This window comes from Haliotis asinina, chromosome 12 (assembly GCF_037392515.1).
Source record: "Haliotis asinina isolate JCU_RB_2024 chromosome 12, JCU_Hal_asi_v2, whole genome shotgun sequence".
NCBI lineage: Eukaryota > Metazoa > Mollusca > Gastropoda > Lepetellida > Haliotidae > Haliotis > Haliotis asinina.
In genome coordinates this window covers 48,007,531-48,069,396 of record NC_090291.1, presented here as the reverse complement: position 1 = coordinate 48,069,396, position 61,866 = coordinate 48,007,531, and the positions used below count along the sequence as shown (strand labels likewise).

Sequence of the window (61,866 nt, the reverse complement as noted above, 5' to 3'; positions counted from 1 at the left end):
AGTATAACTGCAAAATTCCAAAATATTCTTGTATTATACTTCCTTTCAAAGTGTAGACTCGCTAGTGTTAGACTAACAGATAGTCTCTGACATGAACATATTTTACTGAAAACACGTTCATAGTGAAAAAACATAATATAATGAAATGGAGCCCTGAGACTTTCTTCATTTTCACAGACTAAACAAATCAGCAGAATGATAATGTCTTGGAATTTCGCAACCTCAACATGTGCAAAGATTCTTATCACCCATTACTGACATGCCACTGAAGGTGTATGTGACAGGTCTTTATATTGCCCCCAACATCACCATACCCAGACAGACCTCTACTCCATCTCAGTGTGGTGTGGGCAGCTCAGGGGAAGTATCAAGTGTCGCAACCACGTAACTCAGGGTTAGCATCTCTTGAGACTAATGCTATGGCTGGAAACTTGGATGCATTCAAAACTCCAACATAGATATCAAATATAATTTTTCTCCCTAATCAAAATATTCTGTCTGCATTTTATACGGCATTTTGATTGAAATCACATGGAACAGGAGAAAACTGTTTATTGGAAGTAGTAAGATGGAGCCATGTCTTCTGATTGAAATGTTTTACAAGTAAGAGTTAACAGGAAATGTTCAACACACACAGTGTGTAAAAAATGTTCACGAGAGGTCACTCATATGGACAATACTTTGTGCCATCTTGTAAAACCCTTTGAAAAGACTGCCATCAATTTGTACCAGTTCTGTGGAACTGAATCCACAAAACAACCGAGATCCCAAAACAGTCTGCTGTACATATCCTGAAGCAAATATATCCAAGAAAGCCCATGCAAGTCTAGAAAATGTGGCAAGTCTAGATTCCCTTAGCTTCTGAAGTGAAGAAAGTCTCAGTCTCCATTTTATTGTGTTAGTATTATTCTTTTTACTATGACCTTTTTTCAGTAAAATATGTTCATTTCAGAGAGTAGTTGTTAGTCTACCGAAGACATTGTGAGTCAAGGGACTCGCTCAGGAAGTCAGTATTCCAGGAAGGAAGATCAGGAATCTTGGATAAAACCAGACACATGTTGCCACGTGGTGAGAGGACAGGGCAGGAGGTCTTGGCCAAGTGTGGGGCCATGGGGGCGCTGTGGGGGAGCCCATGAATATGAATTTATTCTAAACACCAGTGACAGTTAGAGATCACCTGATAACTACTAGCCATGTACTGGCTATGAATTGAGCTATGGAAAACAAGACTTGCACATTTTCTAGACTTTCTTGGGTGTTTATACTTCAGGGTCTGTACGACAGACTATGCTAGTGTTAATGTAGCCACTTGCTTAAGGCAACTTTTCTGAACTACAATTTTTGCAAAATATTCCATATAGTGTTCATTTTGCTCATGAACTGATGTATTGTCATCCTTGATTTCTCCAAGGTGTACGCTCTGATGAGTCTCCATTCTACCCTGGATACATCTTCTGGACTGCTCAACAATTTTATTACCTCCCCAGGCTGACTTTTTAACCAGTCATGTCTCTATGCTTGGAATTGAGCGAACCAGTCACAACTCACTTTTGCTTTTTATATTATCTAACCGATGAAACTTGGCAACACAAACCATGTAAGGCTTCTCTGAAAGAGGTAGATGGATATCTTACATATATTTTCAGACCTATTAATTTGTATGACTTCCCCCAAATCTGAAATAAACCTTCACAGCTGCTATCTTTGTTGACACTGGCAAAATCGATTGTTATAGCAGCTTAGTTGATCGGCTACTGTGAGAATGCAAATCCAGCAAAGGGAGATAAAACTAACAGCCTGACCTGTAGATGTATCCATGGTGTAGTGGACATTCATTACAACATATTCCTTGGAGATATCAAGGATGGTGTATTGTAAAACAAATTCCCAGTGTTCAAAACATTGTTATGAGTTCTGATTATCAACAGTAATATGTAAAAATCTGGGCCCTTATTCTAGAAACGTTCATAGCCCTAAAAACTTTGATCGTTGCCAATGTGTTAAGAATGGGCTAAAGAAGTTCATAGGGCTACGAACATTTCAAGAATAGCTAGCCTGGATGTGAACCTGCTATTTAGAAAGGACCTCTGAGTATTAGATGGTCACAATGTCTGACCTTCCTGGTTGTGTGCTAATGTATTGTGCCACTAGTCTGGTATAGAACAATCAGACCGATTACCTGCGCCAACATTTTCGAAGCTCTCCTAGTGCTGAGATAGTCATAAGTTAATATTAATGTAAGGCACTTATGACTATCTTAACCTTAGGAGAGCTTAGAAAATCTATGTCCTGATTGTTTCTCATATCAGTTTCTGGATTGTCTGGTTATTCACATATAGTTTGAATATGGATGTGCTTGAAATTAAACAAACAAACATGTACACCCTGTGACACGGACTGTAGGTTTTTTGACTCAAGACTTTAACTTGCTAATTCCCAAGACTGAGAGAACAGTGCACTATTTTTTGTTTACCAGAGCACTGCAGTGTTTGTGATAATGCAGAAACCTACATTTTTCACGCAAAGAAACATGCAAATAATATTTTGTGTTTTGGACATGCAGATTCTGATATTTGTTTACTTTATTTTAAAAAGTACCTTAAAACAGCAACATATAAAACACCCAATTATTTTGAAATGATTGAGGATTGTAAAAATTTCTTGCGTAAGAGATTTGGACCACATATTTATAACTTTGATACTGAACGCACTCCTACACAACCTAACGCAAACACTGATGCTTTGACCACACGGACACCCAGGTAATTGTACTAATGTCCTTCAAACATCCAGATCATCCTTTAATGACAACTGATCAAAAGTAAGTGTGTGGGCATAAATACATGCAAACACTTAGTTGCAAGTACAGCAACATGCAGTAAACTGAGTCCCAGTTCAAACATTAGGATGAGAGAGCCATAATTTACCTCATGCACCTTGCGGCAGCAAGAGTTGTATACTCCCAAGGGAGATGAGATTGATAATTATTATGATGTGCTGTTGAGACTGACATCTAATGATTGAGGGAAAAACAATACCAGTGGATACGTCTGCATTTAAATATGCTATAATTGTCTTCAAAATATTTGTTTTCAGCAACATTCCAGCAATAACATGGCTCGAGGTACTGGAAATACAGACCCGTGAAGGTTCAGGGTAGAATAGGCCTTCAGCAATCCATGCTTGCCATTAAAGGCGACTATGCTTGTCTTAGGTGACTAATGTGATTCGGTGGTCAGACTCGCAGACTTGGTTGACACATCATCGGTTTCCAGTTGTGCAGATCGATGCTCATGTTGTTGATCAATGGATTGTCTAGTCCAGACTTGATTATTTTCAGGCCACTGCCAAATAGCTGAACATTGCTGACGATGGCGTAAAACTAAACTCACTCTCTCACTCACTGGAAATAGACTTAAAACAGAACAACAACAATGGGAATGAAACCCAGTCTGGTTGTCAGTGTGATGAATCAACACACCAACCAGTAGGCTGCTCCACACCTGCAGTAAGATGATACTGGGTGTTTAAGAAAACAAAAGACAACATAATGAAAATGTGGTTTTATTGCATATAACCAATCCCTATGCAGGATATACAAGATATCCTGGTATATGGTATATCATCACTTGAGGCTCCTGACAGGGCAGCTGACTTCAAGTTGATATCAAACAAAATTATGTCACACAAACAGAAACCTGTTTTCTTTCATAACAAAACAAAACACGAACAGGTGAAACAAACAGAAATAATCCAAACAATACATCTAACAAAACTTACAAGTGTAAGACTCCAAACAAGCCAAAGAACACAATTCTTCCAGATGACTGAACTGCTCTGTCACAAATGAACTAGAAATATGAATTCTGTGATCTTTGACTTATTTTGAGTAGCATACATAAAGGTGAATTAGCACTGTGACGATCTGGTCAGGATATGAACTGCACATCCGGTTCTCTCAGGTCTGCTATTCTATTGTGTGAAACCAGTACTGTCTCACACTAACACGTAATGTCAATGCCCGAAAAGATCTCCTCTCATAATTTCAAACAAGAAAGTCTACTTCTTGTTATCTTTAATTATTTTCTGATACTCAAAACTGACTGCTCAGAAAAATGGATTCTGAACAAGTGAGGTTCTTTTTTATACCACTAATAGCAATTTTCCAGCAATATCATGACAGGGGACACCAGAAAAGGGCTCCATACATTGTACTCATAAGCGAAATCGATCCTGGTCCTTCAATGTGATGAGAAGACACTTTAACCATTAGACTTCCCAACTGCCCCAGGATTCTGAGCCACCCTTGGAAGGAAAATTGCTACAAAAAGAAATGATAAGTGAAAATTGTGAATATCATAAAGACCATATTTTCTTAAATGCAGACAATTCCATCATAAGGATCAGTACACTAATGCCACTCTATACTTGTCATGTCATCAGTGAATCAATTCTTCACTACAAGGCCATAACATCAGTTATTACAACTGTAATGGAAAAGACTATCATTTATCTTATGTTCCTTGCAGATGGGCCCAATAACGATTCAAGGCAGGTCTAGATAAACCTCTGTACTCCCATCTAAACTTACAACAAACAAAAAGTATGGGAACGCCCTATATTGTGTTTAAACCTTAAATATGGCGAGGTCAGTTTACTCGAAGGTAATTGCAACTTTTGTGCTTAATGGACACTTTAAACATGTTTCATTACATGTGAAATTTTATTACAATCCTGAATCATTTCAAATTATTATCCACTTTCTACAAGCACTGTCATTGAGCTTTACAAGAGGTGTCTATAAATACTAAAGTTTCAGTGCCATGACCATATAAGAACCGATATATGAAGATTGAGCTGATACAATTATCTTCGATTTATTGGTAACTTATTTCCCCAAAACTGACTTGCACCTGGTGCAACTTACACTAATAACTAAGTTGCACATTGTGATATTCGGTTGCACCAGTGCAATTAACAAAACACTAAACAAGTCTTAGCTTTTTGAAAACAGGAAAGAAAAAATAGAGGTGCCAATGAAGCAGATGTACAATGTTTTGTACTTTTTTTTTTATCTCAGTATTTAAAGTAACAATAACAATTTGACAGTTTGTGATCTCAAGCATATATTTCATGTAAGGAGCCATTTCTTTATCTACAAATAACTAAAACAGCTACAGATCAGGATCTTTTATACACAAGAAAGGATGGAAACATATCCTTTTCCTCAAGAAATTTATTTCAAGGTGTATCATAAGTTCATCTGAACTTTTATCATAAATCATTCCATGTTTATCTCAAAGTTTATCACAAGTCAAATCAGGTGCATCTCTAAAGTCATCATTGATCCCTTAGGTATCGTAGTAGCAAGACTCCACTGAAATATCAGCGACACAATGGCCCGAGTCTATCAGACGTGACATTCTTCAACTGGGTGTGATTGTGTGTTAAATACATGTGCCAACGTGCTGTTGGAAAAACATGAAAAAAAACCCAAAACAATAGCATCAATGACAAGTCTTTATGATCAACTTCTTTATTGAGCAATAGCGGCATTTAGGTATATAAAATATCACTACTGCACAGTAAAGAAGTTTATCATCCATAAAGACTTGTCACTCCTCCTACTTACAAATTCTAGAATGCCTCTCAACAATTGCAGCTGAAGATATTCAAAGAAAAACTGTTGACTTGGTTTGACTAATTCCATCATCCAATCTCCTTCAGCAGTGTGCAACACTGGTACAATGTGAGGTGTGTAATACATTCCCAAATAGTGCAGGTAAAAGCGAGTGTTCCTATGTCCCTGAGACGTACAATCAACTACAGAGTGTAAGTACAACTGTGACAGGATTTTACAGTAAATCTGGATTTCAAGAGGTAGGGAAAAGGCTGTGGTCAACATGCTTTAAACATTTATAGTTATAGTTTCTATAATTTGTTTTGTGTAACAGAGAGCATAAAGCTGCATCAATGCTTTATTAAGTATCAGACAGCAGTTATTGTTGATAAAATTTAAAGTCAAACCTCCAACATTTTTTTTTCTCACAGCACTCCACTGTGTGAAGATCTTCCTACGACAATGTAATTATCAAATACTCCTCAAAGCCAGAGAACTAAATGAACCTCTTTTACATCATGTACATATTGACAAAAAATACTGAAATATTGCTAGTAAAAGTGACCAGTACGAAACCTAAACCCTTTGACTTGATCAATGAGGATGAGGTATATATGTAGCATCAGAACAATCACACAGAAACAGGTCATTTATGTTGTGTACCGTGGTACAGAAAGAGGCCATTCAGCTGGCGTACCACCTCACAAAAACAGGTCATTAAGCTGATGTATCATGGAATAGAAACAGGTCATTTACCTGATGTACAGAAACAGGTGAATTAGCTGGTGTACCATGTACAGGAACATGTCACTTAGCTGGTGTGCCAGGGTATGGAAACAGGTAATCTAGCTTGTGTTCAATGATACAAAAACAGGTTATATTCAGTTGTACCATAGAGAAGAAACAGTTCAGTCACAGCTACACATTGTTATAGGGTTATTACCATGGTCACCAGACAAAGCCACAGGTGCTGATTTGCACTTGTTGATTCCACTTGAAAGATATTATGACAGGCCCACATCTTCACTTCTGTAATATTCAGGAAATATGTCAGAAAAGTGATATGTGCATGGTAAATTTCAGATAGGGAGTTGACAATATTTGTGTTCGAAAGAAGGTATTCAGTTATCTAAACACTACACTAATACCAGTAAAGAAGAAACAAAAAGCAAGATTATGGCCTAGTCAGATTGGTGAGGGAAGAGGAGTCATACGGACACATTAACTCTACATATCTAAGATTTAGATCATGGGGCAAACGCTTTTTTCAACACATCACATGCATGTTTCGTATGGTGACGAGGACTGTGGAGACACACAACGAAGCACCTGCTTCTACATATGAGCGAGTTTATTTTTTGGCTGCATTTAGCAATATTCCAGTAATATCATGGTAGGGACACCAGAAATGTTCACACATTGTACCCATTTGGTTCCACAGATGAGATCTGGCTATATGTACATCTAAGGAAATCCAAGTTTTATGGATAGCCAACCTCTTTATTGCAATGAATGCGACTGTACTAACACAGTTCTCAAGCACTCTTATCATCACACGCTTGTTATTACCTACGCCAAATGTCAAATTTACTGCAATAAGGTAGTTTACCATCCATAGAACTTGGTTTTCCTTCATCTTTGTAACTCCTAAAATGCCCCTTGAAGAAGATGTATGTACAATGTTGGAATAAAGGATACAGATCATATGAGATGCAGAATGAGTATTATCTAATGCACCTTCACATGATTCTTGGACAATATGCTAATAATATGCACTCTTCTATCATCTTCAGTGTATCCCATTTACAAGCGAGTAGCATTTCAATGTACCCTGCTGGGAGTGACGAACTTCTCTCATCTATGTACTGAAATTGCTGATATTTTGCAAATGCAAATCGATGGAAGGGAGATAACTCTAAATCTGTTTTTCTTTTCATCTGCAAAATCCACTGATGGCTACAAAAATTTTGTACCCGTGCTTCAAACAAGTCAAAATTAACACTGAGGTGTTCGGTAAGATAAATATGTTGCTCACTGGTCCCTGGGCTCAGGAAACATAAAGGGTACATAACATTGAGGGTACATCAACCAGTGGATCCCGAGGGACCAGAGAACAACGTATAATATGCAGGAACAGCACCTCAGCTGTGAATGTGATGTAGTGTGGTTTGCAGTATGCAGTGGGAGAGGTGTGAGTGAGTTTAGTTTAATGCCACACTCAGCAATATTCCAGGTATATGGCAGCAGAGTGTAAATAATCGAATCTGGACCAGACAATAGAGTGATCAACAGCATGACCATTGATCTGCATCACTGAAAACTGATGACGTGTGTCAGCAGAGTGGAGAGGAGTTGAGAAAAGAGGGGTTGCTGTGTTTTGTGGTGCATGTGGTTTGTGGAGAGAAGTGATAAGTTGTGGTGTCTCATGAAGTGGTAAGTATTAAGCTGTTTTTTTTTCACATAACTGTGTGTCTGTGTTTTGCAAATATCTGAAAACATAAGGCATTAGTCTTTATACTACATGTTTCCAAACTGCTCCCTAGCTCTGACTAGAATGGGACATTATTAATGTATTATATTTGCACTGCATTTACAAACCACTGGTCTGGATTTTACATATCCAAATACACAAAAACAAATAACAGAAATCATGTTGAATACAAGGCTACTGTCGAGATATACAGCTGTTAGCAGTTTACATCTGCATATTTTGTGGCCTTAAACTGAATATGGAAAGGGACAATATCAGACATTCCAACACCTCTGAAATCTTATGACTTCAATATTTGTTTGAGAGTCTTGCAGTCAACACAGTGGAAATATTCATATTGTCTTGTCAGGCCATACATCTATCTGTGGGTGTGGTTTTACACGGCTTCCAGCAATGTTCCAGCAATGGAAACGGACACTACTGGCAAACAATTATAAGTTGTGCACAAACCTGACAAAGACTAGTATTAGCATGTATGACTGCCGCAAACTGGCACTTGCCATTGTGAACAAAGGAGACCCAGGCTGTCCGTAATCAAGTGCAATGAAGCATGTTACAAACTGGTGGCCTGTTCCGTAGATGTACATTCTTTCTCCATGTAATTAATAACATTGCATGCCACATCCTGGGACTGAAAATGTATTATCTAACCTTGCTTACATATTTTTGACACGTTTAATTCCCTCAAAACATATATATTTATAACCAAATATTACAGACTTGCTACACTGACCATGTAAGAGTCTTGTCTGCATGGTGTGCAGCCACGCGCAGAATCAAAATTTCATCCTCATGCACTGCATGTGCACTAGCCTACATCTCCAAATTTCACAAACCATACAGGTTTGCTCACTGCTGTGCACGGCCTACTTCTCATAAACATATTAACTGTGCCGATCCAGCTTACCCTTGTTTACCAGTAGAAACAGGCTTCACACATTGTACATTGTAGAGATGCAAACCTGTGATATTGGTATGAGAAGCTAACGCTTAAACCATAAGGCTACCCAATCACTGCTCTAACAAGACTGAAAACTGGGCTGTGTATAATTATGTTAAAACATCAATCACAGTACCAGAATGTTGACCATTAGGAACCTGCATACACTGACCACTCTTGGAAAGATACGGAACAAAATAGTATACCCTATTGTGTAATATCATGGGCCTTGTTTAAATGCTTCAGCCTATATAGTAAATGATGACACAGAAAGTAAATAAAAACAGCTCTAAAAGTTGGATCACATGTCATTTCTATGTCAAGAAAATATCTATAGAAATATAAGGTCATATCAAAAGTAATCTGAAAGCAAAGCCATAATATATTCACAACCAATCTTAAATATAATGTCACAACCGTATACATTTCTATTTGGTCATAATTACATCCATAGTGACAATATGAGTCATTTCATCAAATATTTGTATTGATTATGTTACAGAACACTCATTCATAGAATTTAACATGGAGCTATCTGTTATCTCAGATCAACCCTGGGGCTCCTTTCACGAAGCAACCTTTACTAAGGTTAACCTGAACTCCCATGTTTTAACATTGCACTAAGGTTCCCGTAGTGACGATCACCTTAGAGGGTTGAGCGTTGTGACCATTAGAGATGGGACATGTAGGGGTGATCGTGAGAATGTGTTAACGTAGTGGGGGGTAGGATTACCGTAGCACTGCGGTCACTTTGTGGGACTGGGGCTCCTTGCATGAAGCAACCTCTACTAAGGTTAACCTTAACTCCCATGTTTTAACATTGTACTAAGGTCACCTTAGTGACTTACAAAATCACCTTAGTGCTCTCTGAAAGGAGGCCCTGGGGCCCGTTTCACAAAACTCTCGTAAGCCTAAGATCTCGTAACTTTCCTCGTAGCATTCCTGCTTCCTATGTTTCAGTATAGGAGGTACCAATGCTACGAGAAAAGTTACGAGACCTTAGGCTTACGAGAGTTTTGTGAAACGGGCCCCTGGACATAAAGACATGATCAGAAGATAAGGCTGTAACGATGCATCCAACCATCAATGGATTGCTATAGTTGAGTCTCCGATACCAATTACTTGATAGTAGAAACTATCAAAGCATCAATAGTAGGTAGGACTATCGACAGTTTAGTAACTGACTTCCACTGACAAATATTTACATTGTTTTGTATGTTTTTATTGTTTTGGTACAGGCTTGCAGCTTCATTGAGTTCGTGTATTAACTGTTTACTTGCCTTAGCTTTAAAGTTGTTAGTCCTTTACTAAAATAGACCGAACAACTTCAACTTGTTTTTTCACATAAACTATACATCTATTTGTGAAATGACTTCAAATGAAACAATTCAAGATGAAAAAACAAACTCTATTACAATAGTATTGCAATAGCTGGTCGAATAGACTATTGCTATCGCAATAGCAGTTTTCTCCTAAATAGTCACTCCTACTAGAAGATGTGACAGGTGTATTATGTGGTACACGGTAAAAAGACTTAAACTTATTTCAGAGACTTTCATAAAACTGAATTTTACCTTCTTAAATGAAGAAAAATGTCTTTAAGCTTTAAAAAGTCACCAAAATGTTCATTAAGAATAGCTGAAAAAATCTCACTCTTTTTAAATGTCCAAATATTCATATCTGTAACCATAATACCTAAAATGTTGGACAGTGTTGAAGAACAATAACAATAACAATAACAATCACTGACAAAGATTATTTGATACAAGAAACCAAACTGTTAATAGTGGTCAAGTGAAACTTTATTTCGTAAAGTTTACTTGACTTGTGTCCAGTGGAAATTTGAAAAAAGATATCAATCCCAGTAAAGAATCAGATTTAAATACTGTAGATGTCAATAGAAGACATCAAAGACTGGGGCTGGTCCAGTGTAAGTTGGTCTTGACACGACGTGTCAGTGATACACAATGCACACAGCAACTTCGATGTGAGGAGTTCTAACGACATAGCATTTCAGATGTAATGATACCATGGAACTGCTTTATGTTGTGAAACTGCTGATTCAGCTACTTTCATCTGTACAGTAAGACCCTTAAAAGGGGGATCAAGTCTTAACAAAGCAATGTTGATAATGGCATTCTGCATGTGTCACGTAAACTAAAGAGTGAGATAGTGAGATGTGTCTGACACTGTTTAAGCAACAATGAAGCAATATCCTGTAAGGGCAACACATGAAATGAGCTCCCGACATTGCACACATGTATGGAATCAAACAAATCTTGTATGACATAGCACAAGTATTGATAAATAATTTTTCTACGATTTTTGCAAAACTCCTGAAAGTAACAGTTGGGGACACGAGCAATGATCGTCACACGTTGTACCCATGTTGGGAATCTAACAACACCAATGCTTTAACAACAAAGTTACACAGCCCCCATCTACACCCTAAGGGAAAAACATGGGCATCACATACACATAATAGTGCATTACTCTGATCCATGTTGTGTATCATATTCTTCAAAATATGTGTTACCATGGTTACCTGATAGCCCCGACTTCCAGCAAAAACAAAATATTTATACCATACTTCAAAATGTCAGTGTCTGATCTGTACTGGCTTTCCATGTGAATTTATACTATGTCACCAACTGATTCTCTCCTGCCTAACCACTCCAGAAAATTCCCTAACATGTGGTCCCTCGTGAGTTTCAAAACTGACGCAAGTTTTGATACTGGCAGCACTATTTCAAAAGCTCTACTATTCAACTAGGGAATCTTGTGTAAATTACTTGTTATCCAGATGCTTCCAATCAAGCTTGGAATTTGATCAATCACAATCTTCATCCCTGAAAACATCCAATCAGAGATCACTATACATGTGTAGGGAACTGCATCTTCACTCTGTGACTCACTGTAAACACAGGATGGTAACAGTCCTTGAAAGCCTCGTTTTCTATAATCCGTTTTCCGACTAGGGTGTCTCCCCACACAGCACTGGTCAGGGTATAAGTGAATATCAAGCGCGCACTTTGATCCGTTATAGCCGACACAGTAACAGACATGGGCAGAGCGTCCAATGGCATCAAGGTTTCCATCTTCCCATTGTGACAAAAATGTAAATTCCCATTTGAACACACAACTGCATAAGACTTTTTACTCATACCAACTTGATCCTTGTAATTTAGCACTTCAGAAGATATTCCTACACCAAATAAATAGCCTGTCTTTATATCTCGTATCTGGTTTGTATTTTTCTCGATTGTTATGGTCCACAGTGAATTGTCCTCCAGTTTTTCAGCTGTGAAGGTGGTGGAGTTGAAACCCCATGTTATAAGACTTTTGTTTTGTACACGAGGGGCATCACTCTTTCCAGGGGAGGCAACAGATCTGATCGTTGGTACTAGGCTCACACACTTCTCGCTGTCATCACCTGAAAAAGCCAAATGTTACAATAACATGATATCTGACCTGTAAAGAAATGTCTTCTAGTGCTGAATGTTTCAGTCAATAGTCAAAACATATTAAATGCCCTGGACATGTAAATCATCTTATGAAACACTCCATAAACTGAATATTTCTCCTTCTGGCCATCACTGTTTGTTTGTTAGTTTGTTTATCAACGCTGCACTCAGCAATATCCCAGCTATATGGCAGCTGTCTGTTGATAATCAGTTCTGGACTAGACAATCCAGTGATCATGAACATGCGCTTTGATCTATGCAAATGGTATACAATTACATGTGTCAAACAAATCAACGAACCTGCCCACTCAATCCCAACAGTAGCCTCTCCCGACAAGCATGGGTCACTGAAGGCCAATTCAAACCTGCATCTTCACAGTTACCCCACCATGGACTGAAGTGTACTGGTTACACTCAGAATATGGTGGTTAGCAAGTTGTAACAAACACTGCTCTAAACGGGATTTCAGTTATGCCAAAGTATGTGCTGAAGTGATTAAGTGTTACATACTAACTGTGGACATCAGCATGGTACTAACAAATCTGGACATGAGGTCATATGAATATGGCGTATCTAAGGGAGGCAACTCTGAACAGCATACCATGGTACATGAAATGACTGCTTCAGCAATTACATGAAAGAGCCAGAAAAAGAACTCACCAGTAAAACACTTGAGACTATCGAAGGCCAACGACCGGAACCTGAGCACTGACATTCGTATATCCTGCTGGGCAGGCTGATGGGTAACCAAACTCTTGAAGGATGCATCACGGCTCTGAGTACTGGAATAAACATAAAATGAGCCAATATCTACCGATGAAATTACAGCAAAAGAACTGACTCAATATTTAGAACAGACACCGCATAGTGCTAAGATTCATGTGGATTATCACTCACAATTTGCAGATCGATAATCGATTATAATCAGTAATCACAAACCCCAGCACAAAACTTCTGTGGACAATAATGCGACACAATCATGAGATTCTGGAATCAAACACGCAACATTTAATACCACAGTCATGATGAGTGAGGCTACTTCCTGTTGAGACACAGATATGTGTATGTTGTTAAGACTGCAGTCAGGAAACAGTATCAGTTGTTCATGTCTTGCTTTAACAAACCTAACAACAAGAAACACTCATCTCTAAAGTTTAAGTTGATACTTAATATTTTTGTGAATATCGATCAGGTACTGAGTCCATCAAAAACATCTGACGCAAGCGAGATCAATCAACTGACCGAATATTTGATCAACAGCTCCAGTACTAGCTTGGATCTTAGGTGGTGGTCCAGATATATATGACAAACAGTAACATAACAGAGGGATGATGTATACAGATTAATATGTGAGAATGTGCCATAATGTTTCTTCAAAACAAGTATCAGAAAACTATACCCCTAAGCAAAAATGGCCAATACCCTTATCATGAAGCTACTCACTCTTTAGACAACTGGTCAACCTTGGTGACAATAGGACTGACATCCTTTGCCTTCTGGAGGAGCTCCTTGGTGTGTTCCTCATCCAGCAGCTTCTTGCAGGCTTCTGCCAGACTTTCCATAGACTTGACTAACGCCTTGTTGGCATCACACTGGGAGTGGTACTGCAGGCTGGCCTGGGACTGCTGTTTCCCAATGCTGGCCAGGACTACCTCCTTCTGGAGGTCCAAGGCCTGCGTGACTTCTTGCAGCAAACAGCGGTGCTGCCTCTCTATCTTCTCTCTCGCCAGTTTATGGAGGAGCTGCATTGGGAAGAAAGAAGCAGGAATTAACCTGAATTAGTCAGTAGGGTTTTATTCTACTTTTAGAAATATTCCAGCAATTTCACAAAGGGGGATCCCAGAAATGCACCTCACACAACGTACCGATGTGGGGAACTGAACCCAGTGTTACTGGTGTGACAAGCGAATGCTTTAACCACTAGACAACCCCCACCACACTGGAATGAACTTCAATTCTCGATGATGCTGTATTATTGAGTCGGAAGAACAGCATTCTGCCTACAGAACATAATAATAATGTAGAAAATATCAAACTGTATCTATCCATTATTGTACGCTCAAGATTGTATTTGTAAGAGCAAAAATCCCTGCTAGCAATTAGTACTGCAGTATATACTTTGAAATAAGAGTTTGAAATCCCTAAAAAATATCCTGACGTCATTGGTCCTGCACAAGATCTGAATCTGAACACACCTCTATTTCATCTGTGACTTCGTCCAGTCGAGTATTCTGCTCCGTCAAGTTTGTCATCATGGACTCCAACCTCTCTTTGGAATGTACTACAGATTCCTGAAGAAGGAAACAGTTAGGATGAGTACCAAGATGACCTAGTGTTTCCCAAACCTAACCACAACAGATGTAGATAACTGTGGCACCATTGTATGACTTTGATGCCTCTTTGTCAAGGTCTAAAGCCATTGATCATTCACTCTTCAAAGGGCAGTGCTACAGTAATAAGGTGCAGCATTTAGACTACTATTAGTCCATAGGCCCGAAGCTGACTGAAAACCATTTGAACCTACAGCTTTTGTTTTCTTCAGGTCCTTGTGGCCTTGGGTTGCTGGGAATTATGTATGTTGTAGCTAAAATATAGTGCCTATTCATTCTGATCAGACCCCAAAATTTTTAATGGTTCTGGGTCCCTGGAGCCTGAAGTAGTCTGTCGTACAGACCCTGAAGCAAATATATCCAAGAAAGTCCATGCAAGTCTAGAAAATGTGGCAAGTCTAGATTTCCACAGCTTCAGGAAGATGAAGAAAGTCTTAGGGCTCCATTTCATTATATTATTTTGTTCTTACTATGAACCTTTTTTCAGTAAAATATGTTCATTTCAGAGACAAGCTGTTAGTTGAGGTCTGCAGCTTTTCAGGTTTGAGTGCAAACACTGGTGAGTGGAAGCTTCAACTCAAGATTTTGCAGTAAGGAAGGTCAGCATTGTGTTCACCTGCATGGTGTTTTTGCATTTGCATCCTCAAACACTGATTGGCTGAATCAACCCTGCACAATGCTTGTGAGCAATTTTTAAATCAATGGGGGACACAGAAAACACATATTAGGAATGCCAAAAAAGCTTTCACTTCCATGGAATGATTCTTTGAAGGGCATATACACGAAATACCTCATCTTGAGATACCCCCAAAATTATAACAAAGATGCATAAACATACTGATGGATAGATACAATGAATTGTTCTGGTTCATTGTATATTTTATCAAACATGTATAACAAACTACAGTTATGACTACCTAAGCTAGTGGTCTGTTTCAATTTGATATAACATTAGTTGACTGTATTATGCAATTGTCTTTGAACATCACAACAGTGACAACTAACCCTGAGTTGCTTCCAAGCAGCATCAAGAGCCAGGATCTTGTGACCTGAATGTTTGCCGACTCCCTCGCATACACACAGATGGCACACCAGCACCTTACACGTATCACAGAATATACTGGTAGTCTCAGAGTGATGGTCGCAACAGAACACCGGTTTCTCCTCCACCTCCACCTTGGAAGGTTTCCGGACTCGATGGTGACTCAGAGGTCCCCTCTTAGGGTGATAAGTCTGTAGACACTTTTGACAATACAACACAGAACACTGCTGGCAGAACCAGGTGGCTTTTGCTGGGGATTTAGAATCACAGAGTCCACAGTCCTTGTTCATGTACTCTGGGAATACGGGAACATCACAGTCGTCAGAGGAGGTGTTGAGTTGAAAGTTTGTTCCAAGATCAAGGCTCTTGCTTTTAGTGAGGTTAGAGCTCTGAATCTCCTGGAACCGGAACACAATGTTCTCAAGAGCCAAGTTCTTGGGCAGACTCATCAACTTCTCATTGGCTACTGCTGTTGATTTCCGACATGATGGACACTCCACATCTGTAGAAAGATAAAAAAAAAACCAGATTGCTGGATGAAGATGAGCAAAACAAACTTTGCTTACCCAGGTTCTTGGTAAAGAAACAGATGTCATTTTCCATCTCACAAATCATCAATGAGTTTCAAACTCTCAGCATACAGAATAAGCTTGAATAATTTAACTCACCATACAAGTGACTATGCATCATAATGACATGCCTCTACCATGCCTTATTTTCATTTAGCTCTGATACACTTTCATTTGATGACATTTCACTCCTTGTTATGGCCACACAGGTCACACATGCACCTTCCATTGGGTCACATATACCTCTTCCAACTGGCCACTAAAGCCTGGAGCATCTCTTCACTCAACAGCCACATTGCACACTTCATGACACCACACATGCATCCATTTAACATCAATCTATATTTCATTTAGTTACACCAATGTGTTTGGTCCTCCTCTCCTCCTTCACACGGTTGCTAGCAGCTGAAACAAAAGATGGTCACTCATGCATCCTACAGCTGGCCACACAAAAATCCTACAGCCGGCCGCACATGCATCCTACAGCTGGCCGCACATATATCCTACTGGAGGCAACACAAACATTCAACAGCTGGCCACACATGCATCCTACAGCTGGCCACACATATATCCTACTGGAGGCAACACAAACATTCAACAGCCGGCCGCAAATGCATCCTACAGCTGGCCACACATATATCCTACTGGAGGCAACACAAACATTCAACAGCTGGCCACACATACAGCTGGGTACACGGGCAACCTACAACTGGCCACACATCCATCGTTTTGCTGGCAATACATACATCTGTCAAATGGCACATACATCTTGTATACATATCCTATATATCTAAATCCTGAAATGTTGCAACTGATTTTCTCACCCTCTTTGCCCAGCTTGAGTCTGTTGTCGAGGATGTCCTGGAGACACTTCTTACAGATGCTATGAGAGCAGGGCAGCATGAGGGGATCAGCAAACAGCTCTAGACACACTGGGCAGGTCAGCTCATCCTCCATCATGTCATAGGTCAAGTCTGGAAAACAACACAACATGGTTACTACACTGTCTGCAGGGAAAGAATCCTTTTACAATTTCCCACTGGTCCACAGGATCACTGAGTGGCCAATAATTAGCGGTCCTGCCTGTACTTCACTGGTCTAAAATAACATTTGTAGAATTACACAACTATCAATACAAAATTCAGCTGCCATACACAAGACACAGTTACAGAAGAGTGAGCGAATAAAAGAGTGAAAGTGAGTGAACAAGTTTCACGTCGCACTCAGCAATATTCCAGCTGTATGGTGGAGGTCTGTAAATAATCAAATCTGGACCAGACAATCCAGTGATCAATAGTATGAACACCATGCTACACATTTGAGGTACGCTGACATGTAAACCAAGTCAGTGAGTCTAAGCACCAGATCTTCTGAGGCACCTCTTATGACAAGTATGGTTACTGAAGATCAATTCTTACCAAGATCTTCACAGGTACACTAAAGACAAGCAGTCCCTGAGGATGTGTACAGCAATGACATGTCAGTGAAAACAGTACCTGCTGAAGACGAAAGTGTTCAATAAGTGTTCAACAGCTCATCTCATTCTTATGTGTTATGCAATATGACAGAATTTTGAAAGAAAGCAAGTCCATCAAGATCTTCACAAGTCTCGAGATGGTGAGACAAGTGGCTTAGACCCGCCCTGTGATCACCCCTGAGTCTGTCCAGTCACTCTGTCTTCTCTCATTTAGCTGCTACTTCTATGACAGTACAAATAAACACCGCGCATCACATCACTGGCGACATGCTGCACTCAAGTCTTCCACTGAGGCGTCTGGTGATTGCACACAGCATCACTTCCGTCAGCTGCCACAAGGAACATCAAATAATGATTTAAATTATTAAAAATAAGCTAAGGAGGAGTTAAAGGCAAATTCTGGATTGTTTCAAAGGAGTTCATTTTTGTCAGATAACGCGGTTTCTTTCTTCACTTTTCTTGTTGTAGAAATTGCTAAATGTTTGTTTTACAACATACTCTATGTAAACACATGCTTAATTGACCACACAGCCTGTCAATATCTGTTAACTCATAAAACATTAATGTCTGATTGTGTGAATGTATGAACGTAATAATGTTCAACAATGTAGAATTTGTCCATTGTTTCATGCAGCAGTGAACATGGCCAGCATTAATCACATCACACACAGATTACAGAAACAATGTGTCTTGTCAGTGGGTCATGTTGACATTAACAACCTGAAGGCCACCAATACATAGTGAGGTCTGCTCTGACACTGATAATTGCTGGAGTTAACAAATGTCAGTAACAAATATAACATTTGGTACTAACACCTAGTAGTTCCACAGATTTTTCTGGTAATATAACTAATACATTTTGGCTAAGTTTGTATATATATATATATATACATTAAATACCTTTGAATGAAGATTAGACGGTTTAAAAAATCCCAATTTTCTTTCAAATTTGTAGGTAAGGCCAAGACCCTTGATTCACTACAGAGTTGGCCCATGTTACAAGCAGTGCTCTGGGGTTTTATGTTCAATGCCTGTGAATAACTGATATTGGATCAGAAAAATCTGTGATTGCTATCAAAAGCAGTACCCCATGTGAAACAGAACCACACAATGAACCAACTAATTCGTAGAGTGATTGAGGCACCTCCTACAATCTGCAGTAAACGTTTTCTGACCTAAACTCTCCATGAAGGCTTGAGGACCTCTGGTTCATATTCCGAGGATGCCTTTAAGAACATCATAACCTCATGACAGCAATACAAGAGATTAATCTTTTACACGGAGGAAGAAAAAAAAACACTCAAACCAAATGCACTGTCAGAAAGTGTCTGATCTGTCATAGAGCACTGATTATTGAACAGAAAATGGTTCATTTTTACAACATGCGTGACACGTTCAGAATACAACTGACAAATCACGTAAACCTGCAATTTCCTTCACAGCGATGAAAAACAAAAATGCAATTTCCTTTAGTGATATGAAAAAGGAGAATAGTTTACACAAAGTATAAAAACACACTGCCCTAAAGCTCTTCCTTGTTTAACAGATAGCTTCAGTAAACACCATCAGTTTTACTGAACACAGAAATTATGACAACTTTTGACTTGAAAGCATGACTCCTAATTGGAAAGACGGTCACTAGCTTTAGCTGATGCGATAAAGATGAAGCTGAAAATTGATGCTGACATCAGCCGTTGCTTGCCACATATGATTATTCAATTGCCTCATGGGATTCTGGCATTCAGTAGTTTACCAGCACTCCAAGCTTGTTAAGTGAATGATTGAGTAAGTCTGGTTTTACTCCAGTTTAGCAAAATTCTGCTATAATATCACTCCAGGGGATGTCAGAAAAAGGCTTCACACACTGTGCCCAAGTTGGGAATCAAACCTGGGTCTTCAGCGTGATGAGTTAACACTCAGCTCGGCCACCAGGCACCACATTTGTTTATGAAGACTGATATGTATTCACAATGGGTGTTTAACCTGTCAGATTGTGTGGTATCATAGTCTTGTGAGAAGGATCACTGCTCTGGCTATCAACCACCTGTTTACATGCCACTGTAGAGTATAATCAGGGTTGACATAAAACAATGTGCACTTGGAGACTGTAGAAATTGCAATAAAAATCATGACAATTTGTTGGTGTTGTTATTACCCTTTGCAAAGATTCAGTTCAGTTACGCCATATTACAACAGCAATATTCCAGCAATATCACAGAGAGGGACACCAGCAATGGCAATTTAGAAACTAAATGGGAAGCAAGGTAGCCCAGTTGTTAAGGTGGGGGCTTGTCATGGCAAAGATGTGGGCTCTATTCCCGACACTGACCAATCGTCAAAGTGTGACACCCATTTCTTGTGTCACACTATAGCTTGAAGAACACAGAAAGTGGTGTAAAACCACATTCTTGAAAACTACATACTTATGATTAACCTAAACAAACTGTATATTCTAGTGAAATCAAGGATGATACATACTGGAGTGAATCTGACAGGCATGTACAAGGGCATCATTTCTAAACATATTGTTACCAAAAACACATTTCCAGAAGAAACACCATAAATATCATGAACGTTGTACCTGAAGACCCTGCATAAGTAAGGGCATCGTTCTCAGCTTCGTCGCTGAATACAGGCAGATACGTCTAGCTAATCTTGCAGGGCTAATTACAGGAAGGAAAATCTGTCTGGCTTCACAGACTGGGAAACACAACCTGCTCCAAGAGGATGCATTATCGGTTGATCAATATATCAAGAGCACCTCATCTCTCATATAGACTGTCCTGGCACAACACTGTTATCTTGTTGGTTCATCACTCATTTGTTCATGCCTCCGTTTGATTGATTTTGAACTGTTTTAAATGAGGACATGGCTCAAGACAATTAACAGCCTTATCAAATTTGAATCAAGTAATTCAGAGTGCAATTTGAAAGCGCAGAAAATACCATGAATAACAATCTGGCAGCAGTTGGCCCTGATTGGTCTGAGACAATAGTTACGTGCTGACATACTGTTACAACACCAACATCGAGATCAAACATGGGCGCCAAGTCCATCAACAAAATGATCATAGCGCCACTACGACTCTTGGAATCCCAACACCTTAAGGTGTAAAAGTGTTATGCTGAGACAACTTTGGTGAAAATGTTCCAGATGGTTGAAAAGAGATTAGAGTTTGGTTGTATAATTGTATCACATTTCACTTCAGCAATGACACGTGGGAATATGTTGTTTCCATGATGGCTTTTAAATCCAATGTTTCATGACAAATTTTTGAAAATCTACTCTCAAGAGATTCCAGAGTTGGAGGGACCTTATTTGTCCATGCTTGACTCAAGAATCTACTGAAGGGATTGTGTGGTTGTAAGTCACTCCAAGCATGTCTCCTCCCCTTTATATCTGAATGATCATTTTCAATTGTTGTGTCATGGACACTTCTGAACCTAGCAATTCCATGAACCACAAACTAAACACCATTTTATAGCTTATGAACATACCTCAGGAGGCGTGTATCAAGGGTTGGAGAGCAGAGTTTGAGAAAAGCATAGTCATCCAATATATGGTACGTTATTCGTTATATTGTGTTGGAGGGGAACTGAAGACTCACCACAGATTTGTTTCATCTGAAAACTACCCCAAAATAACATTCAAAATAGAGAAACATAAACAGTAGTAAATGAAATAGGTCAGTATTGCAAACCATTCTGTTCAAGCAGATTTGAAAAATAATAGTCAATTGTTATATAGTGTGTATTTTCTGTATATTTTGTTATTAATTAAGTAATAATTATTTTTGGGTCACAACGTTTATTGTTTTGAATAATAATTATGATGGATCACATTTCGTATAATAGATGGTCAGCATTTTTAAGATTTTGGTAGCAGGCTGTCCGGAAATTATCTGCCCTTGACTTTCTATATGTTTACTTCTGGGAGGTTATTCTAGATCTCTTCACGTTATTGGCGATGTTCGTTTGTGCCAAAACTTTCGGGAAATCAGTGAGTATATATAAAAAGGCTAGTTGCCGTGTTGAGACTGGGACACATACATTCATATTTACTGAAGGATATACATCATCGCCAACAATCCATCAACGCCTGAATCTACATTAACCACTGTCAGACCAATCGCTGTGTTTACATTCTGCATAGTTGATTCTCTCTCGCATTAAGACTTTGGTGAGTTTGCAATATTATATGTTGTGACCCATTGCCTTAAATCTTGTCTCATTTGTATTGAATTTGTATTCAGCATTGTGAAACTGACAAGTGACTGTGTATACCTTGCTCTCGTTGCATAATAATACAGGATTTGAATGTTTCAGACTTGTCTTTGTTCTGTTTTACTGGTTCACAGGCGGTTTCTTACATCGTTTGTCACGGCAAATTCTTACCCGTAACAAAATAAGAAGACACAGTCATCAATATCCCCTGCATTACCTCCAATTTCAGTCTAAGTCACACTTGTTGCCATGGAAATGCCACAAATATTTTATTCACAATTCCAAAACTATCAAAAGGTACCTGAGTACACCACTAGGCCAATCTATGCGTCAAGTTTGGTGGAGAAATACTGAACGGTTTTAGAGTTCTGCTCCGGAAAAGATAAATGTGCACGGACAGATGGACTGATTGAGTGCATTTTAATACCCCCAGCAAAATGCGTTGCGGGGAATAATTACCACACACTCAGAACATACTGATTATATGCCCAGAGGTTTCAAATGATAATAACTACTCTTCATGGAAACACCTACTTACTGTACCAAACTTCAATTCATCAAAGTAAAATCTACAGGAAACCTAACTCCTTAAAGAAAACACACAATGCAGCTGTTACATACACACTGAATGTCAGTTCTGAAAGTTCCGCTTTGCATTTTAGATACATGATAACCTGTCCGAGATAAAAGACTCTAAGCACTGGTTTCTCTCCACATACAGTCAGATTGTAGTTCTCGTACACACACTGTGCATACTGACACGCCCAGAGTGGAATCACATCAACATCCACTGCAACAACAATGTATTCCAGCCTTCAGCAGAATAATAATTGAATTTTCTGTCTAAACATGTATGGCTTAAAATAGTACAGTGATGAGGAAAATATTTCCTCATCATCAGATGTCAACATGGTTGAAATGTCACTTTGACCTGATTGTGGAAACTAGGCAAGTGAACATCCCTGTTTGTGTAATTTTTGCACTGTAGAAATCAACCTGTAACAGCGAATCTAAATGCATGCATGGTGCCTTAATGGACGTTGCTGGAGTGTGGGACATGTGATACTGTTGATATCGCCCTGGTGCCAACAGATCTGTCCACAAGCTGTCCCTGGACTGCTGCATCTGAACACACCACTAAAAACAACTGAATAATTCATTACAAACACATGTGACATTTGTTAAAATCCAGAACTGGAAAGAAATGGAACTGGTTTACAAAAAGCCATCTATCCAAATAATTTTGAAATAAGATTGTCCATTACCAAGAAGATATCATTTGGCAGTAAACAGCATAATTGAAAAATTAGTTTTATTTCTTGAACAGTGTCCTACACTGCTGACTCCTGTAATCATGAGCTGGACAACATCACACCTCACTGGCTACTTTCAGCTGGGCCTTGATGTCTTACATCAGTATGGTCAATTGAAGATTTCTACTTGCAACAAAACACCACATGCACATCATCTACTTGAAAGGCTACAAATGTTATTTTTGAGTGAGTGAGTGGTGCCTTTTGCTATTTACAGCTTTTTGTGATTTTTATTTTCTTGGTTTCCCGGAAAATGTTTTGGAGTGAGTGAGTGAGTACTACCATAAACAGATTCTTAACTGTCATTCCAGCAGTCTTTGGATAGCATAGTTATTGCAAACTATGGATATTTGGATATTTATTGTAAATATATGTTAGCAGTTTCGGGTTGGAAGTTAATGAGTACTGCCATTGATGGATTTCTACTTGTCAGTACATTTTAGTCTGTGTGCTATATCATTGTCCTTGAGTACTGGCATCAATGAATTTTCATGGTCTTCAACACAAATACATGGACAGGTTTACACACTACTATGAATTTGGACCCACCATCACACTGTCATAACTCACACCTTGCCTGCACACCGGAGGTCCATATGAAAGTGACCAGTGACAGCTGGACAATGAGCCTGCCATGCCTAGCTTGAAACAGACCTGCTAAGATTAGCTCAGCCATGTGCAAACATCAAAACCAAACATACAAACAAACTTAAGAAAGGTCAAACAATACATTTACACCATGACAGGAAGTGCATGCATGTGTCATAATTCTGGGAAAACAAGCATGCATAGAAAATTCCAACATGGATCTATTCAATACAGAAACAGATTGAACTAATAATGGAGGACAAAATACCTTGTCATTTGACCACTGCATTGCAGCAAAATTCTTTCTTGTAAAAATTGGTCATAAATGAATTTATACCATATATATATAAACAATGAAATGGATTGTCTCTGAGTCAAGAAAAAGAAAAGTAACCTAAGAAAAATTGGATAAATATTGAAAAGATCAGGGACAGTAGTATACAGACAGGTCGCAGTCGTGTTCTTTGCTTTTAAAATTTCCTTTGACCAGTCAACCAACGACGTACATGCACACATGCACGAACGCAAGCAAGCATGCACACACAAAGAAAAGATGTCACAGTTGCTATTTAGGCTTATTACTCAAAGGCAACAGCTTCATACAGAAGTTTGAATAAGAAAACAGTAGAATTAACAAGTCAAACCGACTACTATATTTAAAATATACAGTATATTTTGAATATGTTATCTTATAAGCAGAACATAAATTGGTCTATTATAGTCAAACTCATGTCAGCTGTTACATCCACACAATAGTCAGTGACACTGAATACATCAAACTTGCATTTAATCTGCCTCAAGACCTTAAAAACTCCATTAATTACAAAATCAATAAACCGTATTGATAACAAGTTTTTTATTTTGTGAATGCGACATATCAATATATAGTCTTGCACTTTATACACTAATCTGTATTGAAGTATTGCACTCACAAAATATAGAGATGATGTTATCCATAAATTCATCTACAGTTGAACCCTGTATATCCGGAAACCCCTCCTTCCGGACGATTTTTATGTGAAACGAAACTTACGTTTATTAATTGTACTCGCTTAACTGGACCCCAGGCCTCCAGACCCGGACGGCAAATTTTCAAATCATTCCCATAGATTTCCATTGAGAAATGATCCAGTTATCCGGACGGAGAGATCTGTGCAACGTGAATGTGCATGTGTCATGTCAATACCGTTCACCGACTATGTGATTTCATTCTTGATCTAACAGACCATCTATCAATGACAGCCATGAGTATGCACCTCAGTATTATTCGTATGGTAAACGAAAATTAAGTATTATACCAAGTTGCGATATTCTGTTAGTTGTTCGAACTCAGATTTGTACAGAGTTGGGCTAAAAACTGATCCCATTTGTACATGTGGTGATTCTGTTGAGGATTCGTATCATTTGCTTATCAGCTGGTATTCCAACTGACCTCAAACTTTTGTTAGAAGGAAGTGCAGGCCTATCATTATTTGAAAATACAAATGTATTCAAGTTAGTGCAATCACTCATCAGTGATACAAAATGATTTGTATAGCATGTCTGTGTTATTCTGTATAGCTCTATCTCTTTTTCACTTCTACTACCTACTTGTCCACATCAGTCATCTCTAGTTGCAGGAATCTATACTATCTACGTACATACCAAGCAGAGGGTATTCTAAGTTGGAGAACTTGTTATACTTGTGAACTTGTGAATTGATTAACTGGCCATCAAAACACTTGGGATGCATGTCACTCGGGGTGTTCATTAGGATTTGGCAGGTATGAGGGCATCTCATGAAAACACATGCTAAGTAGGATTAAGGTAAACTAAACTGTAATTGTACTGTATATAACACTTATAAATTGACCCCTACTATCTGTCGTGATGTAAGTTAAAAACAGCCTGCCACATGATCTAAATCATGTGATCCTGTCTGGAAGTATACTTTCTGCAGACAGCACAAGTTTGACGCAATGACATATGTTTTTAGGGCATTTAAAATTAAAAAATAGAATATGCAGTTGGCAAAATAGAGTCACTTTTTGTCATCGATTTACGCTTACCACCTGAAGCTCCACACGCTACATGATTACTTCCGAGACATCCGGACAAATGGTAACCTGCATTTCGCCTTGCTTGTACACTTATATGTTACGATGATTCACTGTTATTACTATTGACTGTTGATTTATTGATATACATAAATGAAAATTTTTTGCTTTCACTTAATTTTCATGTTTTGCTAGTTTGATCCAGTTAACTGGACGTCTTGCTATCCCGACGATTTTCCAGAGAAAACAAAATGCCAATCCCCAACTTCTAAAACGCAATGACTAAAATCATACACAAAGATCTATATCCTTGAAAAAAATGTAGGTGTTCACGTAGACATTATTGTTCTTGTAATTGATTAACATAATCTGAGCCAAACATTCTAATGATAACAACGTAGAAATACATATATATTCAAACAGCAAAACATATCTTCTCAGCTGTCCTAATGTTTTTGTAAATAGATTAATCAATATTTCGTATCAGTATTTCAACGGCAATGATATTCAAGAACATGATACACTGCAGCTTATGGGTTAAGTTGTCAAAGCAGCAGTTTCGGATTTTGCTGAATTGCATTTTTGATAAGTGTGACATAACTGCACTGAAAATAACACTGAAACTTTCAAGTGACATAAACGACTGAAATGGTACTCTGGGAGAACTATCTGATCCATCATGACTTTAAAATCCCCGTCACAACATTCCATAAAATAACAGAACAGAGAATATACATATTGCTAAAATATTCGCAGTTACCTTCCAGCGTTGATCCAGCTCAGGTACACAACTTCACACACCTGAAACATGGTTCCACTACTGACGGCTATCTGCAACTTCTGTGACCATGATTTCAACAATACTTCTCCAAATCTCCAATTATTTCTCTAATACCTGGACATACCTCCCACTTAAACCTATTGTTATCTAGGGAGGTATGATAAACCCAAGAGTATCAATAATTAAGTATTCAGTGCACCAAGCTAAGCTGTATGTTCTGAAATATTTATCTAGCTTGGTTATTGTAATCCCATACTGATACCAAACACAGATCCCCCTCCCTCATGAATATCAAAGGAGCCGTGCAACACAGAGTATGGACACGCTTTGCTCTACCTGAAGAGTATTGTTTCAACTTAGCTGAAAATAGTCTGACAGTTTTTCAGAACTTGCATGCTGGTCATGACAAGAAACTGGGCTTGCTCAGATCCTTTAGTTCATGACAAGGAAAGTTGAACGCTTTGCTGTTTTGTCTTTTTTCTGGTAAAGATTGTACAGCTTTCAATTGACCCTTTTGTCACAGACGTTGCTAAAAAGTCTTTAAATATATCATTGGTATAGCATAATTGTTTGCATTATTAAAGGAAAATCTGATCCTTCAATTTCAGTTTTCATGTTTGCAAAATGTCAAAATTCTTAGTAGTAAAGAATACAAACTTCTTATTATTAATAAATGTCAAAATGACTTTTCATAAGCGACTCATCTTGTATTATCAGGATTAGCCAGGGTATTGTTTCATGCCGAGTTAGCACTATTTCAGTTCTATCACAACACGAGCACCATATTCCACTCTGACCATAAATCAGAGCAAGGGACACCAGAAATGGGCTTCACACATTGTACCCATGTGTGGAATCAAACCTGAGTCTTAGGTATGATGAGTGAACTCCTTAACTACTAGGCTACCTCACTGCCCCTATTGGGATTAATAAGGAATTTCAAGGGAAAATACATTTCATCAATGACAAGGAATGGAACAGATGTCGAATACATACTTGAATAGTGTAAAAAATCGTGAAAAAGTAAATATATTCTCAAAACAAAAACAAAAACAAAACAAAAAAACAAAAAATATCCGCACACACAAAAATGTAATGTCTTGCAGAAGAGGTGCATGGATGGTTATTTGTGAAATAAAAACCTCACACCACAGTCCTTAGATGACCCCAAATGGCTGGACTAAAAGAAGATTTTTCTAGCAATACATAAACACAACACAGTACACAATGTTTCGACTTCTCATCTAGATATTAAATTGCCATTATGCATGTGATCATAACAATAAACCACCAGCATGTACCCAATCACACTTGACACCATTTCTCAGGGCCTCACATGCTGCACGATAAATGTAATCTCCCACGAAGCTGAGATTGTGGTTACAACTGACTGTGACACAGTGTGTTTGAGACCTAACCATGACCTGTTTCCCAGGTAGGTCACGGTGACTGCCTGTCACCTGTTGCAGCTGACGGATGCCTCATTTTACAGATGACTGACTTTGATCATTTTAAACCTACTTCAACTATCCCACGATCTTCTTCCTGCATACTCATTCACAAAGCAATGAAACATATCAACACAAATCATTTTTCAGAGCTTTATAGGTCACTTTCAAACAACAGTCACATTTATCATTTCCAGTGAAAATCAGAATTAAGTTTCATATTTGAAAACGATCACATCTACTCTACTTGAGACTCAGACAGATACTAACAAATATTTGTAACAAAATTCCAGTTAATATCATACAATCACCAATAAATAGTCCAGTGGATCTCGACCAGGCAATCCAATGACTGATGGAGTGAGCATGCCTTCCAGGTACCCAGGCATTGAGTGTGATCACTTGATTCTCTTGCATGTTCTTACCACCTGCATAGGTTGCAGGGAAGAGACTCTCACCTAAATCCTGACAGAGCATATACCATTATGATTGACAATACATGCCTTGACTGCACAAAACAGTACTAAATAAAGTTCTTAGCAAGAAATAACATATAAATTTCTGTCCTATCAAAACTGTTCAAAAAGGGGAACATGACATATTTAAGATTGTGAATATTTTATCATTCAAACATTAGGCATTATCATGATTTATTTCATTTACTACAATTAATTAATTAGTGACTTTATTTGACTGCAAACAAAAGATCAGTTAAGTGTCAGCAAGTGTCACTAGTAAATTGTGGCTTTAAATTTAAATTTTTCTCCATAAACTGGGCCCTGAGAAATTCCATATCATAGTTTTAGTAGTAACTACAAGCAACTGGTGTAAAAAGAAGGGCTGCATGGTATTACAAGTATACCGGTATAACGCAAAATGCTTCTCACATGATACATATTGCAATATTATTTCTGAGAATGGGTATAATCGGTAAAGAACATTGAAAGTTTTTTTGTGATTAACTTTATGTTTTGAATTAAAATTTCATTCACAATTTTTTCAATTTTGTCCGGCATACTGTAATACTATGAACTGTATAAACAGAAGAAAATAGAATCCCTGAGTAAGCAACTTAATTTTGAGACTGCTGTTATCAGAGCCATTAGATATATGATTAGGGACTAATGTAGAAAATATGATCGACAATTACAATTAGTGGTACCTACTGTCAAATACTTAATTTCCCAATATATCCCAATATGTATCGCAATGCCAGTATCTGAATTGCAATATACTGCAAAACAATTTATTTGCCAAAACACAGCCCTAAGTCAAAAGACACTAATTTTTGTAAACATGGCAGAGCCTTGCATTTGGGTTTGTTTACAAACAGAAAGTAAACACAAGGACAATATGTGGATATAACAGTGTATCCAAAAATTTCAACTTCAAAATTAATTTAGAAAAAACACAAGATTTAACCAGGGATGTCACAGAGTCAGTAAGTGTTTGCAGTCACAACATTCCATAAAATAACAGAACAGAGAATATACATATTGCTGAAATAGTCGCAGTTACCTTCCAGCGTTACCTGAAACATGTTTCCACTACTGACAGATATCTGCAACTTCTGTGACATCCAAGTAAGTGTTTGCAGTCAGTTAGCCAATTATAGATCAAAAGTGAGCATATTAGGATGACTTTCTTACCTCCATCCAGGAGAGTGTCAGGAGCTATGTTGCATCAGCGATTATAATACAGGGACGCACAGATATATATAACCACCAACCCAATTACCAATGGCGAGGTTGACCTAAGATCCTCACTAGGGGATCATTCTTTGGCCCTTCAGAGCTTGCAGCATGGTTTTCAAAGCAGGAATGACAGGCTGGATGAAAGTACTTCTCAGTTACTTCATTGAGAGGATCACTTATTAGAATGCTGGGCAACTTTCTCTCAAGCAAGTAATGATAACACACGTTGCTATTTGTTGTTTATTCATGTTTTTCCTGTTTACTCTTGAGTGATTTAAATGAAAGTGGGCTGTGATCAGTCATGCAGAACTATGAAAAAGTTCAGGTGAAGGTTGAAACAAGGAAGTGTGCTTGTTTACAAAGGCCACCTGGCTCTTTGGGATATAATGAAGCATTGTCTTCAACAGGTCTATCAATTCCATATGATGCTTAATCTCACATGGTGAGTGAGTGAGTGAGAGAGTGAGGGAGTGAGCGTGTGAGTGAGCTTTTCAGCAATATTCCAGCAATGTCACGGCAGGGGACCAGAAACACTAGCTTCACATATTGTACCCATTTGGCCATGTTGTACTGTGACAATACATAATGCATATGATTGTCTTGCACAGAGTAAATTGTGATACTGCACATCATGTTACGCAATCATAGACTTCATATGTGGTCAATACATGTTTTCAATGACCCCAAAAAGATGCAATATTGATTCCACTGTGGTGTGATAAATGCTGTGTCTACTGACAGCTGTAACATGACTCCTAGCTGTAGACTGTTATATAAGGGATGCAGCAATATGATGCATAAAGTCTGCTCTAATGGGAATATCATGACCCGTCAGCTCTGAAGGCGACATAATAACCCATGAACACTGTCTACTATGAACAGAACCGCAGGGGTGTAAATCACTATATTGCTAGTGTACCCTGGTACACTGGCACACATCTAAAATCATTTGCCCTGATATTTTTCCCTATACCGACTGGTTATCTTGTTCATTTTTAAAATGATCAACATAATTAAAGTTGGAAAGTCAAGTTGACAGAAGTACATTCTGATATACAAATTTACTTCCCTGACAGATAATAAAAACTTTGATTGGAGTGTCTGCTAGTTATGATCTTCGGTGGTGTAGAATCGTATCTGTAACATGATCCGAATGTCACACTTTAGTGTCTTGAACATGTTGTCACTTGCTGCCTTTATGGTTAGGTCACAATTGGCCCCACTATTCCAGTTCCCTGATCAGCAGAACTGTGACTGTTGCAGTCATAACCCATTATGACTGGCTGATACAACAGCCAAACTGGTTCAGATTCCAACAACAAACTGGTTCTCGTGATTCCAACATGCAAACTCAGATTCTGATACCAGCAGCCAAACTGTTTCTTGTGATTCCACCTGCCAAACTGGTTCTTGTGATACTACCAGCCAAACTGGTTCTTGTGATTCTACCAGCCAAACTGGTTCTTGTGATTCCAACATCCAAACTGGTTCTTGTGATTCCACCAGCCAAACTGTTTCTTGTGATTCCACCTGCCAAACTGGTTCTTGTGATTCCAACATCCAAACTGGTTCTCATGATTCCAGCAGCCAAACTGGTTCTGATTCAAACAGCAAAACTGGATCTCATGATTCCAACATCCAAAACTGGTTCTTATCTTTCCTCTGTCAGCACCTACATAATACCTTTGTGTTTGTTTCATCCAAACTGGTCCTGATTTCATCATCCAAACCGTTTCTGGTTCCAACAGCCAAACTGGTTCTTATCTTTCCTCTGTCAGCACTTACATAATACCCTTGGGTTTGTCTTTTTACCCTTAACATCTACAATTTCCATCAGTTTGGGCTAGACTCCCACCAAAATTGCAGACACTGTGATTTAATTAAGAAAATCGCTGTGAAAAATGTGGTATAAAACTCGCTTTTAATGGCATTGAACATTATAATCTTCCAAGGCTTCATATTTTCACCCAATCTAATTTATACAACAACCATTGATCCACATGGCATGATTGTGGGGACCCACACAGAACCTAAACCTGCTTGAAGCGAAGTCCCACAAGATAGTCATGATTAATTAAGTAAGAAGAACTTCTCCACTGACTCTGACATCCAGAGGCAGTTCAAATCATGTAGCTACAACGGACTCCAGTGTCGAAACAGAAAAGTATGGCATACAATATATCATTCCAGCAGGGATTCCAGTGGGACGTGACCGCCAAATCCCAGAGACAATCACTCATTCAGTCTAATCTCTTCATCAAAGGGTTCATGAGGGATTGGTTGACTTCTAGTAACATTACAAATGGCATTATAACCCTGGGATTTTAGTATTTTCAACAGCATGCTGTCGTGTGTCCCATGTCATTGTCTATGATTAATAAACATCAGTGCTATGTGGATTCTATTGGGACATGAGTCCTGGTTTCAGATGCAGGATTTGCACGAGTTACTGTAACATCTCATCCCAAGGGAGAGGAAATTACATTTAGTTTGTGTGACCTTCCACTGTAGTCAGCTTTATTCCAGCCATTACCATGAGAGTCTACATGAATTAAGATGATCGTAACTCAAATGTTGTAACACAGGTTTGTGACAGTCATAACTAATGATCACACTGTTGAAGGTCTTGCAAGTCAGAGGACATCCTGTTGGAGACTGCAGACTATGATTAACACATATATAAGAATGAAGATTTTATGGATATCAACTTCTTTATATGAGAACACAACGTTTCGGAGTTAGTGCTTACTCCTTCATCAGGTGAAGGTTTATCTGCATGACTGTTGTAAACCAGCTTCAGTTGTCAGATATGGTTAGTTACAAGTGAAAATAACACAATGTATTGTGCTTTGTATGTAAGGGCCGTGATCTGATCATATTATGCAAATAACAACAAAATTATAAGCAACGAAAGCCTATGATTTTTAAAAATATCAATTTTCAACAAAACGACTTTATGCGAATCGCTTCAAGTCTGGTTTCTATCACAATGCCCAATTTCATCAGTGAATCATTATCCATAATGAGCCTCATGGCTCAACAATAAGAAACCTGAGAATTCTAGATCCAATTTAGCGAAACAAACTTTTACTCATATTTCAAACTGAGTTTGACAATTTGAAACTGCTGAATTTTTAACTAAATGTCATTTTTCACATATAAAGCACAAACAATTTAAAGAACCTAGCCACCAAACTCAAACTGTCTCCTGTGATTGAGTTTAGCATAGATTTCAGTTCATTTTGGGAAATGCGTGTTTTCAAATTTGAGTAAAAACTCCAGGTAACGTTAAAAGTCAGGCTTAAATTGTTTCGAGAAATCAGAGCCTGCTCATATCTACCCAGCATCTAAAAACACTAACAACTCCCGAACACCAAGGGGAAACCACACATTCACCATCAAAAACAGTCAGATCGTCTCACTACACAACCAGTTCACAATTTTAATGCTAGATGAAAAACTTCATTCCTCTAAGTTTAGGCTTGAGTGGTTCAATGGCTCTGCAAGACTTCTGTCTGACAAAATCAACTTTCTATTTTTCTCAATTTTCAACCACCTGAAAATAAGATGATGAGTCACTTATTCCACCCTTGAATATTTTAACGTCATCCAGATAACTGAAGAGGCAATCATGATTCAGAGCAGATGATTCATAGATTCCACCCTTGAAGTCCAAAATGTGAACTTTCCTGCCGACTCATTTGTCATCCTCATAACAAAATGTTTGGGAGTATTAGAAAGAATCCAACATTTTGAAAATTTAATTTAAGAGCGGCATATGTCTCAATACTTTAGAGAGCTGGTCTCTTAGCTTACAGTTCCTCCCTTCCTGACAAAAAGCAAAAAAAAAAATCAATGATTCAGCAAAAGTAACCACATCTTGATCATGGTAATGTAACTTATTTGGAAATATTCCACACATAACATGCTTAGGATCACATTATACTCCTAAGAAAGTTAAATGGTATGAAGAACACTTTCTGTTTCTTTCACTCAAAAATCCCACAAAATTCCTATAAAAGTGAGAATGTATAAGATCGTAATTAACTCACAGTAGGCATGAAGGTGTGTTAAGGATGTCAGTGGGTGCAGCCGTCCCGGAGACGTTCAGGATGTGTATCTCACACCTAGCCTGCTGCAAGGATTGTTTAACCTTGCCATCACAGTTAACCCTTTACCTGATGTAGGCAACATCACAATCCAACTTTTCAGTTAATACGGGAGAGAATATGTGTCCCAGTTCTCTAAGCCTACACTTCGATGTGAAGAGTTTTGTCCCTTAGGTGTGCCAGAACCTTATGATCATGGCTTTTTATCTTGATCTGCCCGAGTTTCAAGGTTTGGGTGCCTCAGGGTTTCACCAACTTTTTTGAAAGGAACATTTCTAACATGCATAATGATACACCCGTTTTATTAAGAGAAGACTTAAGACTGTTGAGACAGTTGACTATTGCAACAGCCATAGTTTGTTGTAACTTACTGCTGTGATACCAATAGTCTATTGTGACCAACTATCATAAGCAATACTACTGCAATAGTTTTTTCCACCTTGAAGTATCTTGTTTGAAGTCATTTCCAAGATGAATGTATAGTTCACATGAAATAAAAACAAGTTGAAGTAGTTTCAGCATCTTTGAATAAATGACATGAAACTTGTAACTCCGATCAAATAAACAGTTAATACATTAAACTCAGTGAATCTGCAAGTGACCTCACCTATTCCATATTTTATCACGGAGCATATATTAACGGATGTCAATTACTAAACTATCAATAATCACACACACTATCAACAAATCAATTTAACGTCTACAATCGATTAATTGCTATCAGGTTCAACAATTGCAATCCATCAAGGATTTGTTGCAGACCTAATGACAAGTACCATACATCCACATAGGTAGGCTGAATTTCAAGGACCAAACAAGCTGTCTGTACAGAAAGTTCTCTTATCTATTGGTTACACTTTCATCAAACAATATCTGGTAGTATGAATATATCATCTGGTACAAAACAACAAGAAAAAATTATTTTTATTGGTGAAGATGTCAAATTTAAAACAACTGAACATCACCAGACAAGATTATTTCCTTTTCAGTTCTAATTTAGAAACTCCCTTCCATGTTCATGTTGTATTTCCAGAGAAGCTTGCATGTCATGATGCCTCAGCTGGGGTTTTATGCGTCACAATATTCTCATGAGAACCGATTATTCAGCCTCCTTAGATAATACTAAGGATGCTTCAGAGTGAATCTTGTCGTTACCATGGGTAAACATGGGTACACCTGACACATAAAGTGTCAACCCTGAGCGAATGACACTCATGATGTAACAACACAGTGATACACCTTGACAACCATCTTCACCTGTGTAAACAATCCCTCCCCTGTCGTCAGGGAGAAAGTTCAACATACAGTTTCATAACTAATTATCTGTTTGTTGAGTGAACAAAGATCCCAATGCAAACAAAATGGTGAAATTAAGACCTGGAAAAGGAATAGAGCCTTTTAGCATCAATACGAATTGGGAAGGGTTGATTTGCATATGTCGCTAGTTTCACAATGATAGACAGGTATGGGTAGAAATCATCTATGAATCTTAAAGTGCAACTGTGTGTACTGTCTTTGTTGGTTGGTTGGTTGTTCAACGCCACACTCAACAATATTCCAGCAAGAAGGCGGTGGTCAGTAAATAATCAAATCTGAGCAGACAATCCAGTGATCAACAGCATGAGCATCGATGTACACAATTGGAACACAATGAAATGAGTAAATCAAGAATGTCTGACCATCTGATCCTGTCGTATCTTTGTAGTGAGTGAATTTGTGAGTTAATTTTAATGCTTTTAGCAATATCCTGGTAACATCATGACAGGAACGATGCATTCATATTCCCTAAGATCAAACAATATCCATGTGGTATTTTTAACAATTCATTTGAAGAATATTAATCTGTACAATCTCCCATCCCTCAAACCTACAGAAATCAAACAGACGCTCTGAAGGTGTAGCTGCAATCTCCCATCCCCCAACCCTACAGAAATCAAACAAATGCTCTGAAGGTGTAGCTAAAAAGAAGTATCAGAAATAAAAGAAAATAATCAGAAATATCATTGATGGGAAGAGGAATCATCGTACTGTTACATGTTTTCGTTTGACATATGCATCAGCAACTTTGATAATTACACACACCATGCTCTGTAAACTATGTCACAATTCGTGTTTAGAATGATGTCTGTTTTTGTTTGCAATCCATGCACATCAGATGCGTCAGACTTTCTCATACATTATGCAACCTGAATAGTTTGTTCAAATTGAACATTTTCCATGTGATAACTACATATTGATGAAATCCTGCCGGTTTCCAGGACTGACAACCAAGGCGAAGTGATCATAGCACCAGGCAACTGGAGATCTGTGTTATTCATAACATGATACTGAAAGCTAGCTCAAGGACTCGGAAGAGTAACACACCATTTCCTTCATGCTGTCCGAGCATACCTTTATTTAAACAAGCCTGGATTCCGTAGAGCAACTTGAAGCTCAAGCAGGTTGAGAATTTCATTACTGATGCATTGATTTCTTCACACCTCTGGAAATAGATGTTATCAGAGACTTTCGTTTCCTCATCATCAATTGATTCTCCATCTGCATCAGCTGTTGATGCAGGACCAGGTTACCAGCTATAAACATTGTGCTTAATCAACACCAGGGTCTGAGGCAGTTCCTTCTGCACCCCTTGTATATAAACACATGTTGAGTATATCAGATCACTGTACAGACATTACCTCCAAAACGTGTGCATTATCACCACGGAGTATGAGTACTTCATGAAAAATAAAATAGCATGTCTTACATCCTCTATCAGTATCAGGAATGTTTGCTCTTGGTGAGCAATGTTGGCCTGAGGTAGTGTCTTAAACACCCCTTCTTTATTAACACACGTTCATGTAAAATGAAACAGCATGTTGGTTGGTTGGTTGGTTAACACCATGCTCAGGAATATTCCAGCTATTTGGCGTCAGTCTTTAAATAACCAAATCTGAACCAGAAAATCCTGTGATCAACACTATGAGCATCAATGTGTCAACCAAGTCCGCCACCATGACCACCTCAACCTGTAGCTGCGTCTTTCAGCTGGGTTGCTGATGACTAATTCTAACCGTGATCTTTACATTTCAAAATAGCAAGTCTTCCTACCTCAGCATGAGGACACACTTTTCTAGCACAACAGTGTCAACCTGAGACAAACTGTCTTCACAACTCATGTACAAAAACAGACATTGCAGTGTTCCCGGTAGGTTTTGTATGAGTGCGTGCAGAAATAAAATAGTAAATGTGTAGTTCAACTCTTTTGCGTGTAATATTTTCATTACAATCGCAAATCATTTCAAAATATATTGGTTCCTTAAATGTTGCTGTTTTAAGGTACCTTTTGAAATTAAGTAGATCAGAATCTAGTCGCCCAAAACATGATTGAAAATATGCCAATCTCATAGACAAGTCTTGGTCCTCAAGCTGACAGGAGTTTAATAGTTATTATACCAAATGCTCTAATGCTCTGTACAAACAGTGAAATTAGCCATATAAAGCTTTCAGCAATATTCCAGCAATATTATGGTGGGGACACTGGAAATGGGCTTCACACATTTTACCCATGTGGGAACTGAACCCGTGTGATGAGCAAATGCTTAAATCACTGGGTACCCTGATGCCCGCCTACACAAACAGAACTAGGACCATTTGTATTATCAAACTTAACAAGTTTAAGAGACATAAAAAACAAACCGTTTGAAGTCAATCATCTGACAAAGTTGATGGATTTAAATCAGTTTTTTCTTAATGAAAAACAAGCATTAAAACTCTAAAAATGGAGAATTACTAATTATGTTTTTTCTTGCTTCCTATGTACATGTTTACATTTAAGTTTTATTTAGTTGAAGCTTACGTTATGTAATGTTTCTGAACTGAGAACTGTAAGAACCACATACCTCAAGCTATAGTTATGTTGACAAGTAACCACATTGGATTTTTCCTCGTCCTAAGCACCATTTACGATTTAGTAGTGTAAAGCTAGAAGACTGGAATTAATCTAAAACACTGAATCTATCTGCAAACACAAGCAAAATACTTACATTACCATTAACCCTTGAAATATTGCAGTAAATCTAATCATGATACATCATTTAGGCCAACTAATAACATTGAGAAATGGAAACTTTCAAAAAGAAGCCGTACCAATATCGACTTGTCATCAAGAAAAGTCCAATATTTTCACTGTCCATATAAAAAGATGAACAATGATGTACATTTGTACCTTTCATTTGTTAATTGTTATGGAGCTCTAGAAGTCTTAGGTCTTAGGAGGACAGAGACAGTGTATACATGCATATGGAAGTAACTTCAACATGAACACTCTTCCAAGACTGACAAGCTGACAGCATTCACGTTCAAAGCATTTAATTTACATTATGCAAACTGATGTCAATACAAAAAATTATGGATGATTATCCATATGAAAAAATTCTGTTAGGCTGCATTATAAAAATTAAATGTTTCTCAGGCACATTTTTTTCAAAAGTGACCTGGGCGGTAGAATATTCTTAAAAACATTTCTAAGCAAAAAAAAGAAGTGACGAGGGAGGAGCACATTTTTATGTTTTTCACTCAGAAATATAGTTTAGAAAGTTCAGCATGTTTTAACGAGTTGTTGAGTCCAAGCTGTTTTGTTCATAATCCAATAATTCATATAAAATCATGTCAACTCACTAGTGATGTGAAACAGGGGTTCAAAAATATTTTGAAAAGCCACTTGCCACAGGGCATGTGCCTTCAAGAAAGTAAATTGTCCTGATTAATTTTCCTCTCGCCCTGATTTTAGGACACAATGTGTTATGTTAATGTTTACTGGGCAATTTACCGAAGAGTGATAATTTCACTCTCTACTAGCTTTGCTTTACTATTATTGCGAACTTAAAAATAATAGCTTTATTATGAGCAGATATGAAATAAAATCCAAGATTATTTGTACTTTGAAAGCATAAGTGGAAATTATCTAGTAGTCCACGGACAAGAAAGATATCGCTATTTGATTGCCCGAAATGAAAACTCACTTGTGCCAGGCGTCGGGCCATGGGATTTTTTAACCCCTGTGAAACATATTATATTGTTCCAGACATTTTTGGAAATTTTTCTCAAAGTTCTACATCCGATATTTATCAATAATTGTTTGATTTTTAGTTATAGATTATCAATCTCTAAGAGCTATATTGATAGCTAGCCCTAAATAAGACACAAGCTTTCATTTCCTCCTAACACTGTTAATTATCGACATTCACAGCAAGACCACTGCAACACTGTAGGTCAATAGTCCCTTTTTGCAAAATGTGTGCTCTAAATGTATTCCTAGATCATCCTTGTCGCCACATATTGACTGACAAATTAACAAGTTTAAACATTGAACTTGGTGAGACGAGCGAACTATAAAGATGGTCAATGGAAGTATTGCCAGGGACTATCAAATATTGACTCGGGTATTACGCCTTCATTAGAGTAATCTACAAGGTCAACAGACATGAGGGTTGGAGGACACATGTACCTGTCTTGTTGCCAGACACTGGTCCCAATCGCATTGTTACTTCCCCATTAAGCTCTACGAAACTTTCTCTCACAACCTCTTTGTCTGTTGAGATTTAAGGCAGTGAGGATACTGGCTGTTCATTGAAATATTTGAAGGGTGTCTAAACATTGCTCATTGCTTGTTAGGTTTCCTGGAAACCAAAATAGACTCCATCCTACACCTCAGATTGAGCCTTTCAATTGACAGATTTGAATGAAATCTTTGATTAGCTATTTCCATCATGTTCTTGATAAGCAGACGCAAGAAACTGTCAAGATGGCTTGATAGTGTAAGGAGAATGTTGGTTGTTTAATTAGTCAGCTATTTATATTTTACAATTAGTGTTATGTGAGCTATATCACGATGGTCTGTAAGTTTGGCATAGCTTCTGGATTGTAGACAGGTTATAGTGACATAAATCTGGTACAGAACACATGGAACAAGCTGTAATCACAAAGAATGCTGTTGTGATTCCACTGTTGTCAGTTGTTAAAATGATACAAGTCTTCTGGTAATGTTCAATAATGTAACAATTCAATAACCTTCTCATGTGCCTACATCTTTAAAGGTGAGTGAGTGAGTTTAGTTTTACGCCGCACTCAGCAATATTACAGCTATATGGCGGCAGTCTGTAAATAATCGAGTCTGGACCAGACTATCCAGTGATCAACAACATGAGCATCGATCTGCGCAATTGGGAACCGATGACATGTGTCAACCAAGTCAGCGAGCCTGACCACCCGATCCCGTTAGTCGCCTCTTACGACAAGCTGAGTCGCCTTTTACAGCAAGCATGGGTTGCTAAAGGCCTATTCTACCCCGGGACCTTCACAGGTCGCCTACATCTTTAAAAGTACCATCAGACTGATATACATAATATGCAGACTTACAGAAAATTTTAGCATTAACATCTTTTATGACGTTCACAAACTCTATTCCAAGATTTGAGCCTGTGAAGATTGTTAGAATTCATGTCTTCAGTAACTTATGCTTGTAGTAAGACACTTCAAATGTTTCCCAGTTGCACAAAGTGATGCTCATGCTGTTAGTCACTGGATTGTCAGGTTCAGACGTGACTATTTACAGAGCACCAATACAGAGCTGCAATATTGCTGAGAGCGGCATTAAACAACCAAACAGACCAAATTCAATATGTAGAGACATCAAAATATACGTATATGACCATTGACGTAACTAACAGTCAGTCAGCATGGGTCAGCGAATCAGAAAGTACCTTTCACGAAATGATAACTCAACCCATTTCACGTTCTCAGCTAAAATTAAAAATCTGAAAGCTGAGCAAAAGAAAATCCTGGGAAGTCTTAAAGGTGACTGAAATTGTGTGGCTCTACTCCCAGTGGGTAAAGGAAAGACTCTTCCATTACAAATGTTAATACCATTGATGCAGAGACAATGTCTAGCATTTGAAATCGGTCGAACAACTGTCATTCGGAATGCTTTGTGTTAACCTTTAAAGGTTGCATGATTTAGAGAACATGACCTAGAAACCCATACTCCTACTGTATGGAAAGACGATCATTCTGACGTGACCTGTTTTGTGATGTCTTCAGATCTCTGTGTAGTGGTGATCAGCACAATTATTGTATTTTAACAAGACAAGATCTCTGGCCACAAAGCATGTTAACAGTTATCAATAGAAAAAGTCCTCAACCGTTTAAAAACTGTTGTTAACTGGAAGAAATAATGTCTGCTCCAACGTGCAAAACATCTTGTTCAATAATACAGCTAAGGATGGAATATTTTGTTACGTGTGCGGAACAATATTTCACATAAAGACAAAGATATTTGAACTGATGTGAAGATGAGACATGACACAGTAACACAATAAGATAAGTCATGACACAGTAACACAACATATTACATCCTGGAACAGCTGAAATCATCGCAATAATCACTGATCAGTTTCGTTGGAGCAATTTACGTCACTTTTATGCCTTTATAAGCAACTAGTTTGGTTTTTAGTTGCTCTTAGCAATACTTCAGCATTGTCAAGGCTGGGGACACCAGAAAATGGGCATCACACATAGTACCATGTGGGGAATCAAAACCCAGTCCTCAGTGTGACAAGTTGACACTTTAAACCATAAAGCTACCCCACTGCTTCCTCAATATCTCCAGGGTATACGTTCCAATAAAACTTCAACATATCCTGGATGTATCTATGGCTGGGCCTAATGAATTTATTACCTCCCTGGGTTGGCTTCGTATCCGATCACTTGTCTACGCTGGGAAGTTTAGCATACCAATCACATCTCAAATTTGCTTCTCAAATTATCTAGCCAATTAAACTTGGCAACACAATTGATGCACAGATACTCTGAAAGAGATAGAATGAGTTCTCGCATGTGTTTTTTCAAAGTTTCATACCTATCAATTTGTCTATATGATTTCCCAAACAATCTGAGTCGCACTGCGAACAAACCTTCGCAACTGCAAACGCTATCATGGTTGACACAGGCAAGATCTGTTTTAACAGCAGCTTAGCTGATTCCTTATCTCTGAGAATGTGATGCCAGCCAAGGGGGGTAATAAAATTATCGGGCCCAGATGCAGATGCATCCAGGGTATAGTGGAGATTTATTGGAACGTATACCCTGGAGTTGGTATAGTGGAGATTTATCAGAACATATACCCTGGAGTGAGTATAGTGTAGATTTATCAGAGCATATACCCTGGAGTATAGTGGAGATTTATCGGAACATGTACCCAAGAGTGAGTATAGTGGAAATTTATCGGAACATACACCAGAGTGGGTATAGTGGAGACTTATTGAAACATATGCCCTTGAGAAATCAAGGAAGGCCCCACTGCACATCTGTTTAGGAAATATGAATTTTTTTCACTGGCATCAGTACTTCACAGTAATAGATTAAACGATCATGATGATAGACATCTAACTCCTATTTTGAGAAAACTGTAACTGTTCACAATAAAACTAAACAAAATACAAATGGAATATTTCAACACTGTCAAATGAATCAGGAACTATTTCTTCAGAGGATTAAAAAAAATATCCAATATAAAACAAGCACACATCCCAGCAAATCAATCAAGCATGTGCCGTATGGGAGTTGCAGCGTGTAGCTCAGTGTATTGACGGTGTCCCACCAAACGGTGATGAAGACTGATGGTTGTCAGAAAGTGAGGAGATGAGTGTCCTGTTACAGAACAGAATCCCTCCAAGGCCATTATCACCTTCACATATTGACCTGGCTGTAATTTCATTAGGAAGCTGCCTCAATGCCCTAATTCCCAATGTTAACACCGTCTACCTATCCCAATGTCTTCTTTCGCATTGATTTCCATAAATTGGGCTGAACGGTCAATGATCTTGCTGAACGCTTGGGTCTGGCAGGACCATTTCCAAAGGAAAACTGAAGAATAGGTATGTAGATTTGAAATAATGATTCAATGCTTGCCATCTGCTGGGATCAAACAGCCAAACAATGCACCTTGTTGCAATATGTGTACCCTAAATAGCTGTCAGAAACTTGACCCAAAAGTCTGAAGTCCAAGTCCATTAAAATTCTGTTCTGCCTAGTGACCTCAGAAGTAATAATCCATATTATGATACAAAAGTCAAATGAAGACAGTGTAAACATGAAGCTATGGCTTGTAGACTGTTTGTTTTTAACTCTGTCTTCAGCAATATTCAAGCTGTGTGGCAGTGTTTTGTCAGTGGACCTGACAATAAGTGATCAAAATTATGAGCATCAATCTAGGCAGTTGGGATATGATATGTTTCAAAGAAGTAATAGAATCTGTCATCTCCAGATCCCATTATTTGCTAGCTCCAGTGGCAAGCATGGTTTACAGAAGACCAAATGTAACCCAGATTTTCATTGGTTTTAAGGTTAATAGGCTGAAAAAAATCAAATGGCAGAGACGTTTTCGCAGCATTGTGATGCAATATGTTTGATTTATTGTCACACCAGAAAGAGCAATAATTCTGATATATCATACAGGACTGTAAATGTCAAAGAGTCATGTCAACCAAGTCAACGTGGCTGTTCAAAACAGCTGTCCACTACAGGTGAATACACTGTGCACAAATTACAACATGTGTCAGTTTGCCAACCATGAATATATTCCCTTGAGAATAAACACGGTGCAAGATGACATCTGTGAACAAAGAATATTCATAATCCATACTGTACTCATAATCCACACTGCATCACTAACTACCAAAGGACTCCCAAGTTCCACATCCAGTGTCCTAACAGAACATCTATCTACAATTTCTCTTTTTTTTTCAAAAAAAAATTCTTAATTCTGAAAGTGACAAACATATAAAAAAATGTTTGCCTCATGGCTTTTATAATTTGCAAAGATTATTGCCTAAACGTTCGCAGTTAATACAGATAGTGTATACTTAAACCCACCCACTGAAGGTTGTGGAATGATTAAAAGCAAATTAAAAAAAAAGTCCAGAATATTTTGGCATGTGTCACCTGCCTCAGGACTCGTGATGGTCCAGGGTAGAATAGGCCTTCAGCAACCCATGCTTGCCATGAAAGGCAACTAACAAGACTTGACTTGATTGACTTGTCATAATATCCCAAATGTGTAGCTTGGTGTTCATCTGTTCCCATTTGCACAGAGCTTTGCTCATGTTGTTGATCACTGGACTATCTGGTCCAGCCTTGCTTATTTAGAAACTGTTGCCATATAGCCCGAATATTGCTGAGTGCGGCGTAAAACTAAACTTAACTGCCTCAGCTTTTTACCTGACATTTAGCATTCTTTTTAGGGCCCTCAGGATTCAAAGTGTTTTCCAGATGTTGTAATTACATACTTCATAAATTTTTAGTTAAGGTTTATCCTTATCTCTCTAAGTCAAGCAATTAAAATACTTTGTAGTTAGACATTCAAAATATTTTTCCTAACTCTATTTCACACACACACATCGAAACGACCAAAATCAGTTCAGGCAATAAATGTTACATAAGTAAGAATAAGATGTCTACTGAAAACAAGTGATGGCTCTGTGAACACATTTAATTTTATGTTGGCTTTAAAAGCTTAAACACTATTTGTAAGTGTAAATTCAACATCCTGAGTCAAGACATAATCATGACCATAGACGTTGCAGTGTCAGGTACGACTGCCATTAAGTCCTAGGTGAAATACTCAACCCGCACAGAAGGACACCCTAACTATGTACTCCCCATTCATCAAACAATGGATCATACTTAGACCCTGGCTTCATAGACAACGCCGAGGCCATGAACACTCAGTGAGTTTACAGGTACCTTTATACTGAGGAATGTTTTGTCTACCACAATGTTCTGTGTGCGATCAATAATACACCACAAAAGAGACGGAATTGCATGTTTAAATGTAATTCGAAATAAAATTTGATAGCAGTCACTGAGTGCTCACGGGGGATCTTGTGACAGAAGTATATGGAGGTATACGAACATACTGTCCCTTTGGCATTACAGTGTTCCTTGGTTAAATAACTTGTAAGAATTGTGTGTCATAGAAAGAAGGTTGTTTTACATTGATTTGAAACAAGCCCATGTGCCTCTTGTGGGAACCTGCATTGAAACATACCTGTGGGGACCATGTATTGAAACATACCTGTGGGGACCGTGTGTTGAAACATACCCATGGGGACCATGTGTTCAAACATAACTGTGGGGACCTGTATTGAAACATACCTGTGGGGACCATGTGTTGCAACATATCTGTGGGGACCATGTGTTGAAACATACCTGTGGGGACCGTGTGTTGAAACATACCTGTGGGGACCATGTGTTGAAACATACCCATGGGGACCATGTGTTCAAACATAACTGTGGGGACCTGTATTAAAACATACCTGTGGGGACCATGTGTTGCAACATATCTGTGGGGACCATGTGTTGAAACATACCTGTGAGGACCAATTTTGTTGAAAGGTACATTTGGGGACCATGTATTGAAACATACCTGTGGAGACAATGCATTGAAACATGCCTCTGTAGACCATGTGTTGAAACATACCTGTGGAGACTATGTGCTGAAACATACCTGTAGGGATCTGTGCTGAAACTTACCTGTGGGGACCCAAAAACATGTACTTCTCAAATAACATTAGGTCATAAACAGGATTGGATGGTACGGTTTTTGATATGGCCTATCAACAAGTGAAAATCGGTTAGAACTGCTCTTCAGTAACCCATTTTTGTAAGAGGCTACTAACGGGATCGGGTGGTCAGACGCATTTATTAGGTTGACGCATGTTATCATATCCCAACAGAGTAGATGTGCACATGCTGTTGATCACTGAATGGTCTGGTCAAGACTTGATTCGTTACAGACAGCTCTTGTGATGTCGCTTGAATATTGCTGAGTGTGGTGTAAAAACACAACCAACCAACCAACCTTATAAGTATATGGCTTATCACATGTCATCATGCCACAACATCACATATATTTCTGATTCAGTAGATTATTGGCAATGCTTCCTCAACTGGGTCTGCAAGCACCAGATAGTCTGGTTAAGGACATCCAGCCAAATACTCAATGTTGAATACTGAGCAACTTGAAATGTGAGTACTCATATTAAACATTCACTGCACTGATGGGGGCTCATAGAGAGGAGAACAGAATCATTACCAGCAATAATAACACACTTGATAGCCATGAAGATTCACACCAGGACCCATCACTGTCCCGAACAGAGGTCTAAGTAGGTCCTAAACATAGGTCTAAATAGGTCTTAAACATAGGTCTACGTAGGTCCTAAACAGAGGTCTAAGTTGGTCCTAAACAGAGGTCCAAGTAGGTCCTAAACAGAGGTCCAAGTGGTGAATGAATTTAACCTGCTGTAATTCACCTGCAATGCTGCAAATTCATCAAAATATCCTAATCACATAAAATACAAAAACACAGGGTATTACTGTTTTAGCTTACACATAATATTTTCATAAAAAGTAAAGCAATCAAACCTCAACACTAAGTAATTTACATTTAAATCCACAGCACATACAGCAAGAAACTCATACAGGCAAACATGGACCAAAATACTTTCAGTACAATTCTAAAAGTGAAATTCCTTTCAAATCATTTACCATAATGAGTTAGTTATTTTAATCAGTTTGGTTCTCCTTATCACAGATCCAGATGAGGTTTGATATGTTTCCTTGGTACACTGTCTTTTCTTCTAAGCAGGTGATCACGAATCATGGGGATCACGATAACAAACAAAAATAACCCTAGGTTATCAGTCGTCTACTTGAGGAGGTGTTAAGCAACCACATTTCTCTGCTGTTACGTACAGGTGTATGAATTATAACAGGGGTTATAGCCACAAGCCAATCGCACAAGTGAAACTTCAAAAACAGTTCATGATCAAACAGAAAAAAATATACTTTCTTTTCTATAGTTGGGATTGCAGATTTAACAAATAGATACCTCTATGTAAAATATTTTTGATAAATTTCACATAAATTGTGACTGTGACTGTCAGTACATTGTACAAAACGATCTTTAACAAAGATTACTATAAGCGACCCATACTGCAACATGGACGTACAATGACCGTCATGGTGCTTAGCTGTTTTATGCAGGGGCGCCCTAGGTTTTTTAAGATATAGAAATGTCTGTCCAGTGTGAATAAATTAATTGGGTGATGCAAAAAAATGCATCATGAAAGAATACTACATTATGTGAGATGCACAATTTCCTGGTTAGTGGTTCATCTGTATCATATAAAAAGAATGTGAAAAACTTAACACCTTTGAAAGATAACTTGGTGCTACCCCTGAATGGGCGCTAAATAAAGGCAATAAAACCAGAAATGTTCAGCTTGGGAGTTGATACTGTATCCAAGAGAGTGTGAATGTTAATCACCAGCATAGTAATTGGTATCTCTGTGGACTAGCACTGAGAACACGGTACTAGTCTGGACACAGACACAGACACAGACACAGACACAGACACAGACACAGACACATACAAAAGCAAGTATGTTGACACACATGCAGATGCAGATGCAATCACATGATCACTGACTATACTTAGTTGCAATCACATGATCACTGACTATACTTAGTTGCAATCACATGATCACTGACTATACTTAGTTGCAATCACATGATCACTGACTATACTTAGTTGCAATCACATGATCACTGACTATACTTAGTTGCAATCACATTATCATCGCCTATACTTAATATGAGTGCATTTACTACATGCACAATGTTATCTCATATCACACAACACATCGATGACCCCTAACCATTGTTCCAGTGTATTTAAGTCCAGACTCACCCGGTGTTTGTGAGGTGGCGCTGTCCGAGCGAAGGTGGACAACACGCCCCTCCTCTACTGTGGCCGTGTTGGAATAAGTCGACCACATTCTGTAGAAGCACGATATAACCTCAGTCAGCAACACATGTATCCAGAGACCAGCATCACAGTCATAAAGATGGAGGACTTTTCAGCTGCTCATTCCTTAGGGTGTGCCCTTTATTGTGTCACTTCACTGACCCAAAATTTACATCTGCGTGTTGAATATAATCTGCTACGGATCAATATCCTTCAGCATATCAATCCCATCAATAATCACTCTGTTTCATCAACAACTTGATTGTTTTCATCCATCCATCCAAGACTTTCGTTCTTCATTCTTCACAGTTAAATAAGTGTTTCCAAGTTGTGTAAGTCAATCACACAACAACATCTACAGTTCAATGTACACTGATCTGATCAATAACAGCCCTCAGTCTAAACTATGTACGTTATGTCAATAGACATCGAACAATGTCACTTTGACAATAGTCCACACACTAATGTCCAAGTTGTGTAAACACAGATAACATTTTCTTCAACCATAGTTGACTTCAGCTGACCCACTGCAAGTCTAATACCACAAGATCAAAGACTGTCAAACTCTCAGCAACCAACCAGCAACAATGGACTTTGTAGGTGATGGCTCAGCACTTCCTGACGCAACATCTGACTCCGCTTGTCTCCCCCTCCCTCCCCATACTCCACATGGACATAACAAGCATATGGCCGCCATTTCATTATCCTTAATTCTAGGCAAACACAGCCATCACACAGCCTCTGTTACCTGCTCACAGATCTTACTCTCCCTAGCCGGACACACAGTAATCTCCTCCTGATAGCAAGCCAGCTGCCATTTATCATTCTAGGCCATGCATGGTTAATCAATTGTTTGTGTTGAGTGAGGCCATTGTGTGTTCTCCTAACCTAGTATCACCTACAGCAACTGTTGGCAAGCTGGCATGGGTATGTTTACCGCTCGCTAAATAAATAAATAAATAAATAAATAAATAAATAAATAAATAAATAAATAAATAAATAAATAAATAAATAAATAAATAAATAAATAAATAAATAAATAAATTCTGATCATTGCTACCTTTCACAGCAATCCATAGACACACCAAACAGAATGTGTAAAAGGATTACAGAACTTTGATGAAAATAATACAGAGTACTCTAACTGCCTATGGCAGTATGCGATTGTTTTAAAATCATGAGAAGGTTACATTTCGTGATTTTGACATTACAATGAACTCTGAGTGCAGCAAAAAACAGAAATACGATGAAAATACTACAGAGTACTTAAACAGGTTATGGCAGTATGCGATTGTTTTAAAATTATGAAAACGCTTACACAGTTATTCTGACATTGAACTCTGGTGATGCCTTCTTTGGAGTTTGTAAAAAGGATTATTTTAGGGCCCTGAACAGTGAGAGATTAAAGAACTCAAATATATGTGTCTTTGTTTACATAATGGCTACCATATTTCCAACTGTGTATTTTCTCTGACAGTGACAATGACTTGTATGCTTATTTTGGAGATATTATTTTTTTTTTGAACATTTTTTATAAGCCACTTCAATTACCATTTTAAATGCACACTTATAAATATATTTTTTGGAAACATAAGGTAAACAGTTGGTAATAAGTTCATTAAGAAAATGCTTTCAACAAATGATCATGATCATTATTACTGCTTCAAACAGGCTAAAATCTTTCAAAAGCTTCAGTAATGGTTATTGCAACTGGAATTCAACAGAAATATAGTAAGCCTGTATGAAATCCTTCCTGACGGGCACAAGTAACTATTTGGCTCGTGCCTGAATAATCATAGTTAATCACGAGTATTTTTCTACATACACACAAATATTCAACTATATTCAAATTTTCTTATGGAACCAAATGTACGTTTGCTCTTTTACTCCAAAAGTAGCGTAGGACATCTGTATTTGGATGAGATGCTTCAATAACAATTCTTGTATCGTTGTCAAACTCCAAAAGTACTTTGGGTTGTGGGATGGCCTAGTGGTTACTGGGTTTGCTCATCATGTTGCAGGTCTGAGTTTGATTCCTTTCCTAGGTTCAAGACGTCTCAAAATAAAGTTGGCTCACATTGTGGCCTATGGACACAGTGTTTGCTTATCACACTGAGAGTCCAGGTTTTATGTATCAACCATTGTTATTATTGAACTGTAAGTAAAGGTGAATGAGTGAGTTTGGTTTGGTGCTGCTTTCAGCAACATTCCAGCAACATTACGGCGTAGGACTGTAGTGTAAGTAAAGTAAGGTAAAACCTGTAACCACTAACATATATCTCATCACATTGCACAACTGCTTCCTATCCTTATGCATTAGAGAAAGCTTGCAATTCATGCTCTCATGTAGGCTTCTGCAACAGAATGGGAACAATGGACAATTTATTCTGCTGGCAACACCCTGAGTAGGCTCACAAACTGTTGGTCTGATTCACTCTCTGTGAAAACACCCTATCCGTGTGCCTAACCTATAAGTAAGTTCACATTATTCACAGTAACCATGGCAAAAGATTTCACATGATGCAGGAATACTGCTGACTTGACAAGACTTCATCGAAATACCTGGAACAATATGTGAAACTTAATTGACTTGCAATTTTGTCCTAGTTCCTACAAAAATATCCATTCATCTTTAACCAAATTGTTTACCTTTTTCAGCCAGAATAGGGATGAGCATGATTGTGTTATATGGAAATCAATATCTTTTGGACTAAAATTTAAATTCAGGTCTCTTTATATATGGCTTATTTCCCTAAAGAATCTGAAGGAAACATGTGAGTCAAGATGGGGCCCAGAATTACAGTAGAGACCTAGCTGAGGTTATGAGAAACCAGCTACCTGCACAAGTAATCAGGACCACGATGATGAATGAAATGTGTGGACATAAAATGTCATAAAAATAAAAAAAACACTTTTCAACTTATATATGATCATCAAAACCTTTTCTTACTGTCTGTTTGGTAGAAACTTGGAAAAACTAACTCTAGTCCATTTGTCAAGTTGGACAATAACTCATGCAAATGCATATCTTTTCCGTCTGTAACTGAAAGGCACGATGTCACACATTTTCAACATCTGCACCCTCTTTAGCTTCTGATTGATACAATACAATCCCTTACACCTTGCCTGAAATCGATAATTGAAACTTTGAGGCAAACAAACAGCTTTAAAGCAGATAACACATGCCATATATGGAATGTAAACAACTGCTCCTTACATCGTAACATGTTGTAAACGGTGTTGTCAACATTTCCCTAAACAACAACTAGGTTCTGAAGTGAACATAGTGGGGGAGAATGGGGAATATATGTTATTGTAGCTTCCCAGAGGGTGGACAGTACAGATAAGTGAAATGCATAATGTATTTTAGGAAAATTGTGGTGTGACATTGTGCCTTTAACAACTCCAACAAAATTCAAATCATGTAGAAATCTCTTTGAACTAGTAAACCCAGTTAGTGGTAATTCATACAATGCATTAACAGAAAATGACTCTAAAGGCCTTGTTTGGACAAATAGATGAAAAGGTTTTATGCACAGATTGTTTTTGACCTGCATGGAGGATGTGTTTGCATGTACTGAAAGTAGGTTACGATGCGCCTGACAATGCAAATTTCAACCCCTATGCAAGAAGCAGCCAAAACCTTAAATGCTATCTGTCATTTTACCATCAGCAAGAGACTTCCTCAACACTACATCCAGATGATGCTAATCCTAACAGTTCCGACAGATGTAACAGCATGTACTCCATCGTAACGACAACCTCGACGATTGCTGTCTCCATATCCTGGCCAGAAGCATGCAACACAATATAACATGATCAAGAGCCGGAGTTGGGGATTTATTCCATTATTACTGACATAAATAAACTTGAGTTTGAGCAAATCAATAGGATTACTGCTATAAACCACAAGATCTTTATTGCCGCTGCGCATGCAACAACAGGCTTGTATTTAATAACACGCAATGGTTGATGGGGATTTGGAATTAGCGCTATGAAATCTATGTGCTACACATTCACAACTGCTTGGCTCTCTTTCATTTAGGGACAAGCTGAGTTAAAGGCAAGTAAAATGAAAGAAATGACAGATTTTGTTACAAATATCAATTTCCTAAGGTACATTATTCCTGGGGTAGACAAATCAAGCCATTGTCTCTGTTGTTATGCATCCTCATAACATAAGTTATGGACACGGCAACCAAATGGAATCGATGACAGAATAGCCCCATAACGACAATAAAAATCAAAAGTGGAAGTTGGCAGGTTGGGCAAAGACCTTTCTTATCCCATTACTACCCCAGTAGATGTATTTATTTAGGGGACCCTAAGATTAGACTTCAGACTTTTATTAATTTTGCCTCAGTGTTTATGTTATTTTTAATTCTTAAGTCTGATCTTGGTCGAGTGAGTGAGTGAGTGAGTGAGTTTAGTTTTACGCCGCGCTCAACAATATTCCAGCTATATGGCGGCAATCTGTAAATAATCGAGTCTGGACCAGACAATCCTGTGATCAACAACATGAGCACCGATCTGTACCATTGGGAACCGATGACATGTGTCAAACAAGTCAGCAAGCCTGACCACTCAATCCCGTTAGATGCCTCCTACAACAAGCATAGTCGCCTTTTATGGCAAGCATGGGTTGCTGTAGGCCTATTCTACCCCGCGACCTTCACAGGTCTCTTGGTCAAGCACCTGTGATAAAGCATATCTAAAAGTGACTGATGATGTATCATAATTATTAGTGATGCGGTCATAGCTGTCATGCATCATACAATTTAGTACTGATGTTGGTGTTACCTGCAATCTGTGAGATGCATATTGAGGTATTTAGCATATTTACATATATTTACTGATTTCTGAGATGCATACCGAGCACATGCAGGTATTTGGGCATATTCTGTCATCTATGAGATGTACATTGAGCACATGCAGGTATTTGGGCATATTCTGTCATCTATGAGATGTACATTGAGCACATGCAGGTATTTGGGCACATTCTGTCATCTATAAGATGTACATTGAGCACATGCAGGTATTTGGGCATATTCTGTGACTTACTTCTGTGCGCATGTTGCGGACATAAAGGTATTTACAGATATATGACCTAAGCACATATTTGCTCACGACAGGTTATTTAGATGTCAGAGTATTTGACACAAAATGACAATGCTGTGTATATGACTTTCACTCTTGACATGTTTATGTGGCATCAATCAACAAACACTGCGAGGTGTCTCGTCGTGTTTGACACAGAAGAAAACAAGATTTTTTTTATCTTATATTCACAAAGCCCTACACAAACCAATGATTTACAACTCAAAATACAGTCATATATTAACCAGAAAAATTCAGTGGTAGTACATATTGTAAATCATTACCGCTACTGTTTCAGTATTTACAAATAAAGTGAAAACAATATCTCATTCATTTATCATACACCTATTCAGACAACCGTACATACTATTTTGAAGGACTGCATAGCACTATCAGTATAATGTGCTTTTCAGATTTCTATGACACCTGTAAACAGACTTTAGCTATAAAAGGGATTGTAAATCAGGTGCTACTAAATCTGTACAGGTGACATCATCAACAACAGTGAAACCTTAGGGACCATTCATAATATATGGCTAGGCGGTCATGATTTTTATAGAGTTGCATGTACGATGTGAATGACACCCCAACCCTGCTTGTCGTGTACAAAATCAATGAACCACCCTCCAGAGTTGAGTTGAGTTGAATTGAGTTTTATGCCACACTCAGCAAATATTCCAGCTATATGGCGGCAATCTGTAAATAATTGAATCTGGTCCAGACAATCCAGTGATCAACAACATGAGCATCGATCTGCGCAATTGGGAATCGATGACGTCTCAACCAAGTTAGCAAGCCTGACCACCTGATCCCTTTAGTCGCCTCTTACGACAAGCATAGTCGCCTTTTATGGCAAGCATCATAATGGGTTGTTGAAGGCCTATTCTACCCCGCGACCTTCACGGGTTACCACCCTCCAGAACATGTGTAGAAACTGATGACCCCCACCTCCCCAACCTCCCCAGAACAAAATGGGTGACCCCCATTAAAATCATCACCACCACCCCTAACCATAAATCATGAACGGTCCCTAAGTTCAAAACTCTTGGACGTGACAAATATATAACATAAACTTTCTACTCATCCTTCTAAAATTGTACCTGCCCTATAGATCATGTATCACAATGAATGTAAGCTTAATTATTTCATTTCAAAATGTTTGCTTGGAACAAAACTACAATAAACATTACTTACCTTAGTCTCCTGTACAAACTTAGACTTTGACAAAATCCCACTACAAGATATGATTTTGGATCCAATAACTTTGGATATTTACAAAGCACAGTGCAAAAAAACGCTCACGTCCATGATCATCTTCACTGAACTCCATCCATTCAAGCTCAGTCAGCCATTTTGTCTCAACAGAATGCTTTCGTTTCCCAGTGTCATATTTCTTGTGACTAAATGTCTTTTTTTCAACTTGTTTAGCAAACATTCTATCCTTTTTCCTATCAAGAACATCCCCTACCAACAAGAAACTTCCTACTATCTGGCAAAGACAATTCAGAGTACCTTTAGAATACAGCACAATAACTTCTTGCGAGGATGTTAGGGTTAAGTTAGGTTAACCTAACCTAACCTTAACACTAACCCTAACGGTAACCAACCCTAAATAATCTACAATTACGTAAAAGAGTATTATGACATGTTTTCAAAGTTAGTGGTGCTGCATTCTAAAGGTAAGCCAAAGATTCGTTATTAGTGTCAGTTCAGATGAAATAGCAACCCAACAAAGTATTACTCAGTGAACTTGCCTCTTTGAAAATATCATTTACCCATGGCAGGTACATTTACTAAATGTCAGAATTGTTATATCATCAGATTAAATCAAAGTTTCCACCTCGTCTGTTTAATTTAATTTTCAGTTAGCTTACGTGATAAAATAACAAGTATTTCATCTAACCTGAAAATTACCTATGTATAATAATAAAAACAGATCACCAAAAAGGAAAAGTTAACGACATTTAACGATCGGTAATCACAAGCAGGGAATTCTCTACAGTGAAGCTTATTCTGATTCCATAGCAGTAACATGCAGTTGTGATGATTTTTCTCATTGGTCATTCTTTTTTATAGCAGCCAATCATAATTTTCAAAGACTTTAGGTTACAATAAAACCAGGCTGCATAATATCTTTTCAAAATGAAACGCAGATCAAGACATAAACTTTGCAATTAATTTTAGGGGAAAATACTGCTAATCGGGAATGACGATGTTGAAACTTGCTGGACAAACAAATTATGTTTTTCACTTGCCTGAAACAAATTTTACTCGGCAGTATCATTCATTACCACAAAGAAAAAACAAATTGCGAGCAAAAGCATAGAAGTGTATAAATTAAGAGGCGAATGTGCATACAAAAACAGCGATGCAGAATTGAAAGTATAGAAACTGTATGAAAATACAAAGATCAGCAAATTTAAAGAATAGACGCCTACAACCAACACAGCGAAAGCAAAACATGTCACATCGTAAATGCTGCCAAAGTAAGGTTTTTTTTCTTGTATGAATCATAAACTAAATGTCATTTTAGCAACTCATGTTTATTTGTTAATTCTATGTCTATCCATAATTGTTTTACTCATGATTAAGTATCATGTCAGTCGACATTATTAGAATATGGTTCGTGACGATATGCAGGCCATGACATAGTTGAATTTGGCTGGTCATTTGACCTGAATATGAGCTGACAAGTGGAATTTACGAGTCTAGAATGAACATGATGAACCCCCTTCAGAACATGTACAAAACTGATGATCCCCCTCTACCTCCCTGGAGCAAAACGGGTGCAGTATATACTGCATAAAAACCTGTAGAAAATACATCTTTCACTCATCGGACAATGCAGTTCCAGGCTCAGACTGTGAGTTCCACTACCTGCAGTGCGATAGATCCTCACCCAAGTGTCTATTGATATCAATTATATAACACAAGCTGATAAAATTACAAATATCTGAGGGTAAGACTTACATATCATCAAAAATCACTCTTCATTAGTTTCCAATGAAAAGTGTACATGTCTGAACATGGTACTACCATGAGACTTGTAGCATGCATTGTGATGTCATCAAGTTTATGACATCATAGCATTGTGAGTTCATGTAATTAATGACTTCAGGGCATTGTACAATACCTTCTCTCTCAAAACAAAATTTCAGAGGACATATTGCTTGATTTCACACAAGCAATATCTCCACTGGAACACAGTTTTGAATGATAAACACACTACTGAGTCCTACTGACCCTAGACCAGTGTGTGAAGATGACTGTTTTGCAAATTATCACCAAGCAGCAACCATCAAAGAGTTGGGTATCATGTGATCTCTGTTAAGTGACATGTCTTCGTCATTAGTTGGGCTGTAATTGTCATTTGATACTAAAGGTGAATGTAGTTAGGTAAACCTATCCCTTCACAAAGGGTTCAAATATCCAAAATGATTTGTTAATTTGTTGTTTGGTCATTGCTTAACAGAAATAATACTGCTTAATATCCGAGCCATTTGACCAATGGTCTTCCATGATTGAAAATAATTGAAAATTGGTCAAAACAAGCATTAAAACCAATCAGTGATCGTAAAACACATATTTTCAATTAATATGAATTTCGTTGTTTTGGTATATCACACTGGACTAAAGTAAACTAATATTAAATCTGACGAATATTCAGGAACAAACATGCGCTCAACAGTGTAAAGTAATCGTATTGTAGTCATAGTTTTGTGTTCATCACTACAGTAAATATTATTGTAACCTGTCTAGGAATAAATCTATTGTGAATGTAATTCGATACACTGATGTAGTGATAAATAGTTGCTGTGTACATAAACAGAACAATTTGTATGCAGAAAGTAAAATTACTGCACTTTAAAAGTTACTTTTTGCTACCAAACACAGAAATTCTCAAAAACCTGAAAAAATGGTGATTACATAAAAAATGTATGTATTTTGATTATAATCAACCATCAGTCCCTACAGGGCCTTCAATAATCGATGATGGATGTGGTTTCCCAACACCTTATTTGACAGAGACCTGTAAATAATTGAATCTGGTCCATATAACAAGTGATTGATATTGTGAGCAGCAGTTCAGCAGTAGGATGAAATACTGACTTACCTGCTGATGCAGCCTTCGGGTGGAATGGCCTTGGCCTTGGCCTTGGCCTCGAGGACTCAGACATGTTGACCCCTAGATGTCTTGTGCAGTGTAGGTGTCAATCATCTGTCAATCAAATGCTGATGTTAATCAAAGAAGATTGTTTGCTTCACCATATTTACAGGAAAACCTGTTTGATAGGAAACAGGCCCCACTAAGTAACTGAAGGAATTACGGCAATTTTGAAGGAACTGCATTTCAAATGTAAACAAATGCAGCCCACTCGTAAAACAACTGCAGCGATATTGGTAGTTTAGCAGAAATAACATAAACACAACGCCCCTATCAGAAACTATGTCAGTAATACTTGAAACACGCTCGGCCATCTTTGGAGATTTCTCGGTTCCGTTCCATGATTTGTCGGTCGCGTCCTGAAACTCACACATCAAAACATGGCATCACTAGAAGGAGCATCTGTCTCGGTGAGTTTTGTTTTTAGTTTCTACTGTTTTCAATTTATAATTATCTTTGACAACCGGTGTTGAATACATTTAGGTATGAGGTGTCAGAGATATAAATTAGTTTTTCGGAAAAGATCGTCACTGCAAAAGACCGTCATAAGTCATGCCCCTTGGGGTTGTTTATGTCTGAAAATCAGAAGCCTCCTGGGGCATGACTTATGACGCTCTTCCAGCTTTAGACTTTGTACCCTCATGCAAAAATGAATCCAGATCTTCAGCATGCGACCTGGGAGCTAGGACTGGCTTCACAAATACAACCAGTCAAGATATTTAGTTAAACAATCACAACATAATTATATGACATGGTCTAACCAAGTAGACTGTTTATTTATCATGACAACAAATGCATGCATGGCAAGCAAAATAAGCACTGTTTCAATCCTTGTCATCCATCTACACAATGATTTACAGGATGCATCCTATACACATAAGAATTGACAATGGACGCAACGAAATAGATTGGCACATAAAAAGTCCAAATACATTTTTTTTTCAAAATGATGATCAAGTAACAATCATTTACAATAATTTCCTACAGGCAGCACATCCTGTGCCTGCTCATCTTTTCACAAGCAGTTGGACTGCCAGACAGCCTAGCAGTGATGATGATGATGATGATTTGAAAAGTCAAAATGCACTTTCCAACACAATGTTACCCTGTCTAGCAGCATAGATAAACATATAGTTAGGGGCAACAATGGACATACGAAGAGACAACAACGGACAGATGAAGTGACAAGGACATTGTCTTGGACAATGTGATGACAAACACAGCCAAGAGGATGACCAATTAATTAAGTTATCAATGCCATCTACAGTAGTTAATGAAAGTGACAGAGTAGCGAGGCTAGCTCGCACGTCAATGTATGATGTGGTGACGAGAACAAGGAATGAAGGTCAGCGTGATACAAAGGACTGTAATAACGCTATACATGTCTTTCCTTTGGAATTAATGCGCACCAGACAATGATTAACATGACTCCTGGTTGGTGATGATCAATGAATCATCACATGGTTTGGCACTGTTAAACCTAGAAACATTGGGACACATGATCATCTTAACCATGATAGGTTCTTGGCACTCCTACAAAACTCTCCTGATTGCAGCACCAGGTGAACCTGCCCTTTGATTGGATGGATATGGCAATAGTGGTATATGAAATATATAAATGATTTATTACTACAGGACACAGGGCTATAGAATATATCATACAAACAGACCTATATATCAGGAAAACCACTCACACTGAGTTATTATTGACCACTGGGCATGAAACATGTTTATCAATTCATATGACCTGTTTTGTTTGGGTCAATATTTTTCAGAAAATGAACATATTGGATGAAAAACAGTTTGATTTGAGATATGATGTTGCGAGCCTCATTCCACAAACACAAAATGTGATTTGGATGCATTTTCATATGAAATATATTTGTGGGTAGTTGTTCATAATTTTTAACTAAAACGTGACATAAAATGATATTTCTATATACTAATTTTGGACACAATGATCAGTACTTGGATGTTGAAGAGTCTGCTATCTTAAAACTACAGACCGGCACAATTCAGTATTACATGTATTTTTAGATGTATACTGGCGTCTCCTATTCTCGCGGTACTTACGGATATTGGCTGAAATAATAATACAAACAGTTCTTTTCGTATGTATGCATGTTGTTTTTAAATGAAGAGATTCCCCCTCTACATGTGCATCTATCAACTGCTTGATTCATCAGGTGTATCATCCCACTTGACCTCGATGAAAAACATGGTCATCCACCGCCGAGTTTTCGAGGTGTTTCCCATTCTCGCGGCATAATGGGAAAGTAGAAATACTGACTTAGGTGTAAGGAAGGGGAATCTTATCTGAAAGGGCAGGAAAAAGTTACGATTTTTCCAAGTTGGTTAAAACTCAAGAATATTTGTTACATTGCAAAATTTTGATAATTCACAGACTTGGTCCACTTCCTAGTTACCGGTCAATGATGTAAACAACCACTAAGTAACATGCTTCAGCGATCTCGGCAGAAAATGTGTTTACTGCGAGAACAGGAGACGGCCCTATACAGTGAAAGTAAGACGCATTCATTATGATGGATGTGTTTTGTACAATTATCGGTTTAGTCTCTGTGCATCAATGTCTTTTTCATTACGCATTCAATTCTTCCAAACATATTCCATACACACATGCTAAATTTTGCAGATCTAACAATATAAATGCGTAACTGATACTCAAGCTTTATTTTTCAATGCATAAATGGACATCTATGCGTATTTTACCCAGCTACTGAGCTAATCTGGGTCTATGCTCGACATTTCCTGGATCTAACGGAATTATAATACAAGAATTCTGGCACAAGAACTCACTTATCCTGGAAAAATCAGGAAAACTCACAAAGACAAAAGGTGAAAAATGTTAACTGAAAACAAAAACAAAGAATCTGAGCTTCCTATCAGTATCACCACTTCCTTATTGCTCTGTGAGTTTTCAACCTCTGTGCATGATTTTCCAATGATGACTAGTCAACTATCAATGCATCACTGATGATGTAGTACTTAGCTTGTGTGTGCACAATAAACAGTCAACTAGATGATGTGTCGTGTGTTGAATTAAGCACATTTCTTGTTTAAGAAATCTGAGCCTGAGTGACACATTTGCACACAACCACAAACGTGTCTGCTAATATTAACACTGGGATGGAACATGCACGTTAGATTGTTGAGCAAGCAAGTTCCAGGAAAGGTATTAACAGCCATTATTGTGATAACGCTATATTATGAGATACATGAAAACAAAATTACAAAAATGAAGGTTTTCCTAAGCAACAAATCCTCACTGTAAAGAGAATGCAAAGACGAAACGGCGTGTATGCGGGAGAGAATATTTGGACAGCATCCCAATCACTAAGCTAGTCAGGAGAACCCAACCACTGACCAGCAAGCTCGGGGACAGGCTACTTATGGGCAATATATTTTTTAACAATCGGAATCAAGTCTGTTTACTAAACCTTGGCCAAGGACTGTTAGCATTGTGAATTTCGAGAGTCAGCTACTGTCGGTTGATGCACGCTTGCCAAGTTGTTTATTCTTTCTGTCAAAACATTCCCTCCTGTGTTGTCTAGGCTCGAGCTGATGTGTGGCCATAACGACTGGCCTGCTTCGATGTAAACATCAGGCACAAACCAAACGGACAGAAAATTGGGTTTTAGGAACAAATGACTAGAAACAATTACCTTGCACTCAACGTCCAAATCATCATTTTCTTCTTCTAAATCCACAAGCGAACGGTAAAAGCGGGCAAAGCTATTCCTACCTGTGATTCACTTCCGCTCTGGCGCATGCTGTTCGTTTAGTAATCCAGTTTGAGTTTGGTCACGTGGTTAATCCGAGCAGGTGCGACACGCCCCTTTCCACCCCAGCATCGATCGCTGTTAACTACAAATCACAAATATTGGTCATTATTACACAGGGACTGTCAAGAGCTTCATCAAAACAATGCTCAATAAGTATCATTCAATTGATTACCCATTGCCTATCGCCGAACAATAAACCTTCCTTGAAGCGTCAACACGGAGCAAAACCTGAAAATCAATATTTAGCTGCACGGGCAAGATGAAAGCGTTTTCAGGATATATTAACTGATATGGAACCAGTCTCTCGGGATTTCTATCCTCAAACTGTCCCGCGTGTTAATTTCATCGTACAGTTAGACAATGCAATTATTCTTTGCAATTTGTCACTCTATGTGACGTTCTTAGTTTTGATAACATGACGATTTGTGCCCTGTTAATTCATGAATATATACAAGTTGTCAACATCAACATAGCCTGCATATCCGTGTATACTTCTAATAACTTGAAATTAAAATTTAAAAGTGTGTTTGTATTGCAAATGTTTCCATGGTTACATTACACCATGTGTGAGTGAGTTTAGTTTTACGCCGTCTTGCGATCTTCATGCAATATCAAGGCGAAGGACACCTGAAATGGGCTTCACACATTGTACCCAAGTGGGGAATCGAACCCGGGCCCTACATTACACAAAGAGCTCGCAATAGAATATAGTGTACGAGCTTCAAGACTGACATTTATCTAAGCCTTTGAACGGTATTTTGAAGTGATGCGCTCAAAGGAGAGAAATTATGGATGTAAACTTCTCTGTTTTGAGGAACAAAACGTT

General features: G+C 38.1%; 1 protein-coding gene across 1 annotated transcript; it reads right to left on the bottom strand.

The window, feature by feature from the left end:
* Window positions 1–10,269: 10,269 nt before the first annotated feature.
* Window positions 10,270–61,020, bottom strand: LOC137258373 (E3 ubiquitin-protein ligase Midline-1-like). The gene is made up of 8 exons (XM_067796032.1): window positions 60,921–61,020; window positions 57,187–57,291; window positions 17,281–17,430; window positions 15,851–16,389; window positions 14,711–14,806; window positions 13,959–14,257; window positions 13,176–13,297; window positions 10,270–12,484 (listed from the first exon to the last, which is right to left on the bottom strand). The coding sequence occupies exons 2-8, from the start codon at window positions 57,248–57,250 to the stop codon at window positions 11,925–11,927; spliced, it is 1,830 nt and encodes a 609-aa protein (XP_067652133.1). The 5' UTR covers window positions 57,251–57,291; window positions 60,921–61,020; the 3' UTR covers window positions 10,270–11,924.
* Window positions 61,021–61,866: the final 846 nt, after the last annotated feature.

Coding starts and splice junctions, on each gene's coding strand:
- LOC137258373 (XM_067796032.1), bottom strand. CDS start 57,250: ATGTCTGAGTCCTCGAGGCCAAGGCCAAGGCCAAGGCCATTCCACCCG. Junction 17,431..57,186: donor CCCGAAGGCTGCATCAGCAG/GTAAGTCAGTAT, acceptor GTTGTTTTCCAG/ACTTGACCTATGACATGATG. Junction 13,298..13,958: donor GTTGACCAGTTGTCTAAAGA/GTGAGTAGCTTC, acceptor TGTTTATTCCAG/TACTCAGAGCCGTGATGCAT.